Source organism: Pezoporus flaviventris, unplaced genomic scaffold, assembly GCF_033815535.1.
Source record: "Pezoporus flaviventris isolate CSIRO_AGI_PZ_B2104156 unplaced genomic scaffold, CSIRO_AGI_Pfla_v1 ptg000096l, whole genome shotgun sequence".
In the NCBI taxonomy this organism is placed as follows: domain Eukaryota; kingdom Metazoa; phylum Chordata; class Aves; order Psittaciformes; family Psittacidae; genus Pezoporus; species Pezoporus flaviventris.
In genome coordinates, this window is record NW_026892644.1 from 1,109,140 (window position 1) to 1,172,606 (window position 63,467).

The 63,467-nt window shown below is 47.2% G+C and overlaps 1 protein-coding gene and 3 long non-coding RNA genes across 5 annotated transcripts; 3 read left to right on the plus strand and 1 right to left on the minus strand.

The window, feature by feature from the left end:
- The first annotated feature begins 3,869 nt into the window (after positions 1-3,869).
- Positions 3,870-6,380, plus strand: LOC133281166 (uncharacterized). The gene is made up of 2 exons (XR_009747406.1): positions 3,870-4,035; positions 6,271-6,380. It is a non-coding gene; the product is annotated as an uncharacterized LOC133281166 (long non-coding RNA).
- Positions 6,381-11,414: 5,034 nt separating this feature from the next.
- Positions 11,415-14,616, plus strand: CDKN1B (cyclin dependent kinase inhibitor 1B). 2 transcript variants are annotated; one of them, XM_061476444.1, is made up of 3 exons: positions 11,415-12,534; positions 12,953-13,083; positions 14,416-14,616. In XM_061476444.1, exons 1-2 carry the CDS (start codon positions 11,874-11,876, stop codon positions 13,072-13,074), a joined length of 783 nt encoding a protein of 260 aa, XP_061332428.1. In that variant the 5' UTR covers positions 11,415-11,873; the 3' UTR covers positions 13,075-13,083; positions 14,416-14,616. The 2 variants fall into 2 exon arrangements, with proteins under 2 accessions (XP_061332428.1, XP_061332429.1); XM_061476445.1 differs by having other exon boundaries at positions 11,420-12,348.
- Positions 14,617-15,314: 698 nt separating this feature from the next.
- On the minus strand, positions 15,315-17,275 carry LOC133281182 (uncharacterized). Its single transcript, XR_009747414.1, has 2 exons — positions 16,904-17,275; positions 15,315-16,422 (listed from the first exon to the last, which is right to left on the minus strand). It is a non-coding gene; the product is annotated as an uncharacterized LOC133281182 (long non-coding RNA).
- A 4,974-nt stretch (positions 17,276-22,249) lies between these two features.
- Positions 22,250-49,443, plus strand: LOC133281165 (uncharacterized). Its single transcript, XR_009747405.1, has 4 exons — positions 22,250-22,683; positions 35,660-35,890; positions 44,213-44,347; positions 49,384-49,443. It is a non-coding gene; the product is annotated as an uncharacterized LOC133281165 (long non-coding RNA).
- Positions 49,444-63,467: the final 14,024 nt, after the last annotated feature.

A 63,467-nucleotide genomic window follows, 5' to 3' on the forward strand; every position in this document is an offset into this window, starting at 1 on the left:
TTAGGGGAAAACTGTCCTCCTCCTTTGAATTTTAAGTATCTTTGAGTACTCGAAGTACTTCAAGTACTTTTGAGCCTTTGAGTACCTCAGACTGTCCCATAGCAGAAGTCAGACCCCTATAAACACTCTGATGGGGAGGTGGCACAGGAATCATCCTGCTCACCTTCCCTCTTCCCTCATCTCCAAGCCCTTGCTCCCCTTCACTATCACATTTGTGCAGCTGTATGCTGGGTTAGGGAAATAGTCCTGGGGCTACTCCTGACTTTAGTATCTTCTTTCCTTCCCTAGGAAAGGACACATTTTGGCCTCCATTTCCCTCATCTGCGGTCAAGAAAGTGCAACTGTTTGCAGCAGACATGCAAAATCATGTGGATTATTCCTCCCTCACAATCTTTTCATTTTTTTTTTTTTTCTATCTTTTCAGTTTCATTTTGAATACCTTGCTTAAAGTTGAGGTGGGAACCAGTGGTCAAGGGTGGCAAAGGGTGGAAACCTCTTAAACTGGCTTTGTGACATTGTAGAGGAGCTGTGAAGGGGATCGCGCAACAAATTGTAATGTTTAACCATGCCCTACCAGGGTCAGGAGCTCAGCTGTGTGTCATGGGGCTTCTGGGGCTGGAGACCATCCCTTTGCAGCTCCCCTGAAGCTGAGGAGCAGTGTACGCCCATCTTCAGACCACACCTTGATGTCCACTTCTCCAGGTTTTTGGGGAGCTCTGTCAGGCTACGGGGCACGCTGGCTTGTGACAACTCACTTATGCAATATAGGCTGCATCTGCTTGCTGCTGTTAGATTGTGGAAATCTGCAAATAATTGTGAAGTCTGCTGGTTTAATCGGCTTGTGGTGTATTTGCACAGATGGGTAAAGTCTTTCAGGCCAATATTTTCCAGAGTGACTTCGCAGTCTCTCAGCTTTAAGATGCCCAATATGAGACACCTTAAAAGCGATGGGTTTCTGCAAGTTTTTTTAAGAGAAGCACCCCCAAACTGAAGTAATGCGAACAACCAATTACTCAGAAGCCCCTTGCCCCAGAGACCCTGAGTTGGGGGAATCTTTCATAGTAGCTTAATGAAAGCCAAACTAAATTCATAAAAACAACACAAGACATCTTAACACATCATTGGTTCAGCAGAAAAACCCAGTGTGAATGCGTGTGTGTGCAGGCTTCTCCACAGAAAGTGTAATGAATAAATGCATATTTGTGTGCTAAGGGAAGGAGGAGAAGACAGACATTTGATTTCATGTGAGAGTCAGCTGTTGTGGCTGTTGTTATTTTTTTTTTTAATAAGGTACAAAATGTTACTGTGGAGCAGTGTCCCCGTGTGCTCTGGCACTTTTCCAGGCCTAGAGCTAAGTGCTTACTGGGGAAAAGAAAGCATCGTACTTGACTTTCTGAAGTATAGGCTGTTATTGCTTGTTAGAAGCTGAAAAGGAAAAGAATCAAATTACTTATTAATTAAATACAAACTTTGTAAAACTGTTCAGAAGTTAGAAGCCCCTGGGGCCCAAGCTACAGATGCCTCGTATTTGAATGTACAAAAGAAATACAGTTTATTAGCATTATCATCAGCTTTCTCTACCAATAATTTGCAGGGAGACAAGAGAGCTGCTGTTCTCACTGAAAGATTCCACCAAACCACCCTTGCCAAATAAACAATTTATAAGAAGATATAAATTACCATTGTAAGACGTTTTTAGGAGCATCCGCAGAAGGGATAGTACCAACCTAAAATCAATTCAGTTAAAACAGTTTTTGCAAGCAGAAAAATGGTGTAGCTACATGATCTTGCTGTAATTATTAGAGAATATGACCTTGGAAGCCTGCAGGATTGTAATGAAGTTGAGGTGCCCTGGTGCTGAAGTCATTCACTTTGAACCAAAGCTAGTCGGTTTGTAAAGTCTTTCCCAAATGGTTGTTCAGATCATATGTTCAGAGCTGGATTCAACCCTTCACGTGTGTAGCCAAAATGAACCTCAGTTGCCAGTGTGAGCACTTCTCACTCTTTTTCTGTGTCAATTAGTTTTTGTCTTAAAGCTCATGTTCCTGAAGCTGTGCTACTGCTTCTTCAGGGAGTTTTGAACCTTCCCAGTAGAATGACTTCCTGGTACCTGTGGATAAGGTGGAAGTCTCAAAAAGCAGGAGACATTACAAAGAACCCCAACACTTATTCTTTGGAAACCTCAGCATTATTAAAACCCCGAAGCGACCTCGCACCCTCACAGCCATGTACTCATTAGAGCCCAACCTCCACTTTCCCATTAGGCACCATGAGAAAGCTTATTGCCAACCATCTTCTAGAGCATTAGAAACAGGTCTTCAAAGGTATTTAGGCACCTGCATGCCTTTGAGGAGTTGGCCCTGAGTTCTCAGCAGGCTTAATTTGGCCTGGTGGGTGGCTGACTAGCCTCTTTTGATTGCTGAGTGCTGAGAGTTGGGGTTTTTGTTTCTAACTCTGGGGCTGAGCAAACCAAACACAGCAGAATGAGGCAACCTGAAGGAAGGGTCTAGCAAGGTCTAATAGTTTGCTCTGACAACTAGCAAGGAGCACGTTAGAAAGGGCTCCACACTGGCCTGAGAAGTTTTGTCTGCTCTCGGGTTCTTAAGGCTAATTGAAATGACAGTTGCTGTAGGCTCAAAAGGTGTTCAGACACTCACAAGGCCAGATGAGAGGTTGGGTTATTTTTTGGCAGTTTTCATTGTTTGAGAAGGGCAAAGCATTTCTGAGAGGTTGCACATGGCTTGTGAGTAATGGAGACCACCAGGAGTAGAATTTATTTTAGGACTTTGTTATAGAGATCTGAAGAGCAGTTATTGAGTCAGTTATTGTTATTGCTGCCTCTGTGATTTCCCACCTGTTTGTTGCTGACTTGGGGTGGAGGGGCAATAGCAGAAAAGAATTGCCTAGGTGTCGTGGTTTAAACCCAGTCAGGTAATTCATTCGCTCACTTCCCCCCCTTCTTTCCCTCCCCCTACTCCCGGAGGGACGGAGAGGAGAATCGAAAAGAATGCAATTCCCACAGGTTGAGATAAGAACAGTTTAGTAACTAAGGTATAACACACACCACTATTGCTACCACCAATGATAATAATGATAAAGGAAATAACAAGGGAAGAGAATACAACACCTCACCACCAGCTGACCAATAACTCGCCCCCCAAGCCCGACCAAGCTCCGACCGATACCTCCTCCAACCCTGCCGTCCCCCAGTCCTTCCGGCTAACTCCCAGTTACCTCCTGGGCATGACGTGCTGTGGTATGGAATACCTCTTTGGTCAGTTCGGGTCAGGTGTCCTGTCTCTGCTTCCTCCCGCCTTCCCCTCCTCCCTGGCAGAGCATGAGGCTCACAAAGTCCTTGGCCAAACCAAAACATCATTGTTATCAGCTCTGTTACCAGGCCGAAAGTCAAAACACTGCACTGCACCAGCTACCAAGAAGGAGAAACATGACTGCTACTGCCGAACCCAGGACACTAGGCCTCTCATAGTACCAGCTATGTTTTGTCATTGCCATTCAAGTAAGATGTTAAGTGTAAACTACGAGAATTGCAGCGCTAACTTTGTCCTTTGCAAACTGTTTTGAGTGAAAGTTGTTCTCCAAAAGCCTTTCAGATAGAGATAACAAAGTGTCAAATCCTTTAAAGTAATGCTTTCAGGTGCTTGCCTTCAAATAGGTGTCCCAGTTTAGCTGCTGGCTGTCAGAACAAAGGGAGTAACCCAGAGCAGATTAAGCTTTTGCTCCAAGAAATGTTTAGCTCCTTATGAGGGAAACCCAGAACACATGCTGGTAAATACAAGGGCTCTCTTTTTCTGTCTTTCTCATGAGCAGCTGAAATCATGGCCCCATTGAATTTTGCAGGAGACTGGCTTCAGTGACACAATTTTTGCCCTTTGGCTTGCCAGCTTACTCTACTATTTTAGGCATGGCTGGTTTAGATCAGCTTTGGACGGGGTTAGGAGCACTGATGGCACCCCATAGTTGGGTTCAGCAGGCTCTTGCCCTAGCAGGGCCACCACTGGTGGTAGAGCACTTCTGGTGAGGAGCAAGGAGTTGTAAATCTGGCTACTGGCAACTGGGCTGCCAGTTCTTAGAAAGATGAGAAAAGGGGGGAGGGATCTTTATGAACCTCATATGCAGGCTGCTTATGAGAAGATCAACTTAAAGACAGTTCTTGTGTTATTTGGGTATTTTTTCCTAAGTGCTACACCCCCCAAAAGACTGTGTTTAGTTTCAGTGTGGGGTCACTTGGATGACAAGGTTTCTTTTGTCTTGAAGCGTCTGTCACCTACCTCATAATGATTTTCTTGTTACCAGAGGCTTGCAGAATCCATTTCCAAATTTTCTCTCAAATATCACATTGCTGTAGGTTAATGCCCTGGCTTTTGCATCCTGGAGCTGTACAATTCCCTTACTGGGTTGATTAACACAAACAACATGTAGTAAGCTTGAAATGTGATGGGTACCGTTATAGTTGCAATCACCCTAGCACCTAGAGACCTTGCCTGAGATTGAAGCCACATTGTACCTGGTACTGGTCAAAGTGTTTCCAACAGCATGAAGCCTAAACAGATTAGGAAAAGGGTGAAGGGAGAAATGTAGGTGCCAAGAGTTGCAGCAATGTGCATAACATGACTCAAGGAAGCCGTAATCAGAACTCAGGTCCCAGGCCCTCATAGGAATCAGCTACGTAATGCCATCATTTTGCTACATGAGATGGGTCATCTCCCTTAAAGGATTTAGAAAGTAGCCAGACCAGTTCCCCTGCTTACATAAGGAAGATGTTTGTAGACCTCTTGATCCTAAGGCAATTAATATAGCTTATTGGGGAATTAAAGAAATAATAATAATAATAATAATAATAATAATAATAATAATAATAAAGGCTGGGCTAGATTCTCATGTAAATGGCACCCAGAATGCCCAAAATTCTCACAGATGCAGATGTTTTTATGTTGGGTTATTTTTTTGGTGAGTGGCCTCTTTGTGGTCAGTTGTAAGCATCACATTTACATAGTTCTGTGTTTCTGAAAAAGCCTATTGCATAAAGTTGGGATCCTACCAAATGAAAACAAAACACAACACTACTGAAAAATAACCAGCCCTTCCAACAGTGTTCAGTAACTGAGTTAGAGTTTAGTGCTGCATCCTGGAAAAGAAAGGAAAAAAATATCCAGGCACGATATAATTTTGTGCACTAAAACCTTTAAACATTTCAGATGAACATAACATATGACATAGGGTGTTTTTTACTTAATGAATGGCTTTAAGAAACGGGGCCAGTGTCCCTTCTCACAGCTGAGCTCCTTGTGCCAACAGCGTTGCTGTACAATGTGTCATCACTTGGGAACCTAAAGAATTGTACTTGAGAAAACATTGCTATAAAATATCATCCCCTTCCCAGAAAGGTTCACTTCAGGCTTTATACAAAAACAGGACAACTCATTTCCACTGAATGTAATTCATCTGTTGAGAAACTTTCTTAAAGGCATAGGGCACAGAGCAAGTGGCTGGAAAGCTGGTTAATCTCGAGGTAACAATAACAGTTCATCATTATTATTGCTACTTAGCTCTTGCATTGCACTTTCTGTGCCGGGCAGACTTTACAAGCAAGAAGCAGTTAATCCTCCCCATACCCTGCGGAGGGGACAAAGTGCTGCTGGATGCTTTATGGGGTCTGTGCAGGGGTGCACTCCTGAAGCTGGAGCTCACGCACCCCCTGAACAGGGCTTGTCTTCAGCCTGCGGTACATCTACTGCAGAGGCAAAGGACCTTCGTTTTGCCATAAAGTTCAACCACACAGTGAGCTAGAGGACTTTGCCCAACTTATCTGTACTTGAGAGTATCCTATGTGGTTTACACTGGGACTGGGGGGAAAGGATTGGAGGGGAAGGCAGGGGGGAAAAGAAGAGAGAAGAGGGGAGGAGAGGAGAGGAGAGGAGAGGAGAGGAGAGGAGAGGAGAGGAGAGGAGAGGAGAGGAGAGGAGAGGAGAGGAGAGGAGAGGGAAAAGGTCTGTTTAGCTGCCATGAGAAACTTCAGTTAAGCTTCTTATGCCAAAAAATTGCTACTCTAACAAAATGGCAAGGGATATGAGATATATTAAATGGGAAGTCTTACACAGATGGAGTATACTGACCTGAAAATGCTTTTGTTCATATGGTGTGTTTTGTTTGGGGATATTAGGCCAGTAATTATTTTTACTGATAAAAGCCTCACCTCTACAGTAGTGTTTGCTGGGATAGTTCAGTATAAGTGTGTGTGTTTATTTTTAGGGACTGCATATGAACATCCTCTTCCTTGCCATCCCTGGTGTGAAAATGGAAGCTTCACCTACTTCTCTCTCTCATTTTACACTTGAAGCAAAATGAAAACCAGAAAGTGGTCTGAGCCATAACATGAGGTTCTTCCCTGAGATAAGATCAGGGTCATTTGGAAGGACTGCTCCTTTAGCAAGTCAAGGAAAGGGTGGTGACAACTAAACAGCTCCAGAGAGAAAAGAATGAGTAACTTCCAGCGCTAATAATTTAACTTGTGTCTTCCATGGGCATAACTGTTTGTACAACCTGCCCTACAGCACGGTGAGATGGGCCAACCCCCTGCAGTAGCGCAGAGAAGGCATTTCTGATTTTTAAACCAAATCCCATTAAGGACACCCCTAAGCTGTACCCCATGCCAGCACCCTCTCAAGTGCTCAAAATCCCCTGAACTGGTCCCATCCAAGGCTTTTGCAGGTGTGTGACAGGGCCCAAAACTTCTCTCCATCTGCAGCAAGGGAAACAGCGAGCAGAGCCCCCCGAAACTGCAGGCCTGCTGCGGTGACAGCGGGGACCCTGCCTGGGGGATGCTGTCAGGAGAGAGGCCAGGTCGTGCCGCTGGCCTCATCTCTGTCCTTAGGCTCCCTCTAGAGTTTATATCAAATGAATTAAAGGTCTCAAACTTCGCCTGGCTTCTGCCCGCGCTGAGTGCAGCTGCCTGCAGCGCGGGGCTTGCGAGCAGCAGCTCCCTGGCAGCTCCGGGTCCCCCTCGGCATTGCTCCCGTCCTGGGATGATGTCCCAGCGCCTTCCTAAGCTAAAATGGCTCTTTTCTCCCTGGCGGTCTCTGCTGCTGAACCTCACAGGGCCCTTATCCTGCCCAGAAGGGAAGGGCTCCTGTTAAGCACGTTACAAACACCCCCAGGGCACACAGGTGAATTCTCAGGACCTGCACCTCGAATCTCACAGCGGCCTCAACGCACATCTCTCGAGGAAATTAGCGTTTTGCCCAGAAAACTGGAGGTATGGGGAAACAGCATCAGGCCAGTGACAGCAAGGGTGGTGAGAAGCAAAATTCCTCAAGCCTCTGGCTTTCAAAAGAGTCATGCCATGCCCCTGCCATCTTCATCCTCAGACACGGCCCATGGAGGAGCTCAGACGTTATTCATAGTTTCCTCACTGTTTGCAAGAATCACAGAATCAGCTGGGTTGGAGAAGATTTTTAACATTACCATGTCCAGCCATCACCCCAGCACTGCCAAGTCCACCACTAACCCATGTCACTGAGGGCCTCATCTACATGGTTTGTGAACACTGCCAGGGATGGTGACTCCACCACTGCCCTGGGCAGCCTGTTCCAATGTCTGAGCACCCTCTCAGTGAAGAAATGTTTCCTAATAATCCATTTCCTAATTCCTAATATTCCTAATATCTTCCCTAGCACAGCTTGACAGCATTTCCTCTTAACACTTGTTACTTGGGAAAAGAGACCAGCCACCTCGTCACTCCATCTTCCTTTCAGGTAGTTTTAGAGGGAATATTGAAAATCCCAAACAACCCTGATGCTTTATGTGTGCGGTTCAGATGTGCTTTGCTGGTTCACTTGACAACCTTATAAAGTGCTGGGGAAGGAGGGTGGCCAGAATGTGGGCGGGAAGCTTGCCTAAGCGGTTCTGGAGGAAAGAAAAACAGCAAGCAGCTCTGCCAGTGGAAAAGCCCAAACAAGAGAGAGGCACGGGGTACTGGGAAGAGAGGGGACAGGGTGTTCAGAGCCTGCTGGAGGAGCCAGGACATTCCTCGCACAGCCCTCCCTATAAACACTCCTCCCTCCTTCCTGGTTCACTCCTCCAAGTTTTGGTTGGGCTTTGGGGGTATTTTTCTGTAGCTGTCTTCCTTTCTCTAGTATCTTCTTCCGATCTTCGTCTGGCTGCATCTTCAGCAGAAACGGCAACAGAGCGAGATAACACCTGGCTTTTGGAGGCGGCAGCTCTGAGGTCGCTCCCCAAGCTTATCTCCTCACCCGAATCTCGTTGCGCGACCGCGCAAAGCCGCGCACCCCCCTGCCTCCCCTCCTCCGCCCCGCTGCTGTGCCCTTCTCTTGCAAGACGGTGGCGCTCTGATCTTTCCAGTTCTTTACTCCGGGACTTTCTAGGGTTTGGTTGCTTTGGGTTGGTTTTTTTTTTCCCCTGTATTTTTTTTTTTCTTCACGCTTCGCTGCTACTACGGGCGGGCGCCTGCCTCTCTCACGATTTGCTGCAGCCATCGGGGGGGCCTGACTGTAAACAAAACACTTTAGATCATGGCAAGGTCGCTGCAGACACAGCCTTTTTTCTCCTTTGCAGCCACAGCGATTTAAGGTGGATTGACGAGACTGCACTTGGATGGGGAGGGGGGGAGCCAAAAGGGCTGCGATGCTGCAGCCGCTTCCTCCCCTCACGCGGGTCCGCTCTGCTGTGTCGTGTGTGTGTCGTGGTCGTCCCCCGTCCCCCGTCCCCCCCCCCTTAATTTATCCCCTTTCCTGATCATTTGTCCCAAGGGGGCCCAAACGTTTTCGAGGGTGGCTGCCCGCGTTAACGACCCAAACGTTTTCGAGGGCGCACAGCCCGCGTTAAGGCGAGGAGCTACCGCGGATGCGGGGGTACAGCGGGGGTACAGCGCCTGTCTCCCCTCTCGGAGAGCAAGGGGAGAGGTGTGGAGGAGAAGGAATAGAAGGATAAACCAAGGCGAGGAGCGTTCCTCTCGCATTTTCTCTTTTGATTCCATCAGTGGCTTAAATTATTCACCGCTCCCGCCCCCCTCCCTCCCCCCCCCCCCCCCCCCCTTGCCGCCCCTTTGGCTTTAATTAGTCGTTTTCAATATAGTTGTACAGCATCCAGGGGCTCAGTCCCGGGCCCTTGTGCCAGGGGAGGTTAAACAGAAAAAAAGGAAGAAGGTTCTTTCCTACAGTAACCTGTTTCTTTCACAAAAGCTGCAGATAAATCAGTGCTCCTTTGCACTGCAGTCGTGTTCCCGGTTGTTACCTGTGGGGCACGCAGTCTTTCCAACATTTCGACCCCATTATTATCCCCCCCCCCAAGTGTTCCTACTCTTGTACAATGTTGTAATCCAAACGACAAAGGTTTTGCCTCTCTTCTGTGGACTCGGGAGACAAGCAGTGACTTCCAGGGATCACAGACTGGGAACTCCTCATCTAAGGAGGGACGTTCTGGTGGGACATTCATCAGGTTCCCAGAAGGCAGGCCCCCATCAGCAGGGCGCATCTTCAGGGAGCCCCCGGGCATATTTTGTGGATCACTTTCTTAGCCTACAACGACTCTCTTGTGTAGAACAATAAAACAAGCTAATTGTCCCATACCTGACAGAGAAAGTGAAGCTTGAAATGGCACTTCCTTGCTGGTGGCTATGGAACTGAAAGACTGGAGAAACGAAGACGAAATTCTTCAAATCAAGCAGCTGAACAGGCCCCACTTTGCCACCTGATGCAGTTTGATCATGGTCCTGAAACTCCAAAAAAAAGTCTCAGCACCTGCAGACATGAGAATGTCAGCTTTAATTTTCTGCAAGTGAGCTGCTAGAAATTGCAGTTATTGAGAGGAATTGGAAAACAACTCCTGAGTGCTGAAAAACCTGGCAAACAAAGGAAAATAACATGTCTAATACTTTATTTCAGCCTTGTGCTTTTTAAACCAATCTCATTTGTATTCTTCCTTTTTATTGCCTGTGCACATCATGGTTTTGAGCTTGGGTCTGGCAATGCTGAGATTATTCGGGTCAGCAGTGTTAGCAGGGGCCAGGGGCTACTACCTTGGGGCTGTTGAAGACAAGCAGGCTGCTGTGGCCTGGGCTTGAGCACTGTGTAATGGTTTAGTCCCCACATCAGTGTGTGCAGTCTAGTGTCATCAGTTTACAAGAGCAAAGGTTTCAGTGGCCCACCAAAGCTGTAGACCCCAAACCGTAGTGAGTCTGTGCTTGTAAAGCTCAAGGTAAATAAAAGTTCCATGTCTTCAAGGCCAGTTGTCAACTGGTGAGAGTCAACTTCTCTCAGCCAGTTAAACACAGTTGTGTTGACCCCTGTCTTGTTAAGATAGATAGCCTATCACTGGTACAGTGCCCCCAGAAGCAAAATTTGGAGCGGGATGCTCTGCTTGCAGAGGACACCTGGCCAGATAGATTGGTGTGAAAAGCCTCCAACTCTCCCAAGATTCAAGCCCTGGATCTGGGCCCCTGGAAAAACCAAAATCTTCAGCACTTGAGAGGACCCGCAGTGACCTGTAAGGTATTGAGGGGGCTGCCCTGCCTGGAGGGGGGGAATCTGACTGTGGAAGGGGCTGGAGATATGGAGGGTAGTGAGGAGGACTCTTGTGTTGCTCTTATCTCCACCATACCTGCTGTGGCTATCCGAGGAAGTTGCTTAGAAAATCCCTGGCTGTGACTCTTAGCTCATCTAATCCTCCAAGCACACAAACAGGACAAAACCGAATGCTTTTGTTTTCTTTCCCTGCTTGCCGAGATCTGAAATCCCTGCAGAGGCTTGTTTAGAGCCATTTCTTCACCTCGTCATTTCTCTGCTGAGAAGGCAGCAAAAGGTGATTCCTCCCATCCTGGGAGCCAGTATCAGCCCGTGGGGTCGGGGGGCTGTGGAGTCAGGGTGATACTCTCCCCTGTATATCCCGGGAGGAGGAGGACAGGCTCCTGTTAGCCCCGAGCTTGCCTCCAAGTCCGGATCTCGGAAAGGGGAAGAGGAGGGGGTTGCATCCCAAGAGCTCAACCTGGGACAATCAGAGCGGGTCTCAGGAACGAGTCAAAACGTACGCAGCCGCCACCATTAGACAAGCCTGTCGGGCAAGGCACGGTGTGTGGTGCGGTTTTCTGGGGGCCACAAATCCCACCGATCGCGGGATTGGCAGAGATAAGGAGGCGGTGAGCCCTCCCGCCCTCTCGCCTCTATCGCTCCTGCTCCCCGTCCCCATCACGGCTCGGCCAAGCTCAGCTAAGCGCAGTCCAGCACAGTCGAGCCTCAGCCCAGCCCACCTTTAGAGCCAGCAGCGGTGGCGAGGTAGGGCCGGGCTGACGGGGCGGTGCCCGCCGCTGTAACCAATGGCTCGGCCGGGCTGTTTAAATAGACTCGTCCTGTCAATCATTTTCTTCTTCGTCAGCCTCCCTTCAATCGCCATATTGGGCAACCGAGAAAAGGGCTCGTCTCCTCTTGTTTTTTTCCGTCTCGCTTTTACTACGAGGCGGCGGCTGTGCGAGCGGCGGAGACATCGCCACCAACCACCGGCGGGGCAGCGCAGAGCCGGAGCCGCGGAGGACCGCGCACCGCTCCGCTTCTCCACCCGCCCGGGGCTCCCCGCCGGCGGCTCCGGCGGCGGCTCTCGGGGCTCCCCTCTGGGCCGGCGCTTATGCAAGGGCTCCTCCTCGCCCCTTCTCCGCGGGCCGAGGGCGAGCGGGGCCGAGGCGGGGCCGGTGAGCGGGGCAGCGAGGAGAGGAGACGCGGAGGAGAGTCGAAGAGCAGCGCCCGGGAATAAAAGGCAGAGAGGAGGAGAAGGAGGCGGTGGCGGCTGGAAAGGGGGGAGAGCAGCGAGCAAAACAACCGCCGCCAGAAGAAAGAGGGTGGGGGGAGATGTCAAACGTCCGTATTTCTAATGGAAGCCCTACGCTGGAGCGCATGGAAGCCAGGCAGTCGGAGTACCCGAAGCCGTCAGCTTGCAGGAACCTCTTCGGGCCGGTGAATCACGAAGAGTTAAACAGGGACTTGAAGAAGCACCGCCAGGAGATGGAGGAGGCATGCCAGAGGAAGTGGAATTTCGATTTCCAGAATCACAAGCCGTTGGAAGGCAGGTACGAGTGGCAAGCTGTGGAGAAGGGGAGCTCGCCCGACTTCTACTTCAGACCCCCCAGGCTACTGAAAGCTGTCTGCAAGTCCGCCGGCCGCCAGAGCTTGGATGTAAACGGGAATTGCCAGACCGTGGTTTTTGTCGGTTCTCAGGGAATCTCAGAGGACACTCACTGTGTAGGTCAAAAGACTGATGTTTCTGAAAATCAGACGGACTTTGCAGAGCAGTGCACTGGGCAGAGGAAAAGACCTGCCACCGATGGTAACGTACCCCTCCCTGCGAGAGCGGCACCGCTTTTCTCCGCCTGCCCGGCTGCTGTCAGCGCCGGGGCTCCCGGCCCCCTCGCCCGTGCCACGCGTGGCCTGGACCGCCGTGGGCTGTGTCCCGCTGGGCACCGATTTCGTGAGCCCCCATGCCCCCCGCCTCCTCTCGCCTGTGAAAGCCCAGGTGCTGCTCGCAGTCCCGGGGTTGGGGGAGCGGGGGGTGTCCGCGTTAAGTGGGAGCCGGTACATGATTCGGCAGGAAAAGCCTTTAGACGGAGACCCCCTCGTTCCCCGTCTGTCCCTCGGGGAGGACCCGGCCTCCTGCCCAGACAGAAGGAGGTTCGGAGCGCTCGGGTGAAGTGAAAGACAGCCAGGGATTTTAGCCAAAAATAGGGAACTTGGTCCCTTACCTAGAGAGGAGCTCATCTCCCCTCCCCCTGTTCCCGTTCACGTAGCCGATAGCTGACATGGGGGTGGGGGGATATTACCCTTTGGCCCCACCTATCTCCCCCCCCTTCTCCAGCGCCGAGCAAACATCTGGAAGGAAAATATCTTAATATCGCTCCCCCCCCCCCCCTTTGTTTCTAATTTTCCACTCTTAGATTCCTCTCCTCAAAATAAAAGAGCCAACACAACAGAAGAAGGGGTTTCAAAAGCCTCCCCCAGTGCCAATTCAGTGGAGCAAACACCCAAGAAATCAACCCCGAGAAGACATCAAACGTAAACCGTTTAGGTGGGTGCCCTGTAGGCGCTTGCCTTAGGATGCAAATGATGCAAATAAGGGGAAGAAAGAGTGACCGAGCGGGTGTCCTCCCCCTCTGCAAAGGAGGGGGGGGGGGCTTCGGGCCCCTTTGGGCTGGCTGCGGGGTCGTCCCTCCGAGGGAGGATGGCTTTCCCCAAGCGCTTGGGGACGAGGGTGTTTGGAGGAGGGGTGGAACGCGCAGGGCTTTAAGAGAACAAAAAACAAGGGGCGAAGCGCAGCGCCGGACTATTCGATTTAGCCCGGGCTGGGGCTGGGATAGACCAGCGCTGCCTTTCTCTTTCCCTCCTTCCTCCGGGACGGGGACCGCCCTTTCCCGAGGGACGGAGTTTCAAACTCGGCTGGTGTATAATGTCAGATGACAAGGGATTTCGGGGGGCTTCCCGTGTCGTGTCCATGTCCCGTTACCAGCCCCCCGCACCACCCCCCTATGCTATTTCACCTACAATGTCCGCGTTGCCGTCGGACGTCGCGGTGACCTCCCACCCCTGGAGAAAAGGGTCAAGAAGTTGGGTCTAAGGGGAGAAATCGGTCAAGAAGTTGCGTATGAGAGGGAATCCGGGCACTTTTGTTAAAAACTCAAGCTAGGCAAGATGTTGGGGTTTTTTCCTCCCCTTTTTTTACTCTTCCCCCCTCCCCCCCCGTTGTTTTGGGTTGTTTTTTTGTCGCTGGCAGAGGGAAGAGAGTGGGTTAACGGGAGCTGGTTTCTGTTTTTTTTTTCTTTTCCCCCTTTTTCTTTTTTTTTTTTTTTTTTTTTGTCTTCCTCCCTTGTTGTTGTTTTGTTTTAAGGCGAGGGCAGGGGCGGGTGGAGGGAGGGGAAGGAGGGAGTTAGTTGGTAAATTGCGCCGGCGGGTTTGGGAGCCGAAGTTAGGAGGGAGGTTTACAAACAACGGGTTGCGATTTTGCAGAAAGAGATTATTAAGCTATAAAAGCAGAAGTTGCAACCAATTAGTCCTGCTGGGGCGAGCCGTGCCCGGAGCGCTGCCCTGTGCGCGGCCGTGCCAATGCCGCTACTACCGACCGCTTGTTCGGGGCCGGGAGGGGGGGTACCCGGGACACGACGATGACGGACACGAGCCCCTGGCTGGAGAGGGGGATCATGCCGAAGGATCCAGGGGCGGCTGGACCGGGGCCCCGGGAACGGGGCGGGGGGCGGGCGGCGGGGCAGGGCTAGCCCGCCCCGGGGATGCCGTGTCGGTTTGAACCGGTTGCGCCCTGGATCGCGTTTCTTTTCGGTGTTTTCTAACCGCTTTCTTCTCTCCCTCCCCGTCATCTTCTCTTCTTCCCTTCTCTGTCCCGTTGCAGAGCGGAGGATGTGCGTGTCCTCGTTCGTCGGGTACGGCGATGAAGCGAGGGAGATGTAAAGGCGTAGTTGGAAATGAAAATACATATCGCCGATCTCAGTGGGATGGAGGTCCTGTACAAGCACTGAAAAGAAAAAAAAAAGTAACAAAAATACAAAAAACCAACCAGCCAAGAACAGCAACAAAACAAAACCAACAACAACAGCAACAAAAAAAAGCAAACAATAACACTAAAATTTTAGGCACTCTTAAAAGACCTGCCTCTAAAAGCATTGGATGTAGCATTGTGCAATTAGGTGTTTCCTTATTTGCTTCATTGTACTACCTGTGTATATAGTTGTTACCTTATGTAGCACATAAACCTTGTTGGGAGGGGGGAGGGAGTGGAAGAGGGTGACCGATCTGAACTTGCTTTCACAATCTAGCAAGCCGAGAAATGTATGAAGAGAAGCAGTGTAGGTTTTGGGTTTTTGTTTTTTTTTGTTTTTTTTTTTTATACTTACTTAAAGATGTATTGTCCCTTTAAGTGGGTCTGCCCTATTTTTGTCCTCCCCCCCCCCCTTTTTTTTTAATGGACCATCGTGGTAACCCTGCTCAGAGCCTATTATTACAGGCCTCTTGTGAAATACCTTTCTACTCCGTTAAACTTAAGAGGTGGGAGCTGTGATGATTCCGTTATGTAGTAGCAAACGTTTTTTCCCCCCGCCCAAATCCATGCAGCAAATTTGAATGCCTGTAAAAGTTGTGCAACATCATCCCCTTGTTACATTGCCTGATTTCCTGGGTTGTTTTTGGTTGTTTTTTTTTTTTTTTTGGGGGGGGGGGGAGAATGGATGTTTTTGGGTTGTTTTGATGTGTATGGGTTTTGTGCCTTTTTTTTTTTATTTGGTTGGTTTTAAGTTTGTTTTGTTTTGTTTTTAAAAACCCTTATCTGGAGGGCTTTACCTCTGAATCCTGGATATTGTTGTTTTCTGATCTGACCCACTTCCCAAAGTGTTTGTGTGTGAGGGAAAAGGGATACTACATCTTTAAACAGTATTTCTACATTGCCTGTGTACCTGTATGTAAAAATAAAACAAAAAAAGTTTGAAGTGTACCTGTGTACATAACTCTGTAAAGACACTGAGAAATTATACTAACTTATTTATGTTAAAAGATTTTTTTTTTTAATCTAGAAGACAATATTTTTCCCCATAAAGCCAAAGTGGCATGTTTTTGTGCATTTGTAAATGCTCTATTTGGTAGACTTTCAGGTGGTTTTTTTTTTTGTTTATTTTTTTGGGGGGGATCCTTTTTCTGATACAGACTATGGCTGTGCTTAAAGGATTGCAGACTGAGCCAATTTAATTCCTTTTTTTTTCTTTTTTTTTTCTTTTTTTTTCTTTTTTTTTTGTAATGTGTGGGAAAAAAAATCCAGATTGATACTGTTTCACATCAAGCAATCAATAAAGAAAACTGCCATATATAAGAAATATGGTCTTCGTTAGTGTGTGTTTCAACCTCCCTCGGCCTGGCACAGGAAGAAATAAGGTTCCGTCAAGAAATAACAGCAAGTTTTCTCTGCGTATCTATCTCTTTCGTGTCTGCAGCGCAGGTGGAAGTAAGGAACGCAGCTCGCTCTCTTCACCGTTAGTGCCACGCTATCGTTTCTTCACCGAAAGGGTCGTCAAGCACTGGAACAGGCTGTCCAGGGAAGCGGTGGAGCCACCATCCATGGAGGCATTTGAAAGATGTGTGGATGTGGCGCTTAGGAACATGGTTTAGTGGTGGACTTGGCAGTGCTGGGTTTATGGTTGGACTCGGTGATCTTAAAAGTCTTTTCCTATTTGAATAGTTCTGCGATTCTCCTCTGATAACTGGAAGCAATATGCAGAAGGGTGGCATTTCCTTGTAATTCTTTTTGACAAACACGTAGCTCGAGGTATCTCTTGCATTCTCTCGTTCCGACTGCTAAGGCTTAAAATTCGACCGCAAATTCGCACCTTCCCAGGCCGGACCGCTGCCAGATCTGGACGGGAGAGACACCGTATCTCCGTTTCCTGTTTTCCCGGGGGATCCTGTTTTCCCGGGGGATCTCCCGATAACACACACACACCCGGCTCTCCGCCGCCGTTTCGCACGCAAACGCTGTGCCTCTCCTCCGTTTATTGCTAACAAAGATGGCGCCTCGCACACCCTTGTCCCGGCAGATGCTGGTGCAGGCACCGGCAAGGCAGCCGCCTCCCCTCACCCTCTCCCCACCCCCCCCCTCCCGTTACTCCCCTCCTCCTCCCTCGAGCCCGGCTGCTCCGACCGGCGCCGCCACCGGGGTCCAGCACCATCGACGTGTTACCCCCCCCTCCCCGCCCCACTGAGCAGCGCCGGGGGAGGCGGTCACGGCCAGAGAGAAGGGATGGCACCGGGGGAAGTGATCCCCGTGGTGTGGAGATACATAAATAAACACGTAAAACGGGGAGAAAGGGGGGCGGACACGACCCTGTGCGTCTCACCCAGCGCTCGCCCTGGTCTCGTTTCCCCCCGCCCTTCCCGATGCAACGCGATCCTGTTGTTTATCCCGGCAGCGTCCGGGTTCGCTCGTTCTCGCTCTGAAACCGCCCCGAAAACACGGGGTTGTGCCGGCCTTGCGCTGGGGAGGGACGGAGAGGGGCAGCGACTACCCCTCGCTCACCAGCCCCTCTTCAGCCTCGGCCCCAGCCCCGGCTCGGGCAGATGGCACCCGGGAAGTGGGAACGGGAACGGGCAGCGTTTGCGGTGGACTTCTCCTCCTTCGGCTGCGAAGGATCGCTGAGCACCGTGCGCGCCCTCCTCCCGCTCCCGGTTTGACTCCAGGCCTCCCCATGGCTGGGGGAAATACAGGGGCGTGTGTGTGTGTATGCGCCTCTGAAACTGGGGCCGGTGAACGTGGAAAGCCGCCTTGAAAATTAAAAATAATAAAAAAGTGTGGGTTTGTCGTCCCCCCCGCCCCCCCTCCCAACACGAACAAAGTGATCATGATGGAAAATAAACAGCAGCGCCTCCCAGAGCCGGCCTATCCCAGCGGCCGGCGCAAGCGAAACCTCCCTCCCCTCCCGACGCCGGCGGGCGGGTGGGGCGCGGGGACTGAACGGGATACGGCCGGTGCCGGCGCCGGTACCCCTACACTGGGCCGGGGGAGGGAGGTGTGTGTGAGGGCGGCGGCCGGGGTCCAGCCGCTGCGCCACCATGCGGGGTTTGGGTCTGCTCTCCGAGACCCCCCCTCCCCCTCCCAGCCGTAGCGGCTGCAGCAACACCCGCGTTGTTGGCTTTATTCGTCATTTCTGTTGTTATTTTCGCTCCTTCCTTCACCTGAGGCCGCACCCGCCACGATCGCACCACCCCGGGGGAGCGGCACCGCCCGCCCCGCGCCTCCTCCCGCTGGCGGTGGCCGAGGGGACGCGCGCAGCCGGGAAGGGGGGGAAGAGCTCTGCACACTCCCGCCACAGCCTCTCGCGGGGAGAGGAACAATACACTCAGACCCGCCCCGGGGCGGCTGAGGGGTGCGGGGAGACCGGGGCTCGTCGTCGCGTACCCCCAGAGGAAGCGGCCCGCACTGGGGGTGACGGGGTGATGGGGGGGAGGAGGGGGGAAGGAGGATTTAAGGTGGCGCGGGGCCGGGCCGGGCCTCCCGCCTGCGCGGCGGGACGCGGCGTTTGAATTCTACTCCTCCGCCCTTCCTCCTCCTCCCCTTCTCGTAGCTCTTCCTCTTCGGCCGGCCTGAAGGCAACCTTGCCCCGCCGCTTCCCTTCGCCGTTCCCCACGCCTAGCCGGGACGGGAAAAGAAAACACGGGAGGGTGGGGGGCGGCGAAGAGAATGGAGAAACGGTCGAACTCTGCGCAGTGAACGGCCCGTGTGGGGTGTTGTCCCGGCCCCGCCCCGCCCCGGCGCTGAAGATGGGGCCGCCCCGACTGATGCAATAGGCGCGGGCAGCCTCCTCCTCGCTTCCCTCCTGCTCTCTCCTTTCTCCCTCCCTCCGCATCCTTCCCGCCGCCGGTCACGCGTACGCGCAAGATGTGCGCACGCCTGGACGCTTGAGCCTCGCCGCGGCTCAAGTTCCATGTGTGTTTCTTCTATCTCCGTTCCGCGGCGGGAGCTTTCTTCCCCTCGACGGAGCGGGGCCACGGCCTGCCGCTGCTGCAGGCCCGCGGGGAAGGATGGGGGCAGCCCCACAGGGAAGGAAGGGGGGACAGGGACATGGAGGTCGCAAGCCGGGCTGTACGTGCCCACAGTGGAGGGAGAGGATTTGCTTTCCCTGGTGCAGCGGTGCGTGTTTCCGCGCCAGGGGAAGGATACGGCCCGTTCCTTAGCTGCTATGCTTTGGAAGTGGGTCTGACCGAGTTTCTTTCGAGGCGTTTGACTGCAAGGGGAAGCGCTAACGATGTGTGTGTGTGTCTGTGCGTGTCCTCGGGAGTCAGCGCTGACACCCGCTGCCGCTGCGCGTCAGATACGAAGCTGGCCCGGGCTTCCTTAAGTAGGGAAATTAACTGGAAAACGAAGTTTTCCGACATCCATACCCTGCCGCACACCCAAGTAGCTTCAGCTGGAAAAAAAACAGCCCTGAAGAAACACTGAGTTTCCTTTGCAGAAGAAAACATTCCACTTTAGAAATGTCAACATGTTTTGTTTCAACATCTCCTGGTGGCATTTTGGTGCTTTCAACTTTTCATTTTAAGTTTTTTTGTTTTTTAATTTATTTTGAAAGCGATTCCTACTGTCTTCTTTGTAACTTCTATTAAGGTTACAAAGAAAAAAAACTTACTAAAGTTACAAAGAAAATGTTTACAATGTAAACGGCTTGAACAAAATGTGTCATTGCAGAAAAAAAAAAAATATTACATGAATTGTTTTGCTCTCTCCCCAGTTAGATCTTTCCTACCTTGATTTTAGTGGAAGAACCTTCAACATTTTCTGTTCTTTTTCAGTATTGATTTTCTTTTCCTTCTCCCACCTCCCATCTTTCGTTTACTTACTGAGCTGAAAAAAGGGAGTTTTTCACACTGGGCGGGTAGTATCCTTGTGCTTGTGGTTTGCCATGTTTCATCTGGGCTCAGCCACCTCCGCTATCCAGGGAGCTTGTGTGCTTGTGCTCTCCCTACCTGCTTTCCATCTTGCCCACATCACTCATTGCAAGACTCAAAAATGAGGCACAAAATAGAGGGGAATGTGGTTTTCTGCTGTGTTTGCTTTTTGTCTTTATTTTTTTTTAACAGAAAAAAATCCCAATACACTTTACTTAAAGGGCAAATAAATGTATCTTCCTATAATACAAAAATTAGTAACGATGATATAATATGTTCATCTATAATGATAACATTGAAAGAGCAGCTACCTAAAAACAAACCAGCATCAGGCGATCCACTCTTAACCTGCTTCTGCCAGAAGAAAACAAGCCCAAACCGACAGCAGCTACAAAAATCCCCTGAACGGAGGTTACTCATGGTGCTAGATGAACCCTGACAGAGGAGAGCTGAAGTCCCCACTCCTCTTCCCACTACCTGTTCCCTGCACAGCAGCAGCAGCCCAGGTGTGGCGAAGGGCCTGGGTATCCTGGGGAGGCAAAAGCAAGAAGGACAGAAAATTGTGTCCAAGCAGAATTACAGGCTGGGTGAGGATGGATTGAGAGCAGCCCTGTGGAGAAAGACTTGGGGGTGCGCGTCAATGAGAAACTGAACATGAGCTGGCTTCAGTGTGTGCTCGCAGCTCAGAAAGCCAACTGTATCCTGGGCTGCATCAAAAGGAGCGTGACCAGCAGCAGGTCAAGGGAGGAGATTCTCCCCCTCTGCTCCGCTTTTGTGAGACCCCACTTAGAGTATTGTGTGCAGTTCTGGGGACCCAACAAGAGAGGGATGAAGACCTGTTGGAGCGAGTCCAGAGGAGGCCATGAGGATGTCCAGAGGGTTGAAGCACTTCTGATTCAGAGGCAGGCTGAGAGAGTTGGGGTTGTGCAGCCTGCAGAAGAGAAGGCTCCAGGGAGACTTTACAGCAGCCTTCCAGTGCCTACAGAGGCCTACAAGAAACCTGGAGAGCGACCATTTACAAAGGTATGTAGGGACAGGACGAAGGTAAAAATGGTTTTAAACTGAAAGAGGGGAGTTTTAGATTAGGCATTAAGAACAAATTCTTCCCCATGAGGCTGAAGAGGCCCTGGTACAGGTTGCCCAGACAAGCTGTGGCTGCCCCATCCCTGGCAGTGTTCAAGGCCAAGTTGGACGGGGCTTTGAGCAACCTGGTCTAGTGGGAGGTGTCTCTGCCTGTGGCAGGCGGTTGGAACTGAATGAGTCTTAAGGTCCCTTCCAACACAAATCATCTTGTGATTCTATGATTCTGAGGTCAGAAACTGACGTGCTCCCAGGTCTGCTGTGATGGACAAGGACCTGTGTGACTCTGCATTATTGGGTTGGTTTCCATTCCCAGACTGCCGTTGCAGCAGGTGACGTGTGCCCTGGCCTCAGGGTTTAAAGCCTGCAGCTCCCTGCAAAGAAGCAGTAGGCTTGAAGTAATGGATGGGTGCAGAGGACCAGGGCAAAATACAGGTGTTGTCCCACAGCTGGCATGCTTCCTAAAATGGCTTTCTTTTTGCAGGACACCTTCAGCTTCTCTAGGCCTCATCACAGTCAAGATGTGATCTAACGGAACTTGCCTACTATCGCAAAGAGCTAACACGTGTTCATGTATGCCTGTCTTCGGTTGAGATACACTCGAGTTAAACACACGCAGCTGGTTTGCCCATATCTTGGCTTCCCCCATACCTGAGGTACAGCTGTGCACCAGCAGAGCATGGTAACCCTGTACGTTACTGCACTCTGCCGTCACTGGAGAGGGGTTTGGAGCAACCCCTCTGGAAGCCCCTCATTCCCCAGCTGGGCCTGGCTGCGTGCATACTTCCCATCTTAATAAACCTCACTAATACATGATTCTCCACATGCAAAGGGCACAAATGGTGTGTTTGCTGTTGAGGTGCTGTGGGGGAGTTCTCTGGCTCTCGGTTTTGGAAAAGGGAGTGTTGCAGCTGCAGGTAGCACATGATGTGGTGTGTTGTTGTGACCGGTGACACCCATAGTGTATCACAGTTATGCAGTCCATGGCCCTGCTAAGCCAGGCTGTCCCGAGCGGGCAGGCTGTCCTGTCAGGGGGGTGTCCTGCTGCCTCTCGGCATCTTGGCATCTGCCAGCCAGCTCTGGGTGGAAGCACAGAGCAACACACCTTGTGGTTTAGCATTCCCTCTCCACAAAGAGGCTGTGCCAGTTCAGGCTTTTATACCTGGCCGTCCTACTGTGCCTGCAGCTGTTTGGAGGAGCCAGCAGGCAGGAACATAAGTTTCGTTCCAATTTTATCCTTGGCCTCACATCTGAGACTTCAAGCGAGGATTCCAGTTGTGGGCAGACGCCCCATTTCTTGTGCTTCAGACGCTACTCCCACAAAAACCAAGCAGCCCTTTACATAGAAGCCAAAAAAACAACCGTTGCCTGATAAAGCCTTTCTGTCATGACTGGCTCTACCCAGATTGAAAACAGGGACTTACAAGTGCAAAAAGGGCTCCCTATTCCCCTGCTACCTGGGCAGGCTGGAGGAGCTTTGCAAGCAGACGGCTGTTCCCCAGGCAGCACAATCATAACTGTGCTCTTCACTTTCCTTGGGGAATGAAGCTGGAGGTCTAGGGCTGACCATAGCATCTGTTTTTCCTGCCAGATGCGAAGCCTGGAGTTGATGCCATAAGCTTGGGAACCGGGTAGACCACAGGTTTTCTTTGTTTTCTCTTTTCTGAAGCAAAGAGATTAATTGTTCCCAGCCAGGAACATTTAGGACAGGGGATCAGAAAGGAAGGCACATGCTCACCCAGACAACTATAGATAGATATTTATTCCTTTTTATTAGTGGATTAGTGGAACAGAGACCTCTACTGGCCCAGTTTGAAGAGCTGCTGCCATACCTCAGCTGTGCATCTGGCTGCTGCCGAGGTCGGCTGCCGGTAGGATTTCTTACTTGCCTTTGCTTCGTCTACTTTGGAAGTTTCCTCTTGGGTGACAGGCATTTGCCAAGAAAGCTGGGAAGCAACCTTTCACTGTTTTTCCTTCTGTTTAAGAAACCCAGCATGTAGGGAGTCACTTGGTTCTGATTACTAGCACGTGAGTTTGGGGCAGTGCTCAATGTAGTAGTTGAAGTAGTTTATTTCCTTTAGGGGTGGATGAACCTTGGGCACTCAAGCATGACAGAGAATTAGGGCTTATTGGTTTTGGAGGACAAGGCAGCAGGGTGTTTTCAACCACTCCAGTGATTTCAGTTGCCTTTTACTCTCTTTCTGTTCTTCCTCCCAGCTGGTTGTGTAGTACTGCAGTGAGGATGGCTTCAGAAACCATCTCTCTTGGGTTGGTGCTCTTTAGCATCTTGCCTCTGCTGTCAGGCAGTTGGATAGATGTTGGCTCCTGTCCAGGCCATACCTGGGGTCAGTGGATCAGTGGATGCTCATATTCCTGGGTTGGGGAAAAGCTAATACATAGGTGTTTTTTTTTCTAGCAAAGCTGTCTATCTCAGCACATGTAATACAGAAAAGGGATTGGTATTTACAAGCAGGTAGAGCTGGGTGAGCCATGGTTATTCATGGAACATAAGACCTTTAAGTTCTGAGCTGCCAGTCTGGCTGCAAGCAATGGAGGCAGTAGTTTCACAGCACCGTCTGTACTGCTGAAACAGTAGCTTAAGCATCCCCTTCCTTCCTTATCCAGCCCACTCGTTCCTGCCTCTGGCATTGCTGGTAAATTTACTGGAGGAACTGCACTGGGGAATGGATCCTGTAGAGTTTTCCCACCTTCCCTTCTTTGTTGTTGGTTTCTATGTTGTTTTTCTTCCCCAGCTGGATCAGTTTCTGGTCTAGTTCATCACATGGCTGCACTAAAAACCCGAACAGCACAGTGGGTGGGAATGAGCAAGCTGGCAGCACTACCATGAAATTGCGGCCTGCGAGCCAGTAGGATTATAGAATCAAGGAATGGTTTGGGTTGGAAGGGCCCTTTAAAGGTCATCTAATCCATCCTCCCTGCAGTGAACAGGGACAACCTTATTTAACTGTATAAGGTTGCTTCAAGCCCTGTCCAACCTGGCCATGAACATTGCCAAGGATGGGGCAGCCACAGCTTCTCTGGGAAACCTGTGACAGGGCCTCACCACCCTCACAGTAAAAATTTTCAGACCCAGGGGAATTTGTAAGCTTGTCTGTCCGGGGGGGTTCCACAAGGTTCAGTCTGAGACCAGGTGGCAGAAATTTCCCCAAGGAGAACCGCAGACTTAATTCTTTTTTCTCTCCGTTTAAAGTGTGCTTCCTGGTGCTGATTTCTCCAGCAGACATCCAGAAGCACCTTAAAAATAAAACGTCAAAGTAAAACAAGCCACTGAACACACAGACCTTCCCTGAGCAAGAAGATGAGAGTGAGCGAGCAAACCACATGTGACAGATGTTAGGCATGTTGCTGAATGCAATTCTGGAAGCTGCTCAGATGCTGTGGTCAGGTGGGTGGCGTTACAAACCTATCTGGGCTAGAAAAAAGAAACATTTTTCTAGTAAATGAAACATATCTGGTAGAGAGAGCACTGAGAGGTAATAAACATGCAACAGAGAACTGCCTTTTGGGGAAATGCTTTTTTGGGGTGAAGCTGCGTCATCGTGGTGCTTTATAAGTAAGTGCCGCATCACTTCGGGGTTAGGAAGGACAAGATGTGCTTGTGGCAGGAAATGGGCATGTGAAAGAGAGCTGCTGGTTCCTCAGAGTACAATCTGAGTCCTACTATCACAACAGTCCATTTTAAACTGAACAGCCAGATACTTCTGAGTGGGCCTTTTTTCCTAGTTCCTGGATGTTCTGCATCCAGGGTTTTTTTCATGAAGCCCTGAGTGACTGTTGTGGGTACTCACTTTGAGTAAGAGTGCTTTTTGCTTGTTCTTCACTTGTCTCTTCATCAGCTAAACAGTTCAGTGCACTGAATTCCTCTGCATTCTTAAATGGAATAAAAAAATGGTTTCATAAACCAATATTTTGTAACTTTGGAGAAATTATGAGGGATAGAACTGGTAGGCAAACTAGTATTTTGTCTGATGAAATGAAGAACTGTGATATTCCAAAAATCCCTTGGCCGTTAGCCCTTCCCTGGTACAATCTGAGTGCTGAGATGATGTGATGCTCTTTGGGAAGAGACCTCTGTGGCAATGAGGTTCTTCATTAGGACATTAATTTGTAGAACACAAATCCTATGTAACCATATGGGAATACAGTTGCTGTTCTAGGTACACTGCAAGAAAGGGTAGGAGAGTACAGGAAGAGAGATGATGGGATCTTGTGAATTTGAAATTTTTGATCAAATGCAAAACATTCTCGAGGGACAGTGAACAAAAGCAGGACAGGGAAGTTACAAAAAAACCCCATATGAAATGTAAATAGATTTTTTTTTTGCTTGCATTGTTTTTGAAGTCTGATAAATGTAGAGTTTTCTTATATATGACAAACCCTTTTTCAGTCATTTAAGACAGCACATGAGATGATGGAATTTTTCCAGGCTGCCAGAGTGTCTCTCTGTCTGGAAATAGATAATTTATTGTCACATATGACCTTTCAGTAGCACATGATGGTAACCCAGGGTTGCAATCTCAAAAGACCAAAAGAAACTGAGGACACTTGGATTATGCTGAAGAGTCTGAACATTGTTGCTTTTTTACCCCATCCACAAAGACTTACAGCATTTCTTGGGTCAGATGAAGGGCGAAAGAGCAATGTTCACTTTTTCATTAGTAACCCACCAGAGGCTGGATGCCTGTGATTTTACAGGGATGCTCAGATAGATGACAGCCCATCGTTAATCTACACTGAATTGGTTACAAGTGATAAATGGGTTTTTCCAAAGCAAACAAAAAGGTTTTTCTTCTTTAAAAAGATTTACAAACAAACAGCCCTCCTGACCCCCCTTTCCTTCAAATTTGGGTTGTTTATCTCTGCAAGTTGGGCCAGGGCCCCTCCAAAGATTTGCTGGAGCTCTGGCCAAGAATGGGGAGGCCACTGATTCTCCACTTCACTGCAATTTGTTGCCTCTTTGAAGAGCAGCTGTTGCCTTTGTAGTCAACTTTTCTGGGCAAATGAGTATCAGTGGATAGGGTGAGACTTTGTCTGCAGATGGGCAGCAGCAAATTCCCTTCACAGAGGAGACTGCTGGCAGAAGGCTTGCAAGACAGAGGTTCAGCTGCTCCACCAGCCACTTCTCACTGAGAATACACAAGTGGGGATGAAGCAGAGGCATAACAGAGCTACTTTGTGTTAACCTCCTCCTGCCCTGATGTCCTTGGGAAGGATTGATCTTGCTGCCATGCCTGGCACCTACCCCTCAGTGTTTCTGCTACCCCTCTGAGCTCATCTGGAGACCAGGTAAAGGCAGAGTTTCAAGTCCAGGCTAATCTACCGCCAGTGTAGGATGGGGTGGTGTGTTGCATAGGTTTTGTCTGTGTTACAGAGAACTTACTGGGCAGGGCTGAGTCATTCCAGAGAATCACTGAGTCCTGCAAATGCTCAAGTATCTGTGTATTACCCTTCTGCCACCTTTTGTTCCTAGTCCTTTTTTTTTCCTTCATCCAGTATGTCTTTTTATTCTCTGTAATATGTCTGTATTTTCTGTAAGTTTTTCATCCAACCTGCAGCTGACTTCTGAATGGCCAGTTGTGCTGATATTCAGGGCTATTCCCCTTCGCTCCTGAGGATCTGGCCTGCATCCCCTTTGCACCTGAGTGTGTGCCTCTGGGTGGGAGGGAGGTGGCACCAGCACTGCAGGTAAATTCACTAGAGACGGAGCCAGAGCCTCGCTTGTCATGTTAGGTGCCTAAATCCCAGATGTCTGTCCTTAGAACTCTGGGTCATGTGTCACCCTGACATCTGAAGGTGCTTAAGTTCCTCAGTACCTACTTTACATGTGATGGTGCTGAGGTGTCAAGGGCTGCCCAGAAGTACTGAGCGTGACTGACTCGCTCCCATGAAACCCTCCTGTAAGCATCCCTCTGTATCACTCCTGGGAGATGCTGGACCAGATGGGCATGCTCTCTGCACTGAGCTATTTGAGACTTACAGGGTGCTGCCACTGCTGGCCTCCTCCTCAAAGAGAGCACGCAGGGCTGGTTGTTAGGGGATGCCTTTCTACGGGTCTAAATGATGAAGCAGGCAGGGTGACAGGTATACCTTTCTCACGAGGATTTCTCTTTTGCCTGGCTCAGGCATCTCTGTCCTCCCTGTATCTGGGCTTTGCAGTTGCCACTGTAGGCATGTAATTCCCCTTATCAATTGAGGTGAGAGTCTAAGTACCTGGTTCAGGCACTGCAAGTACTGCTAGGGGGTAAAGACTAAGAACTCAGACACTCAGGAATGGAGAGTATCACTCTATTATTCAGTTTGGTAGGATCTTAAATTACTGAAGCCATGGCTCTAAAATACATGCTTTCAGGCAGGTTTGGACACAGATGTATATGTCTGTATATGGTACACTTTGCTGCATAAGACAGCCCTTTGGAAAGTGACACCTGAGACCTTGCCAGGTGGCTTTACAGATTTTTGGGTTTGCTTTGTAAGGGTGCTTGCAGAAACAGACTTGTTCATGGATGTCAGGTGGTTTACACTACTGTGTTTTCATGCAGCGTTTCACAAGCACTGGACTAACGGAGAAACAAAGCAGTTTTCATGACCACTCAATCTGTCTTGACTCAGCACACCATTGTTGAATAAAGTATATATGTATTGTTTTCAGACAGCTGTAATCCCTCTGCAGGCTTCAGGGTAATTTAATCTCTTGACATGACTGTGCAACTCTTGTTATGTTTAGGCACACACATTAAGAGAAGAAAGGGTCCATTTAATCTGAAAACATATTAGCAAGTTTTCCTGCTTTCACAAATCTGAACCAGCTACTGCAGGGAATAAACTGAAAGTCGTTAACATATGATTGCTATTCGATGGTCAGAATGAAGCAGCCTCATACTTACTCCTCACCAGCAGATACTGCAAAGCCAGTTGCTACTCTTGAAGATTGTACTGACAAAAATTAAAAACTCATTCCAAATTGTACAAAATCATGCCCAGATCCTTCGCTGGTATATCTCTATTCTCTATGTGCAGTGGACTGTTGGGCACGTGGGTGAGCTGGTGGGGATGAAGGAAAAGCCTGAAGTCCTCTCACATAGATGATAAAGGTGGCGTGTCAGTGCCCTCTCCAATGATGCCTGAGGGTGCTGAAATCCTCCCCATCCATGGCGTTGCATCCCAGAGGACTGTCGCTACCTGCTCTCTTCTGTCTCTCTTCCTCCTCCTTCCAGCCTCCTGAGTCACTCCAGACAAGTGACAATGGAGCCTGCCAGCATACAGGATGGCTGGCTACTGGTGGCTGTGAACATGGCCCAGATGCTGGAGCTCAGGCTCTAAGCCTCTTCTTTTGCACAGCAGGGAGCTCCTGTACTGCTCATGGTCCCCGTGCAAAACTGTTTCCCTCCCCATCTCTAAAGGGGACATGTGGTTTCTAATATCAATCCTGAAGGAGGCTAGGATCTAGTTTCCTTCTGAATATTCCTATGGTGTTATCCAACAGTCACTGGGACATGTGATGAAAACCAAGAAGGATGTTCAAGCCTCCACTGACTCTTCCAGGCTTAGATTGAGTGGAAGTGTGAAGTTATGCATGGCCTTGACTGTCCTTTTTGAGGATGAATGGAGGAAGGCAAAGGCAAGGGACAGAGTGAGAAAAAAGCCTTTTACTTCTGTGTTTCATGGGGTGGACTGTTGCAGCTAGCAGGAGATTGTTGATTGTTTGTTGAAAAGCCTCTCTAGCCGTGTTTGCTTTGGATACCACAAGTCACTGGATCATGATGGGGACTGTGAGTCATGTTCCTCCTTGCAGTGGAAAACATGGATTCATCACTGTGGTGTTGCACTCCTTGCTCAGGAGCACAGCAGGGTGGGCTGCCCTTTGGGAAAACAGGAAGGTGGCACAAGGCAGGAAGCTTGGGGGCCTTCCTCTCCAAAGAGTGTAGGACAGTGATTCTGAAGTGCCTTTTGCTTTTCAGGCACCCATCCTTGGTTCTGGGGAGAGCTTTGGTGGAGCCTTGAAAAAGTGGCACACTGGAATTCTTGACTTCTTTGTGCTTGTGTTGCCATGGATACAGGGCTCTATTTTTGTGCCTCTTGCCTAAGTTTTGCTTGCATCTTGCAGTGCCTTAAATGCATGTTTGGGATCTGGGGTCATGGGTACCCAAAGCATTGAAGGCTCACCTTCTGTGGTCTCAGCAGGAATTTAAAGCAGGTTGGTTGTGATGATGTTCCCATCCACTGCCTCTTCCTTTGGCAGAATGAAACCAGGTGGTGGTTTCATTCAATTGATAGAGGAGTGATGACGTTGTCAGCGAGAGATATTGCAGCTCCCTTTCTTTGGCTCTTGGTAGAAGAGAATAATGCCAATATCCATCTGAGGCACTGGAGGTCATGCAGGTCAGCATGGACCTACACTTCCAGGATACTAGTGCTGGTTTTGCCCCAGAATGCAAGAGCACAAAACCCACTTTTGTCTCTCACTTTTCCTTGGACCACTCCAGGTTAAGCCCTTCTTTTTCTTTCTGCTGGAAACGTAGACATGTGATGTCTCCAAACATGAGCATGGGTATAAGCTGTCACTGGGCATACCTTTCAGGGGAGAAGGTCCTCTGCATTAGGTGCTGGTAAGTCATTAACTCCTTCCTTTACATCAGTGGCAAGAAATTTTTTCCTTGCTGAGGGACAAATAAGTCTTTTGAGCTCCTTTGGTCTGCCACACATTAACACATACCTTAGTGTTACCCAGTAAATGGTGGAATAATAATAATGTTCTTACAGGACATCTGAAATGAAGTTGTGGGATGAACCTGTCCCCATGGGCTGCAGGCTCCTGCCTCCTGTGAAAGAGCATGGGGCTAGTAAAGAGCCTGTGTGTGGTAAGAGAATAGGTTTATTTAAGGAAATAGGGATTAAATGAGAATTTAATTACTCATTTTTGGCCTCATATCTGAGCAAGAATAACATGAACACCTGAAATTAAGCACTTGTTGCATTCCAATACAGGGAAGAATGCCTCCAGTATTTGAAAATAATTCGAAGATAAATAGAATTAATACTTAACATATAAAAGAGGCAGCTAATGTTTTGACAGACAAGCCGCCTCCTCCTCAGAGCCAAGAACATGCATTACCTAAAGGAGGAAAATCCTCATTTGTACTGAAGGTTGCCAGAAGTCATAATTAAAGAACAAAATTAGTCGAGGCGAGGGTGGAATGAAGAGTAAAAAGATTGTTGCTTCTTAGACAACTGTGCAGGCACTGCAGAAAGAGCACACACAGTTTTGGTGATTTATTCTTTTCCTTTCTTGATCTCTCCTGTGTCCATCAGAACATTCACTGCAGGTTCCTTTATGTTAAAGATAAAAATACAAATGCCCCACTGGGCAAGTTGTTCTGCCATAGGTGAAATAAACCTGCTTGCCGTCTGTCATGTAGACTCTCTGATGTCTACTTGGGGGTGAGGTGGTATTTTGTTGTTTTAGCAAGTCCATCACTGGGGTCATCATTAAAATTTCTTTTCCCTCCTTTGCCACCCACTTGCACTAAGTGCGAGGGTTCGAACTAACTTGGATACAACTGCTCCTCTGTCACATTTGGTGGAAATTTCCTAAGCAGTTGCAAAGCTCCTGGGAGGGCAAAGGGAAAGGGCAGATAACTGGAGACATACAGACCCACCCACGTGCTGTATGCTTGCATAAAGCTCATTCCTGCAGGATACTAGCCTGAAATGTTGTGGAGGATTGGACTTGTTTGTGGGAGGTTTTGTTATTCTGATATTATTAATGCAGCATGCTGGCAATGCTTAACCAGATGTTCCCAAAAGGCAGGGAAGAGTAGATAACAGCAGTGCCATGGCCAGAGAAACAGTTAACTGGAAAGGAAAAACTGAGGTATTTTTCTGTTGGAGAAAAGCAGTGTCTCGCTTGGCTATATAAAACACACAGCCCTCTCCACCTTATGTGCCTTTCATAGCGGCAAATGTGTAAATCTTTTCTTCCAGAAAGGAATCCAGATGCTCACTTACTTTAATGCAAGTGAAGATAAAACGGTCATATTTTCTCTAACTAGAACATCTGCAGAAATGCCACTGAGGGATTTTGGCTTGTTGTTTTAGATAGAAAATTGCAGAAGTCCTCCCATTTTTTCCTCTTTTGAGGTTGGACAAAAAATACACCCAGCAGTTGAAAGCTGGGGCATGTTAATAGAAAAAAATTTCTCAATAAAATATCCACTACTTCTGGAGGCAGATTTATGCTATATAATCACCATTTCAAAGGCTAAGGTCACCACCAAACATGTCAACCCACCGGGATATCATAACACATAAATTACATAATCAATAGCACATGTTTTCCTCCTTTCTTTACCAATTAATGGATTTTTAAAGTAAGAAAGCTCGGCTTAGATTGTTCCAATCATGTTGGGTGGGGAAACCCATCAGAAGGAATATTAAACAAAAAATCATTGCTTAAATAATCAGTAGGAGTCTGGTGTTTAAGATGCTCACATCAATTCTTTCTTGTGCAGCATTCAGCAAGTGCACAGGAGCATCAGCTGTACTTCCAGTTCTGCTTCAGACCTTCTGAGAATTTTAGTAGTTCTTTAGAGAAATGGATGTATGCACTACCAGAAGATACTCCAGCTTTTTACTTTTTTACTTCATCTCAGAGTGATAACATGTTTCTGTGTCAATGTACTTCTCCTCATACAAACCATTTCATTATCCTATACCTCCTCCACTCTTCTTGCAGATTCTGATTAGAACTTTCTAATTTTGAATGGGATTAGGGCCAGGGGATGAGATAGTGAGTGATTTATATCAGTTGACGGGATATTTCCTGCTCTTACTGTGGTGTTTTCATATAAATTAGGTATTTCTTTGTCGAGGTAATGGGAGTTTGCACCTGGCTCAGCTCTTTACACTAATTATTCTTCCTATCTATTTACTTACTAAATTATAGGTATTTTGGGCTGAATTGTGAAACTCAGTGGTCACTTGTAAGGATAGTCCCATTTAATTAGTAGGCATACATACTTGAATAGGTGCTTATCAGTGCAGCTTGGCTTAATTTCTGTTGAAAACTCCACCTGTAGTCCTTCGAAACTTTTCGTTTTAACTTCTGTAGCAAAACAAAATGAAAAACAGAGACAAATGTTGAAAACTCCACCTACTACCCAGAGCAGCATAAGCACTGTTCCATGGTGTTGATACCTGATCACATCACATGAAAACATGCTTTTGAAAGTGCATAGGAAAGAGAGTAAAGCACAGGCTCGTTTTCGTGCTGGATTTCTTAACTGCTGCAGGCTTGGCTTTGTCACCTTCACTTTCAGCTTAGGATTTCTTGGATATGCAGTTAATGTTCTTAAATGAGAGAAAGAGAAACCAGACTCCCCAGAGCAAACCATTTCTGGGTTTGTGTTATGTGAAGGACCTTCCTGAGTCCCACTATAGTTCATCAGTGACTTTCCAGAATGTATTTCCTAAGGTGGCCAGAGTGACCTCAGGCAGAGATTTCTTCAGACTAGCTTCTCTGGAGTGATCCCTTGAAGGAAACCTACACCCTGGTAGGTTTTGCTGTCAGCAGAGGTGAGACTCGAAGAACCAGTTCCTGTTCCAGAGGGACATATACTCTCAAGGAATAGTATGTTCCTTTTGTGTTTGTCTAGCAGTGGTTGGCCACTGCTAATGGGAGAAATGCTGTATGGTGCTTGACAAAAGCAAGGCTAAGCATATGAGGTTAGTGGGTTTGGAGGCATTGCTTCTCTAGCTGGTTGGTTGGTTGGTTGGCAGCTACTAACCTTTTGTGAGCTAGAAACTTTGGAGAGCAGAGAGCTTGGGAAGACAGTCCCCTCATAGTTTGTCCGTTTTTTCCCCTTACCCCTGATTCCAATGAGACTTCTTCTTTCTTTCCGTCATGATCCAGGCTCATGGACGAAGGACACAGGTGGAGTTTTCAAACCCTAAAAAGTCTCCCCTGAGCCTGCACAGCCTCAGCTTATAACATGGCTGATTTGGACAAAATCACACAGGGGCAGCAGGAAGGCCAGTTTTGACTGTACAAGTGCCATATTCCTTTTCCAGCTTGTGGACCCATCACAAGATCCCCCCACACTGCTCTTTTCATATGTATAGTCTGTAAGAGGGCAAAATGTGTTTTTCCCCTAGCCTTGTGCTGTGAAGCTACTGAACCATTTTGCTGAAGCCTTCCCAAAAACCACTTAGCCTGGGGCAGACAGCATACATGGAAAAAATCCAGCCCAAACAGCTGAAATATGGCAAAGTTGAACTCGAACTGAAACACATTCTTCTCATGGAAAAGTGTTGGATGACCTCTGATAGGCAGAGTCCTCCACTCCACCTAGCTGAGACGCACAGGCAAAGTATACATACTGCTTACCATCCGTGCTCATCAGCTCGGGTGTATGTACTCCAAGCAGCAAATTTTATGTATAAAAACATACCCTCTTCTCTATATACATGCTGCATAGCTCCCTGCTACGCAGGATTCCTGGCCGCAGATCAGTTGCATCACTCCCCTGATGTCATCCTGGCATATACCACCTCCAGCATTCTTCTCTGCCTGGGCAAACTGTATAGTCCAAGACTGTTTTTTCTTTCTTTTTTTTGTTCCCTTTCTTTTTTTTTTTTCCCTGGTTGGTTGCTGCCACTGCAGAAAATCAAAGGCAGCCTCACACATTTGTCTCTGTTTTTCATTTTGTTTTGCTACAGAAGTTAAAACGAAAAGTTTCGAAGGACTTTCTTCAGTACAAGTGAGGAAGCAGCTGTTGACCATGAAAAAAAGCCCCTAAGTTTGTGCTTCCTGAGCTAGGAAATAGCTGCCATTGCCACCACTACAGTTTCTATAGACATTTCTTGTGGCTTGGGAGATGACTTGCTCTGACACTGTGGCACACAAGGCTGGGGGCTGACACCGGGGTGGGGATGGGAGACTGGGCAAAGTCATGTGGCTGTGACTCACTGCGAGTTACTTTTCAAAGCGTTTACTGAGACCGTATGTCCAACAGCTCGTGCCAAGCCCTGTATGAAATCTACCCTGTGTTATAGTTTCCTTGAAAGAAGGGTGGAAGGAGCAAATGCTGTGGGTACGTTGATCAGCACAGCCTGTGGAACGGGTGGCTGTGCCACGAGGATGGCATGTTTTGCTTTTGTGCAAGTCAAGAGGGCAAAACTGCTGTTGTCCATTATCACTGTTAGCACACAGTTAAAAAGTGTTCTAGATAAATGGTACTTGGTGCCACAGGTGACCTTTGTGCTGCATGTGCACAGGCAGAAGGTCCCTGCAGGAGGTTTGGCAGGGCCTCCTGCAGTCAGGGCCAAGTCATTCTGGAAATGGGCTTTACAAACATTTCCTCCTCTTTGCACAAGCACAAACACAGCAACATAGGAAGGGTTGCTCTCGTTTCCCAGTTTATGCCCACTTACTTCCCCATGTGGGCATCAGCGCTCATGGGCTCCCATGCCTCTCTGCCAGCACTCAGTGGGGCCATGGTGTCGTTACATGGGGTTGAGCACACACTGACACAGAGGGTGTATAAGAAGGTTCATAATGGCAAAAACTGGATCTCTTAGTGTTATCCTGTGATAATGAGAAACAAGCACATAAGTTGTGACAGATAAATCAGACCTTTTTGGTGCCTGAGGCATTCACTTGCTGTGACTTCACAGCAGGCATTGCTTAGCTTCATGCGCTTGTCCTCATGACAGTCCTTTGAAGTCTTTATTTATAGTGCAGGAGTACCACAAAACATAAGCATTTGCTGCTGGTGGCTGGGAGCCAGTTGTCTTGAATACTTCCTGGTCTGGGGAGTAAGATTTCCCTTTCCCTCACCATGGTCAGAGTGTGGTTCTGCAGTGTGGCCTCTCCACAGCTGCTCAGGCTGGTCTCATCAGCCTTGCCTAGGATGACATGGCCTTTTTCCTTGTCCTGGTCCACTGCTGCTGCTGAAGTGGAGAGGAAGAATGGTCAGGGAGACTGGGGCATGAGGTACATACCCTTCATGTGGCATGAACAGCCTTAATGTCATGGGTTTCCAAGTGTGTGTGTGGCTGTGAAACCCATGTCAAGAGCTGTGTAGGTATTTAAGGTACCTCCATATATTATGTTGGGTGTCTGAGCTCCATTCAGTGATGCTTTGTGGCCCTGTATGGCAATAAGGCCACAGTGATGTGGGACCTGCTCTGAGGGCCAAAGACTTGTTGCCTGTAGGTTATTTTTGAGGCTATGAAAGCAGTGTGCTGCTGGACAACACTTTGAGGGGCAGTTCTCATTTGCCCTAGACTGGTGTTTTACCTGTAGCCTATTCTCTTTCTTACAAGCAGGAAGAATCTGCTTGCAGTAGGGTATGACAGAAAAGGGGATATAAGCACAAGTCTCAGAGACATGATTTGGTGTAGTGTGATTTAGTAACTCCACCACTGCCACACCTGGAAGCAGGAAAGCAAAGAGAATCAGCTGTTTTCATGTCTCACTTTTCTTCTGCTCTGCCCATGGGACCTGCCTTTCTTCAGAAGATGCTCCCTGCACGCCGGGCTCAGCAGGTGCTTTTCACCTTGAGGTTCTGTGACCCACCTGGTGGGAAAAACACTTGCCATTTTCCATGGCATTTCTGGTGCGAGACAGTGACTGCCACAAAAGTGCCGCTGAGGGGCTTGGGTTGGCTGTCCTTTCTGCACTAGGGTAGCACACAGCAGTGATGACCACCTGTGCAGTGGTGGTCAGCCAGGCCCATATAACCGATACAGCTTACATATCAGCACAAAGTGTAGCCTGGAAGCACCACACACACACTCGTTTAACATCCTTCCAGCTGTCGCCCAGGATACCAAGACATGCCATGTGAGGACCAGCACCACCGGCACCAAGCTTTGTTTCACCTTTCACTATATTTCCTCCTTAGCAAGGAAATATTTCTCTTGAAACTGTAGTTGCATAATGAATGTACATTTGCTGAGATAAGGTTTGTGGGAGAGTTTTGTTTCATATACCGCTGAATACACAGCTGAGCATATTTCTGAGTATTTCTTTTCTCTCTTTGGTGGGGGCAAGGAGGTGAAGTGCTATGCTGTGGAAAGGAGAAATAATGTAGTTCCTTTTTTTCTCCCAGGAGGTCCTGGTGACAAGTCCTTGAAGGACGCAGAAGTAACTGCATGCCAAAGGAGCCCAGGAGCCCAGGTCTGGGAAACCTAACCCAGGAGCCTTTTCTGGAGAATGGGGAGAATGCAGAAAGAAAAGGCTTTCACATAGGAAGTAACACATTAGCAGGACCAGAAGACTGTGTGGAGGAAAGGAGGAAGCTGAGGGGTTGCCGGTGCATTTACAAGCTGTTCTGAACAAGGTGCTGAACTTCTCAGGAAGCCATTTCGGGTTAGCCAATGATCCAGTGCAGCCCTGCTTCTGGCTCTGAGACAGCCTGGATGGGCAAGGGACAATGCCCTTTCCCTGTGGTTTCCCATGCTCCCTCTCTGGCCGGCCAGTTTATATTGCTGGCTAATTGGGAAGGAAAGTCATTTCCTCCTTAGTTTTCCCTCCCCACATGCTTACAGTGAGTGTGGAAGTAGGATTCTGGAGTCCTTCCTTTCTTCTAGGGGCTGGGATCCTGGACCCATGTACTCAGGCTGAACCACTATGGCCCTGGATGGAGAAGTAGGTGGGGACAAATGAAGTAGCAGGTTGAGAAATCTTTTTTACAGAAAATGGGGGAAGGAGGTGTGTGTGTGTGTGTGGGGAGGCAGGTTACCAGCCACCCCACTGCAGCAGACAGTGTGTTTTCATTGTGATGCAAATATCTTTATGTAATTTGGGCCAGGTTCAGGTTCACCCAGTTCTTGTGGTGAGAACTGAAACCAGGATGTCTTCACTTTTGCTCACAGCTCTCAATGCTCTCTTCTTTTGCTGCAATCCCAGAGCTTGTTTAGTGACTGGGCTGCTTCTGTGTCTCTATAGAGGGGACATCTGGTGGGGCACATCATCGACCTTACTCAGCGAGGCAGTTGTGCTCCTCTCCACCTCTCTGGAGGTTTTCTTGCTCCTAACTGCTTCTTTTTTTTCTCCAGAACAGGCTGGTGGGATGTGCCTGTGTGCTCCCACATGATGCTATGAGGTTTTGAAACCTGGTTTTGTTCAATCAGAGCTGCTCACCCTAAAATTAGGCTCACACCATCTGTGGCACCTGCAAATGTAGAAACCAGCCCCATAATACCAGAGTGCAATTGCCGAGACTCTGCACTGTACACCAGTCTGGACAGCTTTGAAAATAGTGTCTTTGCTTCTGGGAAACACGATATACAGATTTGAACAGGAAATTTACTGCCTTCTTACTCAAAACTTGACTCCTCCTCACCCCCTGCTAGCAGTGAGCCTGTAAATGTTTAGGTCGCCTCACTGTTATCCTGTGTAGGGTCTTTGTTCCTTGTCTCTCCCACTTATGTTGACCTAGCCCCACTTCTCTCCCCGCACAGCTGGCATTAAACTCTGGGGGCACAGGGCAAAGGCAGAGTCTGGTCATTTCTTGCCTGCCCCCCTTGGAGGGGCTGACTTTTCCTGCTGTCTAATGTGGATTAGTGGGGCTCCCTTCCAGTTTTGGGCCTTGGGCACTCACCTTAGTAGCTCTCTCCTAAATCTAATTCTGTTCCGCTTTGTCCAGATTATAATGCTCCCTGGAATTCATTTTAAATGGAGAGCAGGGTCAGGGGAGGCTTCAGGGACAGCTTGGATGCTCTTAGGGTTAGGGCTATGCTGAAGGCACTTCAGGCCCATAGAGTAGAATTGGCTGCTAAAATCATAGTGGTTTCCTGAGATGGCTGTTAAAAAATCACCTTCAACAAGCTCAGCTCCCTATGGTCTCTGCTGTCCCTCCTAGGACCCAGGCTCCCAGGCTGGGCTTTGTCCATGGCTGCTCCTCCCATGCCAGCTCAGACCTAAAAATGTCCATCCCCATCAGTGGAGGGGTCCAGCCCTTGCTATTTCTTCATCCTGGCCCTATTCCTCATGGTTCCCGGCCCTGGCCCTGACACAGCAGGCAGCTCAACCTGCCTGGGTTCAACGCTCATCCAGCATTTTTGGTACATTGGGTGGGGATGGAGCTCGGACGAAAGGGTGCAAATCTCAATCATCTCTTTCTTTGAAGGATCTATTCCTGCTTTACGGACTCACAGTCCTGTAAGGCAATTTGGTTTCCTTGCACTTAAAGGCAGCTGTTTCTGGTGCAAAGTATGGCAGCTGTTTTACACTGCACAGGAGAGCACTTTAACAAAGAAGACCTAATAATTGTGCTTGGCTGAATCTGTGAGGGGAATTTAGGTGGAGGGAATGTAATTATTGGAGTTTGGCCAGGACACTGGGAGAAAACACCTGTACTCATGACATGTGCTGTGAGATAATCATTTGCAGCAAAGTGTGCGCAGTAAAGCAGTCAGAGTCGCAGTAAAGCAGTAGGTCACTATGCTGGATGTGCAGTGTCGTGAATAAAGTCCTCCTTTCTCTCTCCACGGGGAATGGGGTTTTAATTCTTTGTACATGACAAGTGCATGAGCCAACCATGTCCTTTAATAGGCACTCAAAGAAAGAGGTAGTGGCCTCCTCTAATTTCGTAGGGTCCATGGGGAAGCTGTTGGCAAGTTCTTCTGAAATAACTCTGGTTTCCTGGGCTTTGGTTTCACGTATAGTTAGAGAAAAAAGCAAAACTGAAATCTTGGCTCTGTACATCCTGAAACAGTAGGGATGGAAGAATGTTTCTTCATTAGGACTGGCTCTCTTCCAACCTGCCCCAGAAGGGGTAAGAGGCTGAGTTCGGGTTTTGAGGTGGCAATGCTCAAGATCCTGAGGTTCTTATGGGTGAGGTGCTAAGCGAGCTGGTCCCCTGGCCAACCTGAGGCTGAAGTCATGACAACACCTTCTTTGTTTTCTCAGTTGTGTTGTACCATCCCTAGCCCTTAAGCAGTTCCAAACCCAACTGATGTTCCAATTTTACCATCTTTGTTGACCATCTTTTGCCCTGCAGAGTTATTTTCAAGGTTTGTCAGATATGAAGATTCAAAGCTTATCAGAGAGGAAACAAAAACATTTTCATGTTGTGTTTTCTCAGTGGCCAGCCTGAGAGGGGTTGAGATCTGTGACCTAACTCATATGGATGTGACTCATACCACACTACAAATGAAAAATGAGTGTAGTTGATACTGATCCTAAATTTGACATCTCTTTGATCAGCTTCAGGATTAGCTTTGCCTGACAGCATTCATTCTTGGAGCTGGGCTCCTTCTCAAGGTGAACTATAGCATTAAATGATCTCTTAATAAATAAAAGAAGGACGAAAAATTCCTACAGGCTCACTGCCACCACTAAGAGTGCAATTGACTTTTGGACTGGACCACAGAATTGCTGTGAGAATGAGGAACTGACTTTTTCTTATGGAGGAGGAAGTGCTGTGTTACTCAGAGGGCATGAGGCTACAAAAAGTGGCACTAGTTCTTGGAAACAGCACTGCTGGTTTTGTTTGGTTTTGTTTGTTTTTTTTTTTCCCCAACAAATCCAGGAATATTTAGGGGGATTTCCAAAGAGAAGAATTGTGGCTGTAAAGAATGGGGCCTGTTCCAGAAAGATAAATCAATCTCTAAACACAGGTATCCTCTAGAGGAATAATGTTATTTTCTCCCAGCTATTAATGAGATAACTATTAACCCCAATGAGAATGATAAGAGGAAGTTCTTATGATGAAACGTTTACAAACAGGAAAACCCCACGGCCTATCTTCTTAGCACCTAAAGCAAAGTCTAATTTTGCCTGGGGGAGGTCCTTATACCAAGTTTGGTCTTTTTTGTTTGTTTCAGCTCTTGAGAACTCCAAGGTTTAGGTGAATAGGGGGCATCAGGGAACCCATCCTCAGCCAGGGATTTGGAGTGCAGAATCCCTGATGCACTTGGAGACACGGCCCCATTACTCTGTGCTGTCAGTTCGCAGCTGGTTAATTTTTATCTTTGTTCCCTTTTGGGAGAACTGTGTCTGATACCTGCCACGAGAGGCAAGAAAACAAGTGTGGTTCTTCCATGTTTGCCTAGTAAATGCTGAGCAACAGCAGCTTGGAACTTCACCGTTTCTTGGAAGCTGTTTCAGTTTCCAAGACTGCTTGTTCTTGGTGATCTGCTGCATATCTCTGAGGCACACATCTCCTGTGCTGTATGTAAATCTGCAGCAATACATCCTAGATTCCTGTAAGCTCATACCCCCCCCCCCATTCGATTAATAGAAACCCTGAGTTCCTTTTTTAGCTTCCTCTACTGACCACAACTCACGTCATGAGTGAAGTCCCGCCTGCCATGCTGCCTGCCAGCATGTGTGCATATGGTCTGCAGAACATGAATACAGCAAACCACTTCACAGCATTGTTGTTTTCTTTTGCTTCTTTTACCCCCCCCCCCTTCTCTCAGTGGAAACTATTAAAGACCGAAAGCCTTTGCTAATAAAATTCACACAGCTGCTGTTGCTGCAGCTGAAATCCTAACACTACAATAGGGATTTCCAGGCATGGCTGCCCCCCTTGCAAAGTGCACTGAAGACGGCAACGCGTGGAAAACCATTGCAAAGACATGTCACTGTGTGTTAGCCACCAAACCTGGAAATGAACTAGCCTGTGAGGCTGTTCTCTGCAATCACTGCAGGCTTGAAATTTCCTCCCTCGCTCCTGTGCTGCCCTTCCCCCAGGCAGAGCTATGGTTTGGAGAAGCCAGGTTCAGATGCCAGTTCTGTCCTGAAGGTGGGGATAATAGAGTTCACCGGAGGCTCACATTTGGCCTGTCAACAGCTGGCCATTTGTCTTCTAAGCTTCCAGTTGCCTGATAATGAGACATTGTAATGAGAGTGCTGACACTACAGTGAGGTTCTGCTGCAGGGCAAAGGCAAGGGGGAAGAAGACCTCCACTCTTGCTTTCCCTCTTCTCCCAAACAAAGTTCAGAATGTTTGAAAAGCCACATGTACATAAAAATTAATTTGCAGGTTCAAGATTTGATCAATCCAGAATGAGTGCTTGGGAGGAACTTCTGGCTGTGCTACAGATACATTTTCTGGTGGATCCAGCCATGCCAGGCTGGATAGTCTTTGTAGAGTGGCAGGCACCTCATCTTGGGCAGGAGTGCTTAAAGGACAGAAGAAAGGTTGATTTCTGTGAGAGTCTCTGTTTCTGGATTTCCTCCCCCTTTTCAATACAAGCCAGCATTTATCTGTAGGTTTCCAGAGGAAAAGTAACTTCTGAACTCGTACCTTTGATGCAAATACAGCTTGAGTAGTGGTAATAGAAAACTCATGTCAGGATACTCAAGCCGTCAATGTGCAGACATACATGTAAGACTTCCAAGTCACAAGACTTTGATTTTTTGTATGTAATCATTTGTGCCAGTTGCAATAGGAGTTGCTCTAGTTGGCTTGTACTAGTAGAGTTTGGGCAGAAAAATCACTGTGGGAATATAGAGAAGCTGTTGTCCTGTTTCAGGGCCACCAGAGCTTTCACAGAGCCTTGTTGAACACTGTGGCTGACAGCCTGCTTTTTGCCCCAGGTATGAGATGTGGTCTTGCTGAGCCATGGGGCAGGTCTGGATTTATGCTAGGTGTCCTCTGCTTCTTGTGGTGCACAGTTTACTTTATCCTGATGCCCAAAGCCTCATTTTACCTGCCAGTGGTGGAGCAAGAATGAGCGAAGGCCATTTGTAGCAACAACCTTATCTTGGCAAATCAAGGTAAATATGCGGTTTTGGTCTAGCATTTACCTGTGTCTGGTAAGAGGTATGAAAGTGCAAGACAGTGTTGCCTTTCCTGATATTTTGCCTGCTTTTAGTGTTCTGGGACTAAGAGCCTTCCCGCTCACCCTCTAGAGAGAGCACCTGCCAGAGACGCTGTAAGCACTGCTGAGCCACTCAAAGTCTTTCAGAGCTGTCTCCTGGTCTATTCCACTCTAGGTTAATGCAAGTGGTTTAAACATCTCATTTTGTCACAGGTGCTGCCTATCTGTAAGAACAGTTAGTCATTTAGAGCACATATGTAATTTTCTGACATGGTGCCCCATTTCAGAAGAATGCAGCACTCTGATGCAGCCAGTGGAGTGTGTCGTGGCATCACTTAGAGGAAGGAGTAGTCTTTAAAATATGTCCCTGTTCCTGATGATTTGTGTTGTTATAAAATAAATAACTCTAGGAAAAAAAAAAAGAAAAAGTAAATATCCCCTCCTTCTCCTCAGTAGTGTTTCTAATTATTGCCAAATCTTGTCTCTGAGCATTTTGCTTTGGCTGTTAGGAGCCACATGTTCAGCAAGATACTCCTGCAAGGCTTAAGGCTTCTGCTCCTGAAAGTCAGAAATGGGATGTGCTGGCTGGGGTCTGAGGGCTTGATCCTGCAGCTCTTGTTCACATGAAGATTTTAGTCTTGCACCTGTACTGGGTGCAGTGCAAACTCCCTTCTCAAAGCATGATTTGAACAGGGTCTTATTCAATGCTTGGCCTGTCACTGGGTTTATGGGTAAAGGGGTAAAGGGAAAAGAGGACTAAGTGAAAAGAGGTATCCATTGACTTCTGCAGGAGTAGGCTTCCTTGCTTGGCTATAGACTACTTGTTCCCCTGATTATCGCCTCCTGACTTGTGAAGTTCGTTGCATGAGTTTGAGCTGGTCCTGACAGATCCTGTCACCATCTTCCATCCTTAGCACAAAAACCTCACGTACAACTTCAGAGCAGCTGTTACTTACTCACTTATTTATTTATGAGCGTGTTGGCTCGATTCAATAAAATTTGTTATTAAAAATTATAGCTGGCTCCGGGTTTGCCTGTTCAAATTTGCTGCCTGCGGGCCCTGCTCCCTGCCACTGCTGCTTTTTCACCAGAGAGATGGACCATGTTTTCTTCTCTTGGCGAATGGTCCCTCTGCTCCCCCAGCCTGCTCCAGCCTGGGTGTAGAAGTTTCTCCTCCAGACCGAGATCCATATTTCTGTGCCCATTGCAGGTCACTATCCCTGCCTGCTCATGCCCTAGCCCCTGAAAGCCCCAGACATTTTGATTCCCAGGACCAGTTTCTGTTTTCCCGGGAACAGAGGGCTGCTCAGGTCAAAACATCTGAGCTGAATGGAGAGATCTGTCACCTCTTTAGGCCTCGCTTTCCTATTGAGGGAGAGGGCAGAGGTTTATTGCACCTTCTTTTCAGCCTTTTAAGCACAAGCTTCAGGCTGCTGACAAAGTGCTATTTGGCTTACTGCTAACCTGGCAGAGAGCGAGCCCTGTATCTCTTATTTACAGCTGCACTCCTAATTAGTTAGCAACAAAAATACATAATAAAATACAGCTTGTACTCAGACGGGTTATGGCTAAGGCTAAGATGAGATATGGTAAGGTAAAAAACCTCAAGACTCTGAGCCATGCTGAAGGTAAATCCCACAGAATGCAGAAAATTACCTCCACCCTGGGAAAATCAGACATTTTAGGTGTTCTCCATGCAGAAAGCTGTGAAGGTAACACATCAGAGCCAAGACTAGACAAACACTCATAATGTGTACATAATGAAGCCTCTGGATATTGAACAGGCTGGAGCTTGAATCTTTCCCACTGTGGCAACTCCTGCCTAAAATGTACATATGTGATGATGAAGCCAGAAGATTCTCTATTTTTAAAATATTACTTTAAGACAAGATTGACATCTTTTCCCATGTATATAAATAAATGCATGTGATATACCACCCTTGGATTCACTGTTCTTCTGTCTGTTGCTGGGTGTTTGCTAGGAGGATATAGTGAATGCAGAAGGACCCAAACACTCATGCTTTTAACCTCACACTTCTACTCAGCTTGGAGACTCACAGTAGGTTTGTGCTGATAACATCCCAGACATGTCCTATGGCTACATAGGTGCAATACTCTCAACACGGGGCTGTAAGTATTCCTACTCTTTTCTATTAAATCAGCCTTCTTCCATCTTGCTTGCTGTGACTTGGCTTTCAGGACATCTCAGTCCTTGTTTTTTTGCCAACATGAAGTGCCCTTTTGAGTTTTACCCTATTGTCTTGCTGGGAGGGTGTTCATGGAGGCTGGTAGCATTCTGGTGTTGAGTCCTAGTGTTGAATCCTACCTCTGCCTCAGGGGACTTTGGCCCATTTCTGCCAGGTGAGTATGGCTTTTGGGCACTCAAAGCTGTTTTTTCTCAGCCCAGAAACTGAAGCACTTGTATTTTAGCCTTAGCTAGTCTTTAGATTGGAAACTGTGTGCTAGTTGTCTCATTTCTGGATGAGTGCTCAATATATAAAACTGCTTTTGCACTAGATTTCTTCTCCCACGTTCTCCACTTTTTCTCTACCCCTTCAAGCAGTGGGGACCCAGTAAAGTCCATAACTCAGTGCTGTGAATCCCATCAGTCAGCAAACTTTCTGCTGAGTTTTGCAGTTTGCTGGAGTGTGCTGGCCTGCCTCGTGAATCTGGCCTGCTTCGCTGAGTCCAGCTCACCAGCTCAAGAACAAAGACCTTATTTCTTCTTGAGGCCCTGCAGAACGTGGTCTAGGAGTCCGTGGGATGCAGTGATGTGTTGTGGTCTCTTTTTTTCTTGATTTTTTTGATTTTTAACAAAATTATTATTCTTTTTTATTCAAGCGTTTTCCAAAACACAAGCTAAACAACCTTTTTCATTTTTAAATTAGTTCTTTGGTGTGCCTGAGTGAGTCACACTGATAGAAGAGCTCAAGGCCAGTGCTGTGCCAGATACTTGCCCTCAGCATGAGTACTGCCTGTAGATGGTCCGTGTCACTGCGAATGAGACCTATCTGCCCTTGCAGGTGAGCCAGAAAAAAACTGATCATGGATATTCAGAAAAAAGAAAAATAATTAAAAGTCTTCTGCTAGCTAGACTTTTCCTGTAGCTGTAAAGTGCAAGAATTCCCTTTTCATTAAAAGTAACTCTATTTCCCGAGCAGTGCCTCCAGGCATCTCCCCCATACAGATAATCATGTAGAGAGCTGGTCATGTCTGAGGTCTCCAGCTGGGAGAGTCTTTTGCTTGGAAGGTGCTGGGGCAAGAGCAGTCCAGCTGGACAGCAGTCAGAGGTCATTTCCACCTGATGGCAAGCTTTGCAAGCCGGTCTGAAATAGCTTGGTTCTTCCGCAGGTTGTTTTCTGTAGATTCAGGTTTCTACACCGTGAAAGCTACAGTCAGTAATAACAGTGTTTAGCACAGTCTGGGTTCTCTGGGCCTGAAAGCCAAACTTTGCTGCCCTGCCTAAACAAGGGTTGAGCTGAATGTGGAGGCAGTGTCTTTAAAGATGGGGTTTTTTGGATAGGGCTTTGAGCAATCTGGTCTAGTGGAGGGTGTCCTTGCCCATGGCAGGGGGATTGGAAGTGGATAATCTTTAAGGTGTCTTCCAACCCAAATCACTCTGTGATTCTGTGATTCTGTGTTTTTTTCTGGTGCAGAAGACAGCAGTAGCACCAGACCAGAATCAGACCATGCACTTGTGTCTGCCACAGTTTGACTCCAGCCTGCTTTGGCAGAGCAGTCCCAAGGGAGTCCTGTGTTCCCTGCTTTAACTTCCAAGGAAAAAAAGGACAGGACTCTCTGTGAGAAGTCTGATGAAGTTGGCTGCTTTAGGATCAGAGAAATGTTGCTCCCCTTGTCCCCTGTTGAGCTTTAGCAGCCACTGTGGTTAGGGCAGAGATTTCATCCCTAATCCGGAGAGATGCTGTGTAGGTATGAACACTGACAGAGACAGAGCAAAGTTGCATCTAATTCACCTTCCTCTGGATGAGGCCCAAGGGAGCAGGTGTGCTGTAAGGATGAGGAGGTCTCTGAGGGGAAAAATCCCCTAAAAATTACAGAGGAAATATACATGGAAAAATTACAAAGACAGCAAGAGATTAATTAAATTACCAGAAACTTAGAAAAATAGAAAAAAAAAAAGAAAACAATTGGAGTATTTTTCCCTCCTTCTTTACAACAGCTGTGTCAGTATCTCTCCTTTCCTTCCCCACAGCAGTGTGGCCTCCTCTGTGAGAGCTTCAGCATGAGGCATTACACTTGAGGCAAAAAGACAGCCATCAGTGAGAAAGCCTAGAAATAGCCACTGCAGACTATAAGATTTCAAAGCGAACAGAGAAAAGATGGTCCCCAGACAGGGCAATCAGGCATGGCTGGGCCGGGCCACCCAGGGAGGAAGAGAGGACATCCACATCCCCCCTGCAGCCGCTCAAGGGCTGCCGCCAGTGGCTGCCTCAAAGGAGATGGATGAAAGAGGTGCAGACCTGACGTACCCATACCACAGAGTGACTGCTCAACCTAACAGGGCTGCTCCTTGTGAGACATGGCTTTCCCCACTAGCGCAGAGAAGCAGCAACAGCTGGGCAAAGGCATTTCTGCCTTTAGTCAGTGTCGGGCAGAAGCTGCCTCTGAAAGACTCATCCTATGAGCTGGTGGTAATGTGGCCTTGATTAGAAATGGGAGGCTTTCAGGAAGGATATGTTAAAAAACCCACAAATATAACCAAAATGGAGAAAACTAAAAATCCTAGTGGGAAAGGTTGCAGGAATAAGCAGGGGCTTGCCTTGGGGAAACTTGTTTTGGTCTTTATAGTTTAAGGCATATGAGCATGTTTCCTCTGCTGACTGCAGAAAATCCCCATTGGCTGAGTGCAGAAAATGCCCCTGTCCTGCAGCGCAATGTGTTCATCCTCCTCATAGCCCTCCTGCAGGCCTTCCACTCATGCAGAGCAAGTCTTCTGCACGGTGTGGCCACTCTCTACTACTTATCCCTGAACATCTCCTTCTGCTGACTGCTACTCCCACTGCCTCCCATCTTTCTTTGCAGGAGGGGCCTGTAGCAGCAATCTACAAACTACAAACCAATAGTCCTTTCTTATCCTCCTCTGCCCTGGGATGTGTGTGGTGGTAGTGGCATGTTCCTGGCATGTTACCCACTGCTCTGTGTGCAAGACGTGGCCCAGGGTGACCAAGCAAATGAGGGGCCACTGAGCTGGGACATCATCCTTCCAGAGCGTTTGCACAAGCCCCCAGCTTTTGCATGAGTTCCAGCTGCCAAAGCCTTGCCACAATACTGTCTTCCCATCTTCTTCTGCATCAGCTAATGTCGTAGGGCTTCAAAATCTGAGTCCAAATCATTGGTTATTGAGTACTGTTCCTGCTACAGCTGCTACTCCCTCTCCTTCTCCAGTCTTTTATTTCTTCTTCCTGGCATGGGCTTAGGTGGGCATGCATGACTTACGAGTTTTAATTTCCTGTGGGAAACATTTCTTGTGGCCTGCAGGTAGGTGCTTTGTTATTTTTCCTTCCCTACCCTGCCTCCCCCATTTGGTCTTTCCTTAGCTTTAGAGCTTTTCTGTGCTACTGACTGGCCCTTTGAAGATCCTGAGCCCCTTTGAATCTCATTTACAAAAGGGGCAATGGACACATAGGCATGTGTGTGTATGTGTGCATTGCATGTTTTTGTATCTCTGTGGTTAAAGAGAGGCGTATGTGTACACATACATACATATACATCTATAAATATATATACATAGCTTGGGCTTTGAAATACATCATGTCCTCACCCAATTTTTTCCATTTGGGATCCCAAATGATGCATTTTTTTTCATTTCACTCCAACTGACAGATTTCCTTGGCCCTTAGGATGTAGGGTAGGACTTCATGAAGTCATCCTTACCCAGGATTCTCATGGTCCACAGGGCCTTTAAACATCACTTATAAAGTGAATGTGTAATCATGGCCATCTTCAACATGTGTCCTGCTGCACTCAGGGTCCTTTCCAATGTTAGAGATGAGTGTGTGCTATTCACCCTGAAATACCATGTATTTAGCTGGGGATTTTTGAGAACAGTTCGAAAACACTTGACCTAGGTTGAGTAAAAGGCTTAAATGGCTGAGATTTCTAACCACTCACAGAACTCAGTGCATTTGGGGGTTTTGCTGAAAACCAAAGCTTTTCCTTTTCCTCACAGTTCTTCCTTGCTCATTTATTAGCTGCCTCTGCTTGGCTACTGCACAGAGCCACATCGTGCTGCACAGATGCTCTCTGCTCAGCAGCCCCATAAAATCCTCATTTTCAAATGAGCCGAGCATCTGGACAGGTTCCACTGGCTTTCACCTTATTATCACAGGGCTCCCGCTCTAGCCTACCAGCCAGACCCACCAACATCAAAGACATTGTGTAGATTCACACTAGATAAAAGCCTGGCCCACCCCTCTTGGGATACACCCATTCCCTACCCACATAATGCCGCTTTCCCACCGGGCTGGCTGTGGGGTAGGGGTAGGGTGGGACCATTGCTCAGCATGGCAGCCTCTGCCCACATTCCCTCTCTGCTGGAGGCACCCAAACGCTGCCTTGGCCCCAGGCCGTGTCTACAGAGGGAACTTCATTTGCTGCCTTCTCCTTTGCAGGCAGCAGCTGCTGATGGTGCCATGGGTGCAGAGGAACAGGCACATTTGGCTGCTGTCACAGGCTCTCTGGGCAATAAATGCCACATGCTGCAGACAAGGCATAATGGGGTCTTTTTCTGCGCCCATCAGGGACCTTTTGGACAGTAGCATTTTCCTATGGATTTGTGGGAATCCAGCATGAAGCATCTGAAGTCCTCTTTGGGCCCTTTTTTCACCCTGCGGGTAGGAAAATTCCAGCAGCCCCATTCTCTGGCCTGCCTTGCATCACCTTCATCTCCCAGGGTAAGGTGACTCGCTCTGCTGCCAGCTGGGCTACAGTTGTTTTGGGGAAAACTGAGAGCTCTCCTCTCCAGATCTCTTTCCCGGGTACAGGGCTTCTCTGGATACAGCCTCCTGATGTTATTGAATTGGTTTAAAAAGGCTGGACTCTGCTGGGTTTCCTGTGAAACGAGATCCTGAAAAAAACAGTGGCTGCACCTCTTCCAGAAAGGCCCTGCTGTCAGCAAAATGCAGCTCGGAGTAGTGGGGCAGCATCTCTATGTGGTATAACAGGCTGCCTACATGCTGGAAAGGTATGAGTTTGCACAGCTTAGCTTATATAAATTGAACAGCAAGTGCCAGCACACTGCAGTCATATGAGAGAGCCCAAAAGGTTTGAAGTGTTGCAGAACAAAGCTACTTTTATGATTTATACACTTGCCAGACAACCATCAAATTCTTTGCTGAAACTGGAGCTTCCCTGGTAGCACCACGAGGGCTGGCCAGCCTGCGAGGAATTCTTGGCATCAGAGCAGCTGTCCCAGAGTGGTACAAAGAGCTTTGCCAGTGTGAGATGGAGCTATCAATAGGATGTCTATCAGGGCAGGCAACAAATGGGCCGCTGGTCTTGGCTTCTTCCACCTCACCAGCCCCAGTGTGTGTGATACACAGTGGTAGCAGCCTCCTAGACAACTGTCATAAGATGTCTGAGCAAGGTGTGGTAGCCACTGAGCAGGCCCTGTGCTTTGTAATGAGCTCTTGATCATCTGCTTCACAGAGCTGAGTGGCTGGAGCAAGGGGAGAAGCTTATGGGGTGTGATGTCTCTGTGCGTAGGCTTTGGGCTGTCCATGGGACATGGTGTGCTCAGGAAGAGGGCAGGAACTGACCCCATGTTGCAGGACAATGGTGGCCACTGTTGGTCCTTCCTGAAAGGGCAGAGGTAGCTGGCATGTGGGCAGTTGGTAGCAGGAGGCCATCCCTATGATCTGTAATCCAGGGGAATGGTATGGAGGTCAGTCTTATGAAGGGTTTGATCACGTTCAGTGTCATGCCAGGCTCTCAACTTTGCTGCACTTCTTTTCTGTGTGCCCAGCGAGGAGGTTCTTAGGTGTAACCTTTCTCAGGTACCATTTGCTCCTGCATAAGCCAGTATTTCATTACTTTATAGCCAGATGAATCATCTTTATAAAGGCAACAGGAGAGGTGAGCACTCCTGAAGTTTTGCCTGTTGAGTGAACTTTGGCCACTGTGCCCATCTGTGTGCACGGCTTAACGGTAGGGGCTTGTGCATCAATGCTTTCCTGGAGGTGGGTAAGAAACACTAGTTAGAGCCTTCAGCCCAAAGTCTCTTTGCTAGTGCTAAGCTTCTAGGCACTGAGACGTTATTTATTTGGAGAACAGCTCTTATTGCTGCTGTTTTGCCAGAAAACATCCTCTGGTTTCCGCTGGTCTCTGAGCCCGCGGCATTAGAGATTATTTTCCACATTTGTTTGCACATTGCTCTCATTAATGCTTCCAGCAGAAGTCTGTGGGCACTAAAGGAAGGAGACAGGGCACAAAATCAATGGCAGGCAGGCAGGCAGAAGGATGCGGCATGTGAAAGCCCTGCAGGAATGTGTTTGAATATCACCATAGAAAAGGTTTTGGAGGTTTTGCAATGGCTGTAATGGTACACAGCCATGGTGGGGACTATCCCATTAGTCACTATGGGTTGACTGTTCAGATGAAGGTATTTCACCTAAAGGAAGGAGGCTGTATCTGCTCGAAAAGGTTTTCAGGGTGGGACTCCAGTTTCAGGCTCACAGTATCTGGGGATCTCCTGTACTCAACCGACTATCACTGGAGAGCACTGGAAAATTGCAGAACGATACATAAATAGCTAATTTTACTTTAGGCATTGGATTTGGTCAGCCTGGCCAGTTCCTTCTTCTAGGTTTTCCTCACAAAGTGCATTCCATCTGGTATTTCTGTATCAGCTGGAATGACTTATTTTGTAGGAGTATAATGGTGATGATGCTCTGTAGTAGCATAGAGGAGAGTAGATAGGGGAGAAAGGGAAACCTGTGCCAGAACATAAACATGTCAGGTTATTTTAATATGGGGTGAAGTGGGGGACTGGTTGCACTGAAGAATGGATTTTTGCTCAGACTCCGAGTGCATCTACATTTTAAGGTAAGGCAAAGAGGAAGTCCAGTTAACACATGGTGAAAGAACTGGTCCTTCCTATTGGGAGCTGTTGGTTTTGCCCTGCTCCCCCTCTTTATTTGCAGGCAGGAAATTTGTCTTCTTGGCTTTTTCTTCCCCCAGCTAATGTGGACTGGCCATCTCTTCCATTTAAACAGAATCCAGCAGCATTTTGATGCCAGGGAAAATACCAAAATGTTGCTCTGAAAGCCACAAAGGGTTCAATTATTTCCTGGAGACGATATGAAGCCTATTGAATTGCAAGAGATGGTTATCGGCTCTTGTGGAGGAAAAGGGCTGGGAGTGAGTGGAATAGAAATCATTGTGCAGGCAGCTTTTGCCTATGAAAATCACCCAGCTCAGTTCATAAACTTAGGTTAAGCATAGAGTGTGGGAAGAGAAAAGGGGGACTGAAAATCTTGGCACTTTCTTATCCTGATCTCTTCTGCTCTGCACTGGGCCTGGGCTCCAGGGACTGATGGCTGCGTAAAACAGAAGCACACTCAGCTCTGGAGAGTGGGAGAAGGAGGGATCTATCCTGTAGCCCTTCTCCCCACCGTTCCTCCTGGAAACCAGCAGCCTCTCTGTAGGGCAAAATGTGTTGACTGCAAGGGATGAGAGGGAGCTAATTAGCTGTCTGGGTGTTTTATTAGGCGGAGGAGAGACGGCTGTTCTGGGAGAACAGGAGGGGAGGGCAACAAGAAGTCCTTTTATGCCAGTTTTTTTTTAGACCATTTGATTGTTTTCCACAAGAGCTGTCATTTTCTGATGATGTGAAGCAGGAGATGTACTGGGACACCATCAGGGAACAAGTTTATATAGAATGGACTATACTGGTCTGCCTTGTAGTAAACAGGAGGCATGTGGAAGCATGTGTGCATAATGCCTGTTGTACCGGACTCTCTTTGTGTGGGATTTCAAAATAGTTCAGAGACTTAATTGTGATGAAAGCCAGTAATCTTCAGTGTGTGGTACGGAGAAGCTGGGAGAAAGTGTGATCTGCTCTTTGAAACAGCCTCCTTAGCAAAGGCTGGGGAAGGAGAGTTGCATTTATTTCTCCAGTTAAAACACCTGCATTTTGGCTATTCAGTGACAAAGTGGCTTCCCTCCTAGAAACTCAGGTTTTATATATGGCATTTGTACTGTCAGCCAAAAATAGCATTTGTTGGGTAGCCCAGTAACAGAGTCTGGTACAAAGAGATCGTAGCTTCTACAAAGGAGGCCAGATAAGAAACAGCTGATTCCAGAAGCATTGGCTGAGATATAGCCCTTAATCCTATTACAGCAGGCAGTGGCCTCTCCAGGTCTCTTTCAGTTTGCTGCTGTTTTGTATTTTAAGTGGGCAGGATTTTCAGCTTGCTGCATGGGAAGAGACCTTTCCTTTCTAAAGGAAGGAGGGGGAAAACAGACATATGTGCTATGAGCACATAGGTACTTCTGCGTTGTAGCAGCTGTTGTGGTCACAGCAGGGTTAAGGAGAAAGAGGAAGGTTCCTTTGTGTGCCAATAGGTGGGGATTTGAGCTCATTTTTCAAATTAAGAGTAACTAAGGAGAGAACGCAATACCCTGATAAAGAGTCCAGTATGGTGGGAGACTCCAAGAACAAGAGATGTTGGCTTGCCTCGGCCTCAAGGTGTTGTTCTGGCAGAGGAATGCATGCAGGGATGGAAAACAAAGCAGGCCTCCACTTCCAGCATGGCTCCAAGGTGCAGAGAACCACCCAGAGCAGCCAGTGTCCTGGCCCAGAGGGGATGAAGCACTGATGCTGAAAAGGTTGGCTGCAACTCTTACTCTCTGGCACTTTTAGCATGGCCTCAATCCTGAAGAGAAGCTCTGAGCTTTACTACTCAAAAAACAGTGGCATCAGGTAATCCTCATGATGTCAGCCCAGAATGGGAGCTTTTTACCCCAAACAGACACATGTGTCCTAGTCTGGCCCTTGGTGAATATTCTAAGATAGTATTTTTCTTGCCATACTCCCAGTGCAGTGTGTGTGTGTGGAAGTAATATAATGTCCATGCAGGCTCCCTGCTGGGCTTGGCCAGCAGACTGTAAGTCCATTGAGGTGTCCATGGTCACAGTGAATCAGACCAGATCCCAACCCTAGGGTGCCAGGCTGAGACCTTTCTGCCAGTCCAGAGTGATCTGATAAGATCCCTTCATGTGTTATTTTGACCATCCACTGGATATGGATCTCCAGAAGCATCCCCAGGCTCTGGAGGCAGCTTTAGGCTAGCTGTAGTCCCACCAAAACCAGTAGACTTTTCTGGATGTGTGGATGCACATGCTTCTCTGTCTTGAAGGTTTATAACATAAGATCTTGAATTGTAAGCATATGTGTAAAGCCAGTATCTTGACTTGATCCGTCACTACGTTTTAGATTAGCTAGAGCTAGCTCTAAGCACAAGCCTTCTTCTCCATTCAGGTACAGTCTCATGGATGTTTTGGTGTGAGAGCCCACCACAAGTGTCTGGAGCAGTACTGTGGATTGTTAGTGGCAGTTTTTTAGTCTTGAGATATAATTTTAAGCATTTTGTTGCTCATCAAAGCAAGCAGGGCATTTCTTGATCTCGGAGATGTCTATTCCTCCTTTATCCTACTTCAAAGTTTAATACAGCGCATGCTGAAAATGTATCAGTTGGTCTTCCCGCTGCCTACTTCCCCACCCTCACTTCCTCCAGCTATTTGCTTTGAGTTATTTGCTCAGGGTTTGTTTTCCCTCTGACTTTACAAGTTTGCCTTGCACAGCAAAAAACCTGCTATTTTGTTCTCTCCAGTATTTGGCAGGAAAACAAAAAGAACACAAAGAAGAAAAGTATAATCGTTGGTTTTTTTTTCCCGATGATTTAACACACAAGTGCTCTTTTTAGTGCTACTGTTGCTGCTGTGTCAAAGCATCTTCTTTTCTTAAGCATGCCAAGAGCTACTGTGGAAAGAAGAAAACAGGGTGTCTCTTAGTGGTGTTTTCCTGGGACTGGCTGTGGGCCCTAAGCTGAGACCTGCCCATCCTCCTGGTGCTTGCTAGCAAGGCTCTCTCGCATGCTATTTTGATCCAGGTGATGGAACTGGACAGAGCAGCTTTTGTGCAGGGATTTGCAAAACTTGTCTCTGCTGTTCTACTCCAGTAGGAGTTGAAACAGGTGTGCTGGAGCCATTGCACTCACTGCGTTTTTGTCTTTCTTGTGGTTCATGTTCCCATGCATTACTGTATTTTATGACACTCCTTATTTCAGGCTGGGGTAACCTTCCTCTCCTCAGGACCATATGAAACCGTTGGTGAAAGATCACCAGTGACTTCTTTCAGATAACTGGGGAAGGACTGGTTTGACAGCAGGGGTGGTAGTCGGGTTAGGAGTGGATCTGAGCAGTTTGAGCCTCCCATTTGGGATCCATACCTTCTGGTTTAGGCCATGAAGATAGCCTCTTTCATGGTGTTTTTGTTTTCTTCTTCCATCACCAGCTGAGAACAGGTGATGCAGAGAACACACAAAGAGAAGGCAATCCAGAAAGGCCAGTGAGATGAATGCTCCTAAGGGAATCTTCTGAGGGCTAGAAGGAAGAAGCCTGGGAGCACAGGCCATTTTCTCTCCTTTTCCTAAAGCTCTCAGTCATTCCTGCCCCTTCCTGCTTTCTTGAGAGAAGCTGAAGAGTCCCTCACCTTCCTCTTACTGCACAGCGGGTGGAAGAGGCTTGCTCACAGAATGAAAGAAGAAGCAGGAAGAGGAAAATAAACAGCTGAGTCATTACTGAAAAAGAAACTCCAACCTAGCCTTCAGGAGCAGGGAGGACTGGAAGGGGCTGGCCTGAAACCACAAACGTGGTGGTGGACCTTTACAAAGGCAGTCTCTCTCCATCTGGCTCCCACAGAGGATACGGAGGATACCAGGCAGCCCTTGCTCAGGGACAGTGGCAGCATTCAGTGGGTTCCAGCTACTGGGAAATATGTGGAAATTACATGCTGTAAGTCAGCTAAATAAACAAGGTGGAAAAATGGCTGAGTCAGAAAAAGCGGACTGTTACATTCAAATGCATTATTAACTGGAAAACTGCTTAACATGGCTGGAGATCCTATGGGCATACGTAAACAAAAATGTGATGTGGAGAGAACCAATTAAAACACTAATTAGTCCTTTTAGGAAGTTGTTCAGTTCTATTAATGATAACTCTTAGTTGTAAGCTAGGGAAGAGACAACTTACCTGTATTGTTGCTGCTGCCTTGAACATCAGTCCTGTGTGTGTGTTTGTTGCTTTTTTGTGTCTATATACAAATCACCAATTTAAGAAACTACACACTTACCAGTGAGTGCAGGTTAATGAAAAATTAGAGACTTGGTCTTCCGACTATCCCATGGGTAGTTTACCAAAGAGTTATACACTGGGATAGAATTTATGCAGGTCCATTTTGTGCAAGGAAGAACTACCAGGTTTTTCCTCTCATTCTCACAGCAGCAGAAATAAAGCAGCACCACTGGAGCTGAAACGATTTGCAAGAGCTAAGCATTAAGTATAAATAACTAAGTAATTATCATACCAATAACAATGATGAAAAACACAAGGTAGTGTTTCCAGAAGATTATGCTTTGCAGAGATGGAAAGAGGCTTCATGCAGTCAATTGCCCTGCCTGTACAAAATACAGTTTCTAAGCTGAGGAATTCAGCAATTACTGAACTGAATGTTCAATTGATCTTGGCCCCTGCACCTCTGCCTTCACCAATAAAAGCAACTGTGGAATGAGTAGGTTGTGGGAAAACGCCCATGTGCTTGCAAATAAGAACACCAGCCTCCTCAATTTCTATGTGGAGCTGTTTTTCTGTTGAAGTGCATCTAGAAGAAACCTTAATATGTTTGTGTCTTGGACTGTAAGCTCCTCCTGAAAATAATAGTTTTTCAAAGTATAGTAAATCTGACTATGTGTAAAGGGTCATTACTCCTTCTGCTCAGAGGCAATGAAACATCTACAACAAGCAGAAACCTTAGGAGGACACCAGAAGCCCTCTCATATGTTAGTGAAAATTATCCCAGACCATCATGTTGGCCTTCTGTCTTTTCCAAAATCTCAGATTCTTAAATTTTCTCTTAAAACTTAGTTTTGTACTCCAGAAAAAAATACAGCTTTAGGTTGCCAGGCAAGTTGCTGGGCAGATTTTCATTGGTGCATGAACTGCATGTGGAGCTTTGCAGACATCTGTTAAGTTTGCAAACTCTAGGACAGGCAAGCAGCACCTTGCTTTATATAACTATACTGGCTGGGGGCCTGTTGTAAAGAAGTGAAAGGAATGCTCTGTTCATCCAGCGACCAAGGCTTATTTGCCTCTTTCCATGACTGTACAGTTGGACTTCTATATCCTTCTGATTTGTAAGCCCCAGCTAAACTGCACCACATGTGCTTTGGTAGCTTAGTTGGCCACTCAAAATATAAAATCTAGAGATGTGATTCAAAGTAGTTTTCTCATGTTTTGAATTTTGTATAAAGTTCTGTGGCGTCTACCAGGACGAGAATTTTAGCCTAGACCTCACAGCTCTTTTGAGAACTTCTTTGAAGACATCTTTGCATTAATGCTTTTGAAAAATCCTAATTATAAAAATGTGGCAAATTTTGAAGCAGAGCTACGAAGATGCTTTTTTTTCTTTTTTTTTTTTTACTACAAATTGAGCAAAAATATTGAATCCTCAGACTTTACTCATATCTGAATTTTTATCGCTTCTTTGATGTCTCATCTATAATACACTCTTCAGCTGGAATGGCCATTACTGAGTAGAGCAGTCCTGATGAGGTTGTAATAGTGAGCTTGACTGGAAACAACAGCTCCTCTTTTTGCTTTGCTCTGCATCCATATGCAAGGGTGCTAGACTCCCTGTTCTAAACTTCCGCTTGAAACCAGGTGGGATAAGTCATCTCAAGAAGCATCTGTCTGTCACTGGTGACTAAGACTGCTTAATGTAGAGCAGATACCCAGGTTTTAAATAGATGTTTCATAATAGGTGATGCAAATCCCACACACAGAGAAAGATTCTGATCAATTGAAGCTCTCGCATGGTTATGTGAATTTTTCCATTGTTGAGATTAGAAAAAAATGTTGGAAAAATGAAATTCCAAATAACTGTGTAAATTATAATAGCCTAAAACAACCTTGCAAACCACTGGCTTATTGAACAAAACATCATCTTAAAGCTCTTGTGTGGTGGAGATTCCTCTATTTGCTTTCCTTTCAAGATGCAGCTGCAATAACAAGGCATATGTGATTTTAATGTGACACCATAATCTGTCAACCCTGAGAACTAGGGAGCAGGCACATATAAGATAACTGGCCCAACCTCACGATGATAAACATGTCAAGATACAAAATCAGTTCTTCCCTTACAAATGAGAGAAAGATGTCATGTAATTGGAGATGTCATGCTATGCTGGGATGAGCAACATTCCCACAATTAATCATACCAAATACATTATGTAGTAGTTGCTGCTTGAAGACAAAGGAGGAATAAATACTCATGTAAACATGCCAAATGTGAACTCTGTACAGATGTTGATTGCTGTTCCATATTTAGCATGGAGGACATCGGTACGGGGAAGATGTGTTAAAGCACATGTAAACATCCAAGCAGAATGATAGCTTGGGAAAGGGCTTATGGCTCTGTGTGGAGACTGCAGGTAATGTGGCTGGTGTCTTTTCTAGGGTCCTTAGGAAAATGGATATTAGGAGCTCCCCTATTGACAGCAAAGGGAAAATTGCCATTTTCTTGACTTCAGACTGCATCGAGGCCCTGGTGAACAAGAGATGCTTGGCTGGTTGTACAGTGGCTTAGAAATTGAAGGCGAGTTCAAAAGTTCCTAACAACACTTCCAAACAAGAACTTTGTGAACACAATGCAAAAGTGACCATGCATATTTACTGGAATAAAAAAAACAAATTAGCTTCAAGCTGGTTTTGTGATTCCTCCCTGACTTGTATGTTTACTTTTCATTATTATTGATTCCTTCTGACCTTCAAGTGCCTCTTCTTCATTGTACATGCTCCACATTGAATAGCTTACTGGCAATAATATTAACAGCAACAGAAAATGTTAACAATAGAGTCTACTTGCATGGAGAAATGTCACCTTGCGAAAAAATGTGTTTTTTTTTTCATCAGAAAAAATCATCTGGGGACCAAAAATAATACACTGTATGACCTTGTATATAGCAAAACTGACTGGTATTGCATGAATTTTGATATCATAGCAAATGACTGACAAGCAGTGCAGAGACATATGATCCATCCTGAAAACAGCTCAGACATGAGATTGATACATAAGATTAGGAAGCCATAACCTCTAGGTGACCCATATGGAAATGAGAGCAAGACTGAATTCAATGAGTAAAATGCTTGCTTCAGCCAAAATGAAGAAGTTTTGCATTGATTTAATTTTTGCCTTTGACTTTTTTACTACTGCTCTTTGATAGCCTTGTCAGCAGCCAAGTTTCCACTCTCATAACCATCAGTGATTTGGGAGCGTGGTTGGAGAGTGCTTCTGAAGATGTGTCTCCCTTGGCATCTGCCAGGGTTCCTGTAGCTGTGCTGGTCCCTTCTAACTCTTGGCCTGGGTTTACTTCAGCTGCCTCCCTCTGTCCTTATGGGAGAGACAGTGAGGCAATGGCAAAAGTTGCTTTCTCCTCTGTTTCTGAAGTATCTATTCCATGAAGGGGTGCATTGCTTTCGGGAGCTGACATTCTCCCCTAGGTGCAATCAGAGCCTAGGGATCCAGCCTGCTGCACTAGACACACTGCATACCTAGAGTTACATGTAATATATCCAGGCCCTGATGTTCCTTTGCTAATTGATTTCTTCATCATGGGCTAGCCTGTTCAGTAAGCAAAATTTTCCTAGGAGGCAAAAATGCCTTTTGCTCTATGTTTTCCATGGGGAGCTCTTGTAGAATAAGGACTATGGAACAGCTTACTTTGAAATAGCTGTGCCAGGAGTCCTTCTGCCCTTCTTCCCAGGGTGAAATTTGTTTTTGTTTTTGTTTTAGTACTATGGAAAAAATTCTCTTTCCATAAGAAGCAGCTGAACACAAAAACCTTTTACAGTCCTCTCATAAAGCTGTAATAAAATTTGCATGAGAGAAGAATTTGTGCTTGTTTATTTGGTGCCCTTTGTACCCCCTATTGCCTAGAGCTAGCACATCTGACAGCAATGATGGGCTGTGGATATGGGAATAACAGTGCTGTGAAATCTTCCCCATAACGACAGTACTTGTGGTCTGACTTGTAGATAGTAATGCCATGGAGTGGCATCCATGGCAGAGAAGCTGACTCCAAGATTTTAAAAAATAGAGGCTTAAGGACTCATGTTGAACATGAAAATCCATATTAGGTGTGATTTTCTGGGAAGTGTCAGGCCAGGAGACAAAGTGTGATGGATGCCCCACTTCCTCAGGGTCCTTGGAAGAATCCTTGCCCTCAGCTGCAACAGCAGCTACTGTGAGCTCAGAGCATTTAGAAATCAAATCGTTAGAGATGTGGATGGAGGGCTGAGATTTTCCAGAGCCTTTAAGAAGTGTTCTACTAGGCTCTTAGATTCCTGTGTTATTAAGATGCTTTTGAAGCTTTTAGACAGGAGACACTAACTTTAGGCACTCACTTTTGAGACTCTTAGCCAGAGGGAAAACAAACCACTGATAAAAGTTAGGCAGGGACTGTGTTTTGGAGATATTCCCACAGTTATTTACACATCTGTGTATTATCTTGTATTGGTCACTGGTTTTTTTGTATGTGTATGTGTGGTTTGTTTGGGTTTTTTTACAGTGCACCTACCACAAACCTCAATTCAAATACAACCCAGCCAACAAGGCAGTCACTAGCACGTTGGGACCGTATCCAGGGTGCATGTTTTGAAGAGGATGAGCACATACATTTTAAGCAACAGCTTCTTGATGTGCAGGTGCACAATAGGCTGTCAAATGTTACCTCTCTCAGTCCTCATTGCATGGCAAGTTCACAGCTGCTCCTTGTGTACTGGAGATTACATGGTGACTGCCCACTAACGGAGACAGCGAAGCCAGTTGAAGAAATCTGCTGCTGCAGAAAAACTTGACTTTGACCTTTCCCCATAACTTATCTTCTTCTTTTTTTTTTCCTTCCTTTTCATTCTTTCAAGAACTGTGAAGCCCCAGAGACTCAAGGGAGAATTCGTACAGCTCAGGTCATTTTACCAGTCTCTGCAGTCATTCAGTCAGTAATAAACACTCTAGCAGGGCAATGATTATTGGAATAGTAGGGGGCATTCTAGCCAGCAAGCCACATGAAAATGATGGACAGTTGCTGAAATCAAGAGAACTACAAAGCAAAGGAACAAAAGCATAAGTAAGTGAATCATTAGGCTGGGCTCAGAGACGTGACATACCAAGTGCTGTGCCTCCTATAAATTTGGTGAGTTGATGATTTACCATAGCAGGGCTTTTCAGTAAAGAAAATGAAAACTTCAGGAGGGCTCTTCAGTTCCAAGAAACAGCACCAAGAGAAACATACCCTTTGTGTCACAACAGCTGACTTGGTATTAAAAGCATTGATACCAATGAATGAGGCTGGAAGAGGCTTCAGACTCTCTCATTCCTATTAGGGTTTAAAAGCACTAGTGCCAGATCCTGCAGTTCTTACTCAAGCAAAGCTCCCATTGATGTGTTCTTAATCTGGAAAAAGTCAACATGGATATTTATGGAGCTGTAGTGCCGAGGGGCTCTAATAAAAACTCTGCTAGACATTGTACCTATATTTAGTAGCAGTCAGTTCATGTCTCATAGAACTTGTGGTTTCATAGACAAGACTGATAAAGCCAATGTGGGGTAGGAATTGCTGTTATTCCTGCTTTATGGATAAAAGTTAGGGTTAAAGATTGCAGGGGGATTTTCAAAGTCACATAGTGATATTGGATATTTATTTCCCATGCATTTTAAAGGGAACTGGACGTACAGATGCCTTGGTTGTGTTGAAAGGCTCAGCCAAACACAGGCATCCCAGTTTTGGCGGGATGTTGGGAAGTCTGTGACGGGTGTGTAATTAGTTTAGATCTAGACATTCCAGGCCAGTCTGCTATGCCAAGAACATCCATTTTTGGAGAGAGTTTGCCTCAAGTTAAGGCTGCAGATTTCTGACCTATGGACAATTGCTGTTGTCAATGTATGGATATAAAAACAAAGAGGTTGAACACAGAGTGAGAGGGAAATGGGAACCCACAGAACCTTGATTACTTTGCAGCTTCCTTTGTCTTTGGGGTATGTGGCTGCCCCTTCTTTTATGGAAACCACTTGAAACCCACCATGACTTGACTGCATTGCAACTGGATACCTAAGCTGGTTAGCTGTACAGAATGCTTCTAAGTGAAATTTGGCAGCTGTGCACGGAGCATCCAGGGCCATAGAAACCTAACCTGTCACAGAAATTTCCAGGCCAATGACAACCACCATGTCTTGGAAAGAGACCAACAAAGCAGAGAAAAGAGCTTGGAAAATTGGAAAGGGTTCAGAAAAAAAAGCTCACCAAGTGATCTGAAGTCTAGGAAATCTGCCTTACATTCAGAGTCATCAGGAGCTCCATGTATTTACTCAAGGGAAGATTGAGAAATGATTTAGTAGAAACTTCTACACGGGCAGTGACTTTTGAAAAGAAATGGTGATCGCCTGACCCCTCCCTGTAAGATTTGTGACTGAAAATTGCTCCTGGACAAATTTGTGCACAAAATTTACTTTGGGAAAGATTAATTTCACTGCTAGAACAGCAGATTCTCACCAGTGAAAGGTTTGAAAGCAAACCTGAAGCTTTTCTCAAAGCTGTGGCTTTAGCCAGGCAGAAGTGTTCAGTTTGATCCAGGAGTTACTTTGTGAGGAGCAAAGGACAGTGCTCTATAAAAGTGAGGCAAAATGGTCACTGCACTTTTTAAACTCACAAGCTGGGAAAGTCAAACAGAAAAAGAACTTTATCAGATACTGCTTTAAAAATTCCTGTAGTATTTCTTTAAGGTTGCATATTTCTCGTCTTCATACAAAAGGCTCCTTGGATTGGAGCTCTTGCAGTGTCCTGCAAATTTATTAGCCAGACATTTCAGGCTAATGAAATCAGTCAACGTAATGGATACAACACATACCTAAATATAATCAAATTAAGAATGCAGGCTGTCTCCTAACTTTGGATGAGATCTAGAGAGGCCTCAAACAGGATTGTCTAATGTATTCGAGGTCACTGCAGGGCCCGATTTTCAGAAGCACATAATGTGTGGCCATTGCACTTGTGCTATTTGTGTCCCAGCACAGGTCAACATTCCCTGTGCTGTGCTCTTTGGGAAAGGTGCCCTCATTCTTGCTCTTGAGCCCTCAAAAAAAGTCCCGTGACTTGCCAGTACTCTTTCCCAGTGGGATTCAGCACAAGTGTTGTGACTTAAATCTGCCACTACTGAGCTTGCTTTTTCTTGAAATTCCACATTTGAACTACTAGGTATTTAAAGACTCAACTGATTTCTAGTTCTAGCTTGAATGGAAGTTTGTTTATATATGAATATTAACACACACATCCCACACCCCCCCACCGGATATAAATAACCACAGAATAATAACAAAAGTCTAAGGTAGCAAAAATAGGGGATCAGATGCATGAGTGAAAATAATGAATTACACCTATTTGTGAATAACAGAGCAACCGAACTGCTCTCCTACCCTGCATTTTGCTGCTCAAAATGCTCTCTTGTCTTTAGTGGACAACCCCTCAATCCTATACAAACTAAAAAGGCTGTAACTTGTCCTTTTAATGCCTTTTTTCTCTCTCTCCTAAGGGGTCATCTGGAAGATAGAAGCACAGAGGTTTACTGCAGAGGGAGCGGAGGAAGATCCCCAGCATCCCCCAGAATAGCCATTCAGCCCCCATGAGTATCACAGGACAAGCAGGGATGCTGTGTGCCGTCAGCTGCTGGGTTCCCCTCCACTTGCCTCCTCCCCACCTGTTCCCAGGCCCCAATGCAAGTGTGAGATGGGATTTCAGTGAGTGGAACACTGAAGGGGGGTGAGCTGGGAGGAGGGGGGGTCTGACACATCCAGGATGAAATGTCCAGGTGCAGGGAGCCAGAACAAAGAAATAAGGAACAAAGAAGGAAAAGGAGAGGAAAGGCTGGCGTGCGCATGCACGCGGATCAATAAAAAGTGTAATGCATCTTTCTTTAATTAAATCCCACCCTTGGATCCACTGGGCAGCCCCGACCTCTGCTCCCCTCGGGTTTGTTGACTGGCACAGCTGTTAGTAAATCACCTGCTGGTGCGGCTCTCCGGGGCTTTAAAGGTCATCTGTCAGCGGCTGCTGGGCAGAGATAAAGAAGAAAAACAGAACCAAAAGTCTAAAAACAACAAAAAAACCCCACTTTTTGAAAGCAAAGCTGCTCGAGCGCTCTGTGTCCAGACTTCCCACTGTTTACCTGGGGGTGAGGGGCTTTTTATTCATCCAGTTCCCCCCCTACTTTTTTTGTATGTGTTTTTCAAATATAATCCTTTTGTTTCAGGTTTTTCTTTCCCGCAGGAGAATCTGTAACCCTGCTGCAACAGCACTGCTGAGTCCCCAAGCGCTGCACTCAACCTGCTGTGGGAAGGGGTGATGCTGCTTGGGTTGGGAGGGAGCAGGGGGTCCCCTGCCCTTGCACCTCTGTCCCCACTGCTTTGCCCCTGGCACTCAGCATCGTGCCACAATATGGATGGGTGTGCAGGATGGTGGTGGTGGGAAGGACACAGCTCATTTCCCCCTCTTCCTGGGGTTTGACTGCTAAGAGCTGAAGTCAGGAGAGGCATGGAGGGTGCCCCCATGTCTCCTGCTTCATTTAAGAGCTGTTTTTAAGCTAAGGGGCTCTCCCTCATTGGTGCCCGCCTGAGCTATGCTGAAGCTGCATTGGAGCCATGCCCATGCCATGTCCCCCATTGCAGCCTGACCCCATGTCTCAACTTCCCAGCTTGACCTCTCTCCTTCTTCACCACTGTGGCCTTGGCAGGTGATCGGGACTCTTGGTTGAACCTGCTCAGCTGGTCTTGCTTGAGCCCTGTGGGGCTGGGTCCTT

Coding starts and splice junctions, on each gene's coding strand:
- CDKN1B (XM_061476444.1), top strand. CDS start 11,874: ATGTCAAACGTCCGTATTTCTAATGGAAGCCCTACGCTGGAGCGCATG. Junction 12,535..12,952: donor TCTCGCCTGTGAAAGCCCAG/GTGCTGCTCGCA, acceptor TTCCACTCTTAG/ATTCCTCTCCTCAAAATAAA.